Source organism: Lolium rigidum, chromosome 6 (genome assembly GCF_022539505.1).
Source record: "Lolium rigidum isolate FL_2022 chromosome 6, APGP_CSIRO_Lrig_0.1, whole genome shotgun sequence".
Taxonomy (NCBI): Eukaryota; Viridiplantae; Streptophyta; class Magnoliopsida; order Poales; family Poaceae; genus Lolium; species Lolium rigidum.
In genome coordinates, this window is record NC_061513.1 from 24,399,402 (window position 1) to 24,471,490 (window position 72,089).

The 72,089-nt window shown below is 43.4% G+C and overlaps 2 protein-coding genes, 1 long non-coding RNA gene and 1 pseudogene across 5 annotated transcripts; 2 read left to right on the plus strand and 2 right to left on the minus strand.

Annotated features, from left to right (window-relative positions):
• Positions 1-25,145: 25,145 nt before the first annotated feature.
• LOC124661017 (uncharacterized protein At5g49945-like) lies at positions 25,146-33,263 on the minus strand. 2 transcript variants are annotated; one of them, XM_047198874.1, is made up of 4 exons: positions 32,335-33,263; positions 27,097-27,258; positions 25,811-26,014; positions 25,146-25,727 (listed from the first exon to the last, which is right to left on the minus strand). In XM_047198874.1, the coding sequence occupies exons 1-4, from the start codon at positions 33,193-33,195 to the stop codon at positions 25,500-25,502; spliced, it is 1,455 nt and encodes a 484-aa protein (XP_047054830.1). In that variant the 5' UTR covers positions 33,196-33,263; the 3' UTR covers positions 25,146-25,499. The 2 variants fall into 2 exon arrangements, with proteins under 2 accessions (XP_047054830.1, XP_047054829.1); XM_047198873.1 differs by lacking the exons at positions 25,146-25,727; positions 25,811-26,014; positions 27,097-27,258 and adding exons at positions 30,065-30,628; positions 30,712-30,915 and having other exon boundaries at positions 32,173-33,263.
• A 5,250-nt stretch (positions 33,264-38,513) lies between these two features.
• On the plus strand, positions 38,514-42,301 carry LOC124661379. Of its 2 annotated transcripts, XR_006990166.1 has the most exons (5): positions 38,514-39,115; positions 39,265-39,354; positions 39,546-41,351; positions 41,497-41,684; positions 42,072-42,301. It is a non-coding gene; the product is annotated as an uncharacterized LOC124661379 (long non-coding RNA). The 2 variants fall into 2 exon arrangements; XR_006990165.1 differs by having other exon boundaries at positions 41,497-42,301.
• A 696-nt stretch (positions 42,302-42,997) lies between these two features.
• On the plus strand, positions 42,998-47,080 carry LOC124661157 (annotated as a pseudogene).
• A 735-nt stretch (positions 47,081-47,815) lies between these two features.
• Positions 47,816-50,017, minus strand: LOC124665260. Its single transcript, XM_047202681.1, has 2 exons — positions 49,892-50,017; positions 47,816-48,434 (listed from the first exon to the last, which is right to left on the minus strand). The coding sequence occupies exon 2, from the start codon at positions 48,400-48,402 to the stop codon at positions 48,109-48,111; it is 294 nt and encodes a 97-aa protein (XP_047058637.1). The 5' UTR covers positions 48,403-48,434; positions 49,892-50,017; the 3' UTR covers positions 47,816-48,108.
• Positions 50,018-72,089: the final 22,072 nt, after the last annotated feature.

The following is a 72,089-nucleotide window of genomic DNA, read 5'->3' on the forward strand; positions in this document are numbered from 1 at the left end:
TGTACCTAGGGTTATCGAGAAAGGAGGACGACCACGTTCACAACAAACACAATCTAGGCGCATCGCCACCCCTTGTTTCGAGGGTTTCTTCCGGGTAAGCATCATGCTACCTAGATCGCATCTTGCGATCTAGGCAGTATCGGTTTATTCGTTATCTGGTGTTGCTCGTACTGAAGCCTTGTTGATGGCGAGTAACACCCTTATCGTGGATGTTTTGGGGCTTGCATTGATGCTTTTCTGAATATGCTTTCTTAGTTATGCCGCCCCTCGATATCTAGCTGCCTTTACATCTATCTTAGGTGTAAGGGCAGCATCTTGCTTGTTCTTTATTTAGTAGATCCAATCTGTTATAGTTGTTCCTTGTTCTTCAAGGATTAGTTTGATATCCGCATGGTTAGGCTTGCAAACGGGTTGAACGATCCGGTAGTGCGTGAGGCGTGGTTTGCTAGTCCTAGAAGGGATTGTTCCGGGAATTGACTTCATGTTGGTTTTTAGGCCTCTTTTAGGACTAGTTTTCTATCATCTTTCGTATCTGCTAGGCTCAACTACGTGTAGGATGTTCCGGTTATGCGGTGAAAACCCTAAACTGTCGTAGATCGATTTAACTTTGTTTTGATCAAGCAGGATCCCCATGTCATCGTAAATCCAACGTGAACCATGGGGCAATCGGCTCTTTGAGCCGATTCACAGGGCAACCTGAGAGCCGATCGGGCTCGTATTTAATGTTTACGTGTCTACCATGCGGGAAGTTAATCGAAGCAATCCAACACCTTCCCGACCGGGTATAGGTCGGGTGGCACGCCCTTGCGACCGTCAGGACGTGTGCCAGAGCATTGCGGGCCGTTGCCCGAGGGACCAGGGCCCACCAGCAGTCCTGGGAGCCTCCCGGCTCTCCGTGTTGCTCGTCGCTGCTCGCCGGTGGGTTTTTGCAGGAAACAATAGGATACGAAAAGAGTGATGGCTTAAAATCGTTTACCTGCTCAAAGGTAAGAATGTCCAACTCCTTAGTGAGTGCATGTACATGACCATTGGATCGTTCGTCATCTCCGAGACATTGTCCCAAATGTATGCCCAAGTTGGCTCCCGATCAGGGTTGTTCCGGTAATGAGTTCATGGCCTCTGGTTGAGTATCTTGGGCCGCCCAACTGATAGGCTGTCCCAGCTCCATACAGAAAGTAGGAACAAGCATCCACCAATACCGCCGCTCCCAATCCTGTGACATCCTTCATCCAACTGCGTACATAAGACATTTGGTTAGAATTTTGTCTACCAGACTACTATAGAAGAATAGTACAGATAGCAAATCATGACCTGTCGGTAGAGGTAGGCAAGTGCCGCGCTTCCCCAACTCTGCGGGTCCTCGAACACCGTAAGCGTCTTGAGCCAACACCAATGGGCCAACTTCCCACCGCTGTCAGCAAAGAGAGTCCTTGAAAGCATATACCACAAGTACACTCGGGTGTATGTCCTGAGAGTGTCACGGTCAGCCTCTGGCGGGAAAGTACCAAAGTTAGTCTTGATCCAAAGGAAAGATGCGCCGGCGGGAGCTCTATCCTTTTTATCTTCTGGCTCCGGAGGAGCCTGACCAATAAGGTCCTCCATCTATCTGCGCCACCCATCAGAAGCTGTGTTCATACATAGTGGCTCGTCCTGAATAGGAAGTCCAAGGATCATGGAGACATCCTGAAGAGTAGGGGTCATCTCGCCGGCCCTCAAGTGGAAGGTGTGTGTCTCCGGCCTCCACCGGTTGACAAGGGCAGTGAGTGCCGCGTCGTTCATGTTCGGTGCCCCCTGGTTTACAAGCGTGATGAAGGGGAGAAGACCGGTAGGTTGGATGAACTCTGTGTACCTCTCGTCATACGGCATGTCAGTTATTGTGCCGTGGTAACGAATCTTCAAGGGGTGAAGAACCTACAAGCACATCCAGACACATAATATTATGTCATATCCAATGGAATAAAACAAGAGGTGTTAACAAAAATAAATATTAGTACCTTCCCCCTTTCCTTCATATGAAAAGCCCGGTGATCCTTGTCATACTCATGATCTATGAGATACACCATCCTAAAAAAATCACAAATACACCATATTATGAGCCATTCCTAACAAATATGAGCCATTCCTAACAAATACTAGGCATATGTAAGATAATATAATGCATTTCCTAAGCAAATACTAGGCATATGTAACACATTTGAATGCATTTGCTAAGCAATATTAGACATTTCAACACATACATACATAGGGTTTCAACACATACATGTAAAATTTCATATCTAGGGTTCCAACAAATCTTTGGTTCAAACACATAGACTACAATGTAGATTTCACCAACATTAATTTCCATATCTATGGTTCATATCCAAATCCACCAACATAAATTTCCATGTCTAGAGTTCATATCCAAATCTACCAAATCCACCAACACTAGTGGATGAATCGGAGAGAATCGAAGGGGGATACCTTGAGGAATGGATGGGGAAGGAGTTGGCCGGTCAAATCTGACGAATCCTTGGTAGATTTGGTGGGGGGGGACGGAGGAGAGGCGGCCGGCGGCGGCGGTTCTTCACAAACAGAGAAAAGGGAAGAGGAGAAGAAGAAGAAGAGTGTTGGGCTGGGGCGGGCGCGGGCGCCACACATAAGTGGATGTGTGGCGCCCTTCCGAGCGGCGCCAAAGTTTCAATGTGTGGCGCCGATGTGAGCGGCGCCACACATCCTGCCACGCCGGCTGGTCAGCGTCGACCACGCCACGTAGGATGTATGTGTGGCGCCGCTCGCATGGGTGCCACACAGTGAGGTGTGGCGCCGATGGAAAGGACGCCACACAAAAGGGTTAGATGGGTGAAATAGTTTGGCTGGAGGGTCAGTCTGTGCTTTTCTTTCATAAAAGAGTTATTTTTGTGTAAATCGCCGCTATTGGTAGCCCGCATTCCCTTCAAAGTTCAAACAGACGCACGGAATGCAAAAAATCAGCTGCTTGGATATGTAAAAGCGGCATGCGTTGTGGCCAGCACCTAAAAGTAGCTTCGACCCAAGCCCGCTGGATACGGTCAAATTGGCCAGTTCCCCAGGCCCGTATGCAGGCTCCAGTTGTGTTAAAAGTGGAAACGGCGTACGTGCGGAAGGTTGACCGGCATTGTCTTTGTGCTGGCTATGGAGGTGTTGTGCGGGATAAGAATAAGTTTACGTGTGTTATAGTTTTGGTGTTAGAAGATTCAGATCAATTCAAGGATTCAATGGCAACGACTTCGGTTCTATGACGCTAGTCCTTAAGAGCACGTGCATGAAGACTTTTCGATTGTCATCAACACCGTTAGGTCAGCTCGGGTAAAAGAGCGGCAACAACGACGCATTGGCGGCTCGCTCTGGTAGCATTAGTGGTCTCTAAGTAGTCCAATAACTTCGATGGAATAGATCTGGATCTTTTCTTAGAAAAATATTTAAGTTATTCAAGAAAAATTAGAAGAAGAACAAGTCAACAAGCAGTTTGCGTCGACTATGATATGCACTGCCACGTCACACAATTAAGTTATTATTTCATGCTTGACTGTTTATCAGCTAGACCGGTGTGGTCAGGAGGGATGAAACTGGTAAAGATCCTTCCTTGAAGAACCGATCCGTTCCCATGAATGCGCATATACAGCAAAACTACTCCACTCAATTGCACCACTGTGGCACATGCACATAGTACGCGCTTGAGCGCATGTAGTTCAACTGAAAGGGGGCCAAGAATCCGATGCCATGGAAGGTTCAGTGGTGGATCTATGATATGATTCACCCAATTATTGCCTCTCCTCCGTCGCGTCCTGCTGCAGTACTGTTCTACTCCCCATTTAGTTTGAGTGGTTTTCGTGGTGCGCCGATGAATGCATGGGAATATCCGTGTTGCTGATGGGAGAAAAGTGAAAGAAACCCTACCACATCTGATAGGAAAAAGAAAACAAACATCACTTCATTTAAATCCACTTGGAAGCTGGGAAACGCTTTACTCTACCAGCTGATCAGAAAACTGCAAATTAAGAAACTTGGGAGAAAATTTCAATTCATGGTAAACAAAACAAAAGAAGGCTTCACTATGCTAGCTGCGAGCGGCATCTCGCATAAGCCCACGAAAACATTACTCAGTTTGAAGTAGACCAATTTATCAAAGAAATATAAGTAACCGAACCACTTTTGACTAGGAAACGAGACGTATATATGGGGCGTCGTTTCTTATCCCTAATGCAACAAAATGATGCTTAGGCTGTTGTCGAGTACGTAAACGAGACGATGGCGACGACGACGGATGCATGTAGACCAAAGAAGAGGTGTGACCTACAACTTGCCTTGAGACGCCCAGAAGTTGCTCCCTTCTCGAGCAAATTAAATTTCAGTGGCCATTGTGCCAGTTCGTGTCTGCCATTCCTTCGAGAAAGAATGCAAGACAGACAAACTCAACACAATCCAGCTGCTACTGACGATCGACCACCAATCGTGACGAGCACACAGTAAAGTAAAACCACGGAGTAGAGGATTAATAATGTTGACTTAGGTTGTTCTGGCCGGCCAGCTCGACGCTGCTCACATCACAGTGGCTTTTAAACAGTGGCTGGACGTGGTGTGAGTTTAATTTTATGAGAATAGAATGGGCCTAGGCCTGGGCCTGGGTCTGAGCCCGACACCGATCGGGTCAGCCTGTTAGGGACCAATGAGCAGCCGAATGATGGGATTAGCCGGGCAGAAAGGCTAGTCATCAGCGTTGCAGTTGCAGGCAACTGCTGTGGATGATGGTGGGGGCTATAGATCTCACGGAAGATACTCTACGATATACTCTAAGATGGGTCAAGCAGGACCAAGTCAATATCAAATTTCTAATTCTTTTTAATTTGGTTTATGGTTTAAAATCCGTCTTAAATTTTGAAGTTAAAAAATCTATCTATCTATCTATCTATTTATTTATCTATCTATCTATTTATTACTAAAAGCAAAGTACGGATGTTTAATAGAGTCACCACATTAATCCACATCATTAGTATTATTTTAGCTGTTAGATCTGTTGTTTTAATGGTTAAGATTTAAAAAAAACTACGTAACATATACACGGGCGCATATTTTGTGACATACACGATATATCATGTTTGACTCGTACAGGAAAGAAAAATAAAAACAAAACGGTACATATATATATCGACGCGGATTTTCTACCTAGGATGATAGCAGTGCACGCACTTACTACCGTTCGATAATGTTCTGTGATTCACGCCACCGTTATGGTCTGTTAGCCTTTTCCGTTACTGCACAAAGAGGCCCGTACTTTCATAAAAAATCTGCAAAATAAACACTCGTGTGGCAACGGGCAAATTCAGGCGACAAGTGGTGCCACCCATGAATCTAGGAAGTTTAGATCACGATATTTTTTTCGGGGAAGTTTAGATCACGATTTAACGACTTGGAAAGTTAAGATCATGATTTTTTTTTGGGAAGTTTAGATCACGATTTGGCTTAGGATGGAGAGAAAAAGTTTCGAAAATTCCAGTCGTAAGCACCAGATCAAGAAAAAATAATCCGCACAATTCAGATCAGAAGCAAAATATCCACCCAGATGAAATGGATCTGCAGCATTTATTTATTTTCATTTCAACTGCACATCAAAATCAGATCTAAAAAATTGGGCAATTGACCGGATCTCCAAAATGCTCTGGATCGCAATCACGAGCATATGCAGAAGCTATAAACTCAGAACTGGAGACCGCAAAAAAAACTTACGAATTGGAACAACTCATCCCAACAACACAAAAAATCAAGAATCAAAAGGACGTGAATTCCATCTGGCCCGGCGGCTCATGCATGGCGGCCCCGCCAAGAGACAACCTCGCCGCGCGCTCTCGTTCGCAGGGTTCCACTATAGCCCCAGAGCTTCCTGGTGGTCGTGCGCAGCCGCAGCCGCAGCAGCTCCGAGCCGGAGCAACTCACCGCCCCCACCGAGTCAACTGTTGCCGAGCCATCCCTCAGGCCGTGCGCAGCCGCAACAACTCGAATCGCGGGGAAAAACACAGGCCCAGATCCAGCTTGCCCTACACCCCACCTGGCCGCAGCTCCATAGACCAACGCCCAGGTCGGGGCTGCTCGTTTCTCCAGTTGGGCACCACACCCCCCATGCAACCTTCTCTACCTTCGCGCGGTCTGCAGGGATGTTGGGTGTAGGATTATGATCACAGAAAAAAGGAACGAAACCATCTTGCATCCTGAATAAATGGAACGACACTGGAGACATGGTAAATAGACAGAAAAAATCAAAAATGGGGACGAAGAAAGGCATACAGATCAGATTGGGGAAAAATACACAGCGCATGCCATTCACCACCACGGAGAAAATTTTCAAATGTTTGTCACCAAGAAAAATCAGGAGAAAACTAATTTGAGCGAGAAAGAAAGAGTCCAGGCTTCGGGGTCACCGAGGAACCGTGCCGCGCGGCCCCAACCACCGCCACGCCGATGGACCATGCCCGTCGTCCTTCCAAGCCAGCACGTACAGCCACCTCTGCCTCCGATTCAAACATCGACAGCCACCTCTGCCTACAGAAACTTCACGCCTGGAACACTAATTGAGGAATAACAAAAAAAAGTAATCACCATATGGATGAACTTGTTTTTCTTGAGCACAACCGAATTCTACAGGAATCGGAATTTTACGAAGAGAGAGAGAGAGAATGAGGCATCTCACTTGTACTACTAATCGGGAAGACATGAACACACTTCCGCTACAAATTCCAACAAATCAGCAAATTGCATCTGGATCGGGAGAACACCATGTACAGGAAAAAGAAACAAATGGGCATGATTTCCTCAAACGGCGAAGCAAATCCACGAAAAAAACACAAAGAGGAGAAACAAATCCAGATCGAGAACTTGAGTGCAGGGTGGAATCTCGCGGTGGTGATGGGGCTCGGGATTGGAGGCCGGGCGGGCGGTGCTCCATCACCGACGAGAGATGGGGGCGTCGAGAGCACGTCGCCGACCGAGGCTATGGGATTCCGAGTGGGGGCGCTCGCTCGATGCAGTACTAGGGGGCGACGGCTACTCTCATGGTCGAGGGGAAAAGGGGAGTGTGGGCAGGAGAGAGAGAGATGGGGCGTGGGGGTGGGTGAGAAAAAGGAGAGTAACGGCGTTAATTACATCTACGGCCTAAAATGCTCTATAGAGCTGATGAATGGATGGATGTATATGCGTAGCTATGCGCCATGATAGCCCACTATTTCCCATATATATACATACATATATATACATATATATATATATATATATATATATATATATATATATATATATATATATATATATATATATATATATAGGCATGTGCACGTAAGTTCGGCCGATCGATTGGTTTAGAAACAAAACGTACAACAGCTTCCTAGCAGAGTCCGTTTTGAAAAAAAGGTGCACAGATCAGCTAGCTAGCCATATGTGATTGCAAATAGAAAAAAGGGAAAGAAAGCTACTCATTTATTTCTTATAACTTACTATTACATAAATTTGACTCAAAGTATATGTGCTATTAACGGTATATAAAGGCATATAAGTGCACATAAGTTTTTTTTTTTTGCTCAGGTTAACACGATATATCATGTTTGACACGTACAAGAAAGGAAAATAAAAGCAAAACGGTACATATATATAGGCATGTGCACGTAAGTTCTGTTTAGCTCAGATCCATCTTCTTAGGCGGATCGATTGATTTAGAAAGAAAGGGTACAACAGCTTCCTAGCAGAGTCCGTTTTGAAAAAAAAAAGTGCAGAGATCAGCTAGCTAGCCATATGTGATTGAAAATAGAAATAGAAAAAAGGGAGTACTCATTTATTTCTTATAACTTACTATCACATAAATAATTGACTCAAAGTATGTGCTATTAACGGTACATATAGACATATATGTGCACGTAAATGTTTTTTTTTTAGCTCAGGTTCATGTTTTTAGGCCGATCAATCAGTTCAGAAAGAAAACATACAACCACTACCTAGCAGAGTCTGTTTTGAGGGGAAAAAAAGTATACAGACCAGCTAGCTAGCCATGCCTGCTTGCAAATAGAAAAAAAAAAGTAGACCAGCTAGCTAGCCTAAGTCCGTTCATGGAAAAAAAAATCGTAGTATTTCTTATAACTTACTATCACATAAATAATTGACTCAAAGTATGTGCTATTAGCTGAATGCATAAAGTCCAAGATACATACGCAAGCAACAAACATGAAATAAAAAGGCCAACCCGTATACCTATGAATTTAATTTATGTGCCACCAGGACATTTGTCTCATCACTACAGAAAAAATGGCATTGCCGTGTCTTTGGCTCTTTGTTGTGTTCCAAAAAATGCGGAACACGGCAAATAACCTCTTTGCCATGTTCCGGGGCCTCTCTGCCGTGTCTATTTGAAACATGACAAAGACAAAAAGTCCGGTAATGCATGATGACATCCATAATATTTTTCTGTAAGAAAACAAACTTATCTAAATGATTGCAGAAAATTAAACTCAGTGAGTCAGTGGCTATAAATAGAAATTTAAATTAACATTCATGAAAAAAATGAGTCATCGATTCAAATGTTTCTGAAAAAAGCCCGTTTGCATATATTTATCAGTGTGAGTTTTTTTACATCTATATATATACTGCACTATCAACATACCTCAGGAAAATATCTTCGGTCATCTCACAAAATAAATATAAATTAACAATAAGTTTGAAATTTTTCACGGTATATAATAAATTCTTGCCTTAATTTGTTTTCTTCGAAATGCAATCATGTACAAAATTTCAAAGTTAAGCATTTAGGAATATATGCATATCTAAAAATTGTATATTTTTCCATGACAAAGAAGATAAATGGGATGGAAAGTGTTTGCAAAATATAAAATTAATATTAAACAATTTTATACTATTCCCTCCATCCCATGAAGCGTGTATGAGATTTATTTAAATTTAAATGTACCGAGACACCAAATAGTATTTAGATACATATAAATTTTAACAAACCTCTGCCATGTTTCATAAGATGAAGAAACTACTAAAGGTGATGCCCTCGCATTTGGGATGGCCCCCGTGCTAGTTAAAATAAATTATGACTGAGATATACGTGGGATCCCGTTTGCATCCCTACTCTACTAGTAGAAGTAATACAAAACACGGAGGTGGCAATTTGGCTCATAGGAGCAAATGCTCTCATTATATAAAATAATTAAAAATCAACTTTAAAAATGTTAAAAAATTCTGATATAAATTTGTTGGTGTACATCGTGACATTTTATGTTAGTGCACAAATTTTCGTGGAGAAACAACATTTTATATGGCGTGTAAAAAAAAGACAAAAAAATATCCTGTACGTAGTCGTTTTATAGCATCAAAACTTGTCTTTTTTACAGGAGCCACAATTTTTTTTAGTTTTTTTTGAAAACTTGTGTACCAACATAAAATGTCTAGATGTACATGTAAAAATTTAGTTTAGAATTTTTTGACACTTTGAAATGTGGATTCACATAATGGGAGCATATGCTCCTATGAGCCAAAGTTCATTTCTCTACAAAACACTACCTAATTCAGACATGTTGCCGAGTGCCAAAAGTCGGTAAATAGTTGCTTGCCATCTGGATGCTTGTTGAGTGCCATTTGGCGGGCACTCGGCAAAATACACATATTGAAGTGTATGTCATGCGACCTCGATAAAAAGGCACGCTCTGACAAAAAAAAAACGACCAAGCGGCCATTATAAGACGGTGGCCAAGGGAGGTGTGGCCACCTCCATCTGTTTGCCATTGCGTGTGGTAATATTGCCCCCTCGTTCGTGCCTCTTTCTTACACCATCTCTAGCAGAGCATGTAGAAGGGGTTAAAACTGAAAAACTCCGGTGAGAATACGGGTTCGGACCGAAACTGGGCCAGAACGGAGCCCGACCTCGCGGCCTGGCCGTATAACGAGTTCGGGTCCCCGAAAAACTGCGAGGATGCCCCGTATTAAAAGGGGCCGCGGGGGGGGGGGGTCAGTTTCCAAACCCTACTCCCCTCCACCGCTGCCGCCGCTGCGCCGCCTCGCTCCGCCAGCTCCGACGAGAAATTATCGCGTCGCCAGCGCCGCATCGCCGCCCGTTGGGCTCTGCATGGCTAGCCGCGAAAACTCCGCTAGGGGAGAAGATAGTTTGGGCGGCGGGGACTCGCCGCCCCCCCCCCCCCCACCCTTGTATTCCGGACGGAGGAGGAGCGTCGCAAATGGGTCCGCTCGGAGGGCGCGCGCAAGCGCAGCGCCCACCGGTGGACCAAATGGGGTCTCACGCCCCCGGGGAAGCTTGTGCGGTACGCGAACGGAGGTGAGGTGTCGTCCTCCGACGGTTCGCGCCGCCCCCCTCGCCCTCCGGTATACGATAGTTCGTCCGAGGAGGAGGACGCGGCGCCGGCGAGGACGCTCCTGTCCACCAGTGACTACGTCCACGACAACGACGAGGAGGAGGCCATCGTCGCGCAGTTGGCGGCCGTGTCCGACGCGGAGGCGCGAGCATGCTAGCGCCAGGAGGAGGCCGACGCCGTTCGCCAGGTCCGCGAGTACGAGACGGGGCGCAGGGAGGAACGCGTCCGCCACGTGAAGCTGGAGATCGTCGAGCTCGACGCGGAGTAGGAGCTCCACGCGTCCATCGCCTCGCCTTCCTCCGCCACCACCTCCGCCGCCGCGCATAGAGGCCCCCTGGACCGAATTTTGGGCAAAATTAGCTCGCGCTGCTGATGGATTATAGTTAATTTAGGTTATTAGTTTGAATTATGTAAAGTTTGGTGCTCAATCGGAGCAACAACTATCGTCTATATGTGTTCATTGATGAATTCTCCAGCAAGAATTTTAATTTCGTGTTTTTATTTCCTGTTTTACGGTTTCTGTTCTGCGCGACTGCTAAAATCGAATGAACTAACGTTTTCAGGAGACTGAATTACAGTTTTTTGGTTTCCACTTTTTCGATTACAACTAGAGATGCTCTTAGCATTTGTTTTCTTTGGTCTAGCCAACGTATCCGCGGTGTCATCATCTGCATTCAACGTCAAGTTTTACCTCGATCTTACCTTTTTTCGATTTGTTTTGTTCACTCAATCTTACGAAACCCTAGATATTATGCCAAAGAGAGCGTCGCAAGCAGGGTTTCCGGGCCGATCCCGATCGAGAGACTGAATTTCGATCCCAGACTTGGTCATGTTTGCTATGATTCATGTGTTTTTTCCTATTGTTTTAAACCAAACAACCTAGTTTGAATATGGTTATGTTTTTCCATTCCTCTAAAAAAAATTCTGCGTCTGCACAGGTCCGCACGTTTTTGTGTATACCAAAAAGCATCTTCCCCGTCTCTTCTTTCCAAATTAATTCATGACATGTATACTCTAGAAGGATACAGGGATATGCAGAATATGATGGATGTTGTATTGAGCCTCTCGGGCGAGTATATATATGGGTATAAGTCTTGGGAGCCAAGAAGGCTATCCTAGAGATAAGGCATGTGATGATTACAAATCATATAGTACTAAATACACATATACAAAATATATCTCTAACACTCCCCCGCAGTCGTAGCGGTAGTGACGTGAACAATGGAAGCGTCGCGGACGGTCAGACTGGAGAGAAACCGAAGGTATGAACCAACGGGCTGACACTCCCCCGCAATCGTAGCGGGAGCGTCGTGGACGATGTCGCGTCGCGGATGCTTGGATTATAGAGAAAGCCGAGGTGCTCGTGCGAGGTGGTAGCCCTTGTGCCGATGTCGAGGTAGCCGAGAGCGTGGGTGCTACAACCTTGGTCGAGGGAGCCGCGCGAGGAATTGCCGTGGTCGATGTCGTGGCCGGGTGTCGGTGTCGATGTAGCCGCAGGCGAGGTGGTGTGCAAGGAGGGTGACGGAGATGCGCCGAGGCAGTCGTGGAGATGTTCGATGCCGAAGTCGATGCAGTCTGAGCCGTCGAGGACGAGGTGCTGCACTAGTTTTGCCAGAACTAGGCGCACATCGGGGACGAAGGCATACTCTGGTTTTGCCAGAACCGAGTGATGACCCACAAGTATAGGGGGTGTATCGTAGTATCTTCGATAAGTAAGAATGTCGATCCCAACGAGGAGCAGAAGGTGTTGACAAGCAGTTTCGATGAAGGATTCACTGTAAATGCTCACAGACAAGTATTCAGGGGGTTTGATGTAACAGTTGAATAAAGTACGAGTATGTAAAGTGCGAGAGTAATAATTGCAGCGAGTGGCCCAATCCTTTTTAGCACAAAGGACAAGCCGGTTTGTTTACTTATAATGACCAAACGTTCTCGAGGACACACGGGATTTTAGTCTAGTGCTTTCGCTACATACGGCTAAATAATCTTCATTGTTGTGATAAGTGTTGTGTGGGTGAACCTATGCTAATGTACCGCCCTTCCTAGGACTAATACATACTTGTGATTATACCCCTTGCAAGCATCCGCAACTACAAGAAAGTAATTAAGAATTAAATCTAACCACAGCCTTAAACTCTGAGATCCTCGCGATCCCTCCCGCATCGATATACCAACGGGGGTTTAGGTTTCGTCACTCCGGCAACCCCGCAATTGGCAAACGAGTACAAGATGCATTCCCCTAGGCCCATAAATGGTGAAGTGTCATGTAGTCGACGTTCACATGACACCACTAGAAGAATAACACCACAACTTAAATATCACACCATTGAATATTACTCAACCATAGTTCACTACTAACATTTAGACTTCACCCATGTCCTCAAGAACTAAATGAACTACTCACGAGACATCATACGGAACATGATCAGAGGTGATATGATGATGAATAACAATCTGAACATAAACTTGGTTCAATGGTTTCACTCAATAGCATCAACAACAAGTAGGAATCGATACCGGGAGAGTTTCCCCTATCAAACAATCAAGATCAAACCCAAATTGCTACGGCGGTGGCGGTGTCCAGCGGTGATGACGGCGGTGATGATGGTGGAGATGATGATGATGGTGATGGCGATGATGTCCAGCTCGATGACGGTGTCGATTTCCCCTCCCGAGGGGAATTTCCCGGCGGATTCCCGCCCGCCGGAGAGCTCTTTTCTCTCCGGTGTTCTCCGCCCCGCGAGGCGGCTGTAACTCTTCGCGAGGTACCCTCCGTGGCTTAGGTCTTCGGGACGAAGGGTTTGGCGAAGAAAAGGAGGCGAAAAGGGTCGTGGGCCCCTGCACCATAGGCCGGCGCGGCCGGGGCTCGGGCCGCGCCGCCCTAGGGTGTGGGCCCACCCCGGCTCCTCCCGGCTCCTCCTTCCGGCTTCCTTTGTCATCTTGAAAAATAGGATTTTTGGTATAATTTCCTTCCCCAGTTGATCTTCCGAAATATTGCATTCTGACGGTGCTTTTTCCAGCAGAATCTCGGCTCCGGTGTTCGATCCTCCAATAATGATGAAACATGCAAAATAGATGAAATAACATAAGTATTGTGTCCCAATATGAAATATATCAATGAATAACAACAAATTATGATATAAAATAGTGATGCAAATTGGACGTATCAACTCCCCCAAGCTTAGACTTCGCTTGTCCCCAAGCGAAACTGAGCTCGATAGACATGACCACATGTTTATGGAGTGAAGAGTCGATAAATAAAATACGGACAAGAAGCATCATATTCATTCACACAGGACATTATAGTAAACAACCTCTTATAACTCATATTGAAACAAGTATAAGGTAATCACAAGTAAAGGTGCATGAGAAATCATGATTGGTGATGGCAAACTTCGTTCTTGGTCGCAGAACAATTAACGTATTATATCTCATTGAGCAGCGCTCCCATGTTAAAGTTTATAAGGCACAACTTGCATACTCAATCATAATGGTTTTCTCATGATCATTGATAACTTGCAAAGCTATATTCATTCAGATAAAACTTGTACTAAACAAAGAAGAATAAAAGACATGATGTAGCAAATCACAATATAATGGTTTGATCACAACTACTCAAATGCTTGCTTGAGATGGAGGGAAATAGGTTTACTGACTCAACATAAAGTAAAAGACAGGCCCTTCGCAGAGGGAAGCAGGGATTAAATCATGTGCTAGAGCTTTTTCAATTTTTGCAATCATATAAAGAGAATAAAAGTAACATTTTGAGAGGTGTTTGTTGTTGTCAACGACTGGTAGCGGGTACTCTAACCCCCTTGCCGTACAACCTCCTAAGAGCGGCTCCCATATTATTTTCATTTTGTGTGGCACTCCTTCCAACCTTTCTTTCACAAACCATGGCTAACCGAATCCTCGGGTGCCTCGCCAACAATCTCATACCATGAAGGAGTGCCTTTTTATTTTAGCTTTATTATGATGATGACACTCCCCCCAACCTTTGCTTACACAAGCCATGGCTAACCGAATCCTTCGGGTGCCTTCCATCAATCACATACCATGGAGGAGTGTCTATTTAGTTTAATTAATTTGGGACTGGGAATCCCATTGCCAGCTCTTTTTGCAAAGTTATTGGATAAGCGGATGAAGCCACTAGTCCATTGGTGGAAGTTGCCCAACAAGATTGAAAGATAAAACACCACATACTTCCTCATGAGCTATGAAACATTAACACAAATAAGAGATACTAAGTTTTGAATTGTTTAAAGGTAGCACATGAAGTATTTACTTGGAATGGCAGAAAATACCATGTAGTGGGTAGGTATGGTGGACACAAATGGCATAGGTTTGGGTTAAGGTTTGGATGCACGAGAAGTATTCCCTCTCAGCATGTGTCTTTGGCTAGCAAGGTTAATTAGCAAGCATAAGAGTCGAGGGAAACAAACAAATATACATGTGATAGAAACAATCATGCATCTTCCTTGTAAGTACAAACAATTTTAACTTCAGAATAATAAGCTATGAGCTAACAAGAAAGACAATGAAACATCTACATGTATTTCTCTTTTCTATTTAAACCCCAAAGTGTTGTTGCTATTGACCAATGCTAAGTTTGCCAAAACCAAATAGATTTATTCAATGCTCCCAAAGTGATACCAATACTAACAACAAGGTGAATCATATAGTAGAGATTGCAAACTAAAATAAGATGTGCAATATGTAAATGATAAAACTTCTCATTAATATTCCATAACGATAACTCACACCAAGGGATACATAGATAACCAACTAAAGGAGAGATACTTCCAAACGCAACCCATCTTATATGATAACTTCCCTACTCATGATATGATACTACTTGACAATAAAAGTAAAAGGTAGTGATAATGTGATACCGCGGCACTCCCCAAGCTTGGAACAAACCAAGGGGATGCCAATACCGATGATGAATTACTCCTTCGGTGATGGTGGTGATGAATTCCCGACAAGCTTCTCAATAAGCTCCTCGAAGCTCGTCAATCTCGTATATGAGATTGCGAATCATCTCCGAATTGTGCTCGACGCGGTTAAAGAGTCTGTCTGATGGCGAGTCCCAGCTCTTGGAGTTATTTCCCCACTCTTCAGCCTCGGGCTCCTTCTCTCCTGCAGTGTTAGAGCGATCTATATCCCATTGGCTAGGCAATGCTGCCTTGGGAGTCCCTTCAATTTGATTATTGAAAATTAGATTGTGGAATGGGTGATGAGTGCCTGATGGAGATGTTTTCGGAGCTAGGTAATGACGTGGGACCGCTCCTCCAAAGGCGAATTCTTGCGCTCTTGTTTGCACAAAAAGGGTTGTCCACCACCTTGATGCTTGCGATGGTAGCACGCGGGCGTGCGCGCGAGTCTTCCTCCACCTCTTCTTCATCTTCTTCCTTGACGTCCTTGTCTTCCTCTTTCCACCCGAGATCTCGATCATCTTCATCCGGAAACTCCTTGCCCTTGTTCTTGGAGACCATGGTGCTTCTAAACCAAAAACAGTATCCCGCGTAAACAGCTCGAAACAAAACACGTCGAGAAAACGATATACGGACCTCCAGGGGTCCGGGGGATTATATAGCAAAAATTTTCACGACAAACGGAAAGCACCAGATCGAACCAGAGTCGGAAAGGGGCGACGAGGCGGCCAAACCATAGGCCGGCGCGGGCCCGAGTCGGCCGCGCCGCCCTATGGTGGCACCCCTCGTGCGTCCTTTCCACTCCGTTTCGAACTCGTAATTTCTCATATTTTCCAAAAACAGCAAAAATATAGTTCGGAAAGTAAATTGCGTACTTTTCATTACCAGTACTGTTACCTATTCGAAGTCGAGTTCTAGCGGACTGTCAATTTGCCCTTTGATGTAGGCCTCCGGTGTTTCCACTTGAATAATATCAACATCAACATTATAAGAATCACCCGAGATATAATGCTTGAGTCTTTGTCCATTCACCACTTGCGTAGCATTGCCTTGGAGAGAGCTAATTTTGATTGCTCCCGAACGATATACCTCCTCGACAACATATGGTCCTTCCCATTTCGAGAGTAATTTCCCGCAAAGAATCTGAGACGAGACCGATACAATAGGACTTTATCCCCAATATTAAATTCTCTTTTGATAATCCTCCTATCATGCCATTTTTTAACTTTCTCTTTAAAGAGTTTAGCATTTTCATATGCTTCACTTCTCCATTCATCTAGAGAACTCAATTGCAACAACCTCTTATCACCAAGCAAGTTTAGGATCTTTATTTAATTCTCTAATGACCTCAATAAGCTTTGTGCTCTAGTTCTAGAGGTAAATGACAAGCTTTCCCATAAACCATTTTATAAGGTGACATTCCCATGGGATTTTTATAAGCAGGTCTATAAGCCCAAAGTGCATCCTTCAATTTACTAGCCCAATTCTTTCTAGTTTTATTAACGGTCTTTCCCAAAATAGATTTAATCTCTCTATTTGATAATTCTACTTGACCACTAGTTTGAGGATGATAAGCGTAAGCAATTCTATGATTAATACCATACTTAGCAAGAGTTTTTCTAAAACCTCCATGAATAAAATGAGAACCTCCATCAGTCATAATATATCTAGGTACTCCAAATCTAGGAAAAATAATATCTAAGAGCATTCTTAAAGAGGTCTCACCATCAAGCACTTTTCGTAGGTATAGCTTCCACCCATTTAGTAACATAATCAACAAGCAACAAGTATATGAGTGTTACCTTCCGAAGACGGAAAAGGTCCCATGAAGTCAAATCCCCAACAATCAAACGGTTCAATAACAAGAGTATAATTCATAGGCATTTCATTGCGTCCGGAGATATTACCAACCCTTTGGCATTCATCACAAGATAAAATAAACTTTCTCGCATCCTTGAAGAGAGTTGGCCAATAAAAACCTGATTGTAAAACCTTTTGCGCGGTTCTTTCTCCAACGTGATGTCCTCCATAAGCACTACCATGACATTTACTCAATATTTCTTGTTGTTCATACTCGGGAACACATCTTCGCATAATACCATCCACTCCTTCTTTATATAAGTGTGGGTCATCCCGTAAATAATGCCTCAAGTCATAAAAGAATTTCCTCCTTTGCCGAGCCGAAAAGGTTGGAGGCAAGTACTTGGAAACAATAAAGTTAGCATAATCAAGCATACCAAGGACCTGTCTCGCGAGCTCACCTTTATTACAGCCCAATTGTTCATTTGGAAAACTATCATTAACAGGAACAGGATCATAAGCAATATTTTCCAATCTAGACAAATTATCAACAACAGGATTATCAAGCACCTTTCCTATCTACAATATGTAAATCAAATTCTTGCAAAAGAAGTACCCATCTAATAAGCCTCGGCTTAGCATCTTTCTTTGTCATTAGGTATCTAATTGCAAGCATGATCAAGTATGAATAGTAACTTTTGAATCAACAATATAAGATCTAAATTTATCACAAGCAAAGACTACAACTAATAATTCCTTTTCGCTTGTAGCATAATTTCTTTGAGCAAGCATCAAGAGTTTTACTAGCATAATGAATAACATTCAGCTTTTTATCTACTCGCCGTCCAAGAACAACTCCTACAAAGAAAATCACTAGCATCACACATAATTTCAAATGGTAAGTTCCAATCAGGGGGTTCAACTATAGGAGCAGTTGTTAAGGCTTTCTTAAGAGTTTCAAAAGCTTCCTTACAATCATCATCAAAAACAAATGGTACATCTTTTTGAAGAAGATTAGTAAGAGGCTTTGAAATCTTGGAGAAATCTTTAATAAATCTCCTATAAAACCCAAGCATGACCAAGAACACTACGAATACCTTTAACATCCCTCGGATAGGGCATCTTCTCAATTGCTTCAACTTTAGCTCTATCAACTTCAATACCTCTCTCGTAAATTTTATGTCCCAATACAATTCCTTCATTAACCATAAAGTGGCATTTCTCCCAATTAAGAACAAGGTTAGTTTCTTCACATCTCTCGCAAAACTTTATCAAGGTTTCGCAAGCAACTATCAAAAGAATTCCCATAGACGGAAAAATCATCCATGAATACCTCTACAATACTTTCACAAAAACCATGAAAAATAGCAGACATGCATCTTTGAAAAGTAGCAGGAGCATTACATAAACCAAAAGGCATGCGTCTATAAGCATAAGTTCCATAAGGACAAGTAAAGGTGGTTTTCTCTTGATCTTTAGCTTTAACAAGCAATTTGTGAAAACCTGTAATAACCATCAAGAAAGCAAAAATGAGTATTTTTAGACAATCTTTCTAGCATTTGATCAATAAATGGTAAAGGGTAATGATCTTTCTTAGTAACTTTATTAACTTTTCGAAAATCAATGCACATTCTATACCCTACAACTACTCTTTGAGGAATGAGCTCATCATTATCATTAGGCACAACAAGTCATACCTCCTTTCTTGGGAACGCAATGCACAGGACTAACCCATCTACTATCAAGCAATAGGATATATAATACCAGCTTCAAGAAGTCGTAATACCTCATTCCTTACCACTTCCTTCATCTTCGGAATTAGACGACGCCGAGGTTCAACAACAGGCTTTGCATCATCTTCCATATTAATAGCATGTTGGCATATAGACGGAGAAATCCCCTTCAAATCATCAAGAGTGTAGCCAATAGCGCCTCGATGCTTCTTCAATATTTCCAATAACCTTTCTTCCTCAATCTCTGAAAGCTTAGAACTAATAATAACAGGATATATTTTCTTATCATCAATATGAGCATATTTAAGATTATCGTGTAAAGGCTTTAAATCAAAAACAGGATCTTCCTTTGGTGGCGGTGTTGTACCCAAATCTTCCACCGTAAATCATGCTTGAGAATAGGTTGGCGAAGAAAAATTTCCTCAAGCTCATCTCTTTCTTTCCTAAAAATTTCGCTCTCGCTATCCTCCAAATGTTGCCGCAAAGGATTATTAGGAACAAGAACAATAGATGCACATTGCTCCATTTTAAAATCATTACTAGGCAAATCAGCTTTATAAGGAGTTTTAGTAAATTTAGAGAAGTTAAACTCATAAGATTCACCAACGAATTTAGTCAAAATTTTCTCTTTCTTGCAATCTATAATAGCTCCACAAGTATTTAGAAAAGGTCTACCAAAAATAATAGGACAATAATCACTAGCAGCTAGAATCCAAGTACCAAAAAGTCAGCTAGGATATTTAATCTTACCGCATAAAACTTCCACATCTCGAACAATACCAATTGGAGAAATAGTTTCTCTATTAGCCAGCCTGAATAACCACATCAATATCTTCAAGTTCACAAGAATCAATTTCGTGCATAATCTCCGTGTAAAGCTCATACGGAATAGCACTAACACTTGCACCAATATCACATAATCCATAATAACAATGATCACCAATTTTAACAGTATATCATAGGAACACTAGCTTGTTTGGGTTTATTAGGATGTGAAACAATATTAGAAGCATCTTCACGTAAAATAATATGACCATCCTCCACATTTTCAGTCACAAGATCTTTAACTATTGCAACAAAGAAGTTCAACTTTTATTTGTTCTTCCGTGTTCTACAGTGTTTCTTTTCACTTTTATGAACCGCACTATTTATAACAGAGTACTCTTTCATTTTAGCAGGGAAAGGAGTTTTTTCAATATAAGCTTCAGGAATAACATGATCAGCCAGCTTCAACTACAACGCATTTATTAATAGATGAATCAATTTTATCTTTATACGGTTCATGATACTTATCAAAATTCTTCTTTGGCAATTCATAATGAGAGGCAAAAGCTTTATAAAGATTTACAAGCAACTTGAGAATCAAGACCATATATAGCACTCATATTACGAAATTTATCAAGCATCCATAAAAGCTTCAATGCATTTATAATCATAAATTATACCCGATTCTCTATCCTTGTCGTTCTCCCATCCTTCAGTATTTTCTTGGATCCGATCAAGAAGGTCCCTTTTAAACTCTTCTTTGTTGCGTGTAAATGATCCGGAACAAGAAGTATCCAAGCAAGGTCTTGTCTTGAAAAGAAAGTCTTGCATAGAAATTATCAATAATAACATTACCAGGAAGCTCATGAATGGGGCATTTGAGCATTAAAGACTTCAATCTCCCCCAAGCTTGGGCAATACTCTCTCCATCATGAGGCCAAAAATTATATATGCGATTCCGATCCTTATGAATTTCACTTGGAGGATAGAACTTAGAATAAAACCGGGGCACAATATCATTCCATTCAAGAGAATCCCCATTATCCAAGAATTTATACCAATGCGCCGCCTTACCGGACAGCGACAAAGAGAATAGTTTCTTCCTCACTTCATCCATAGCAATACCCGCACATTTGAATAACCCGCATAATTCATGCAAAAACAAGTAAATGATCACCAGGATGGACAGCTCCATCCCCTTCATAGCGGTTATCCATAACACGTTCAATAATTTTCATAGGTATTTTATATGGTATCACTTCCTCACTCGGCGCCTCATCCACTACCGTTGCAGTAGTAGTAGATTTCCCAAATAGAAATTGAAGAGAAGATCTCTCCATAATGACTTATAGCAAGCAGACAGTAAATAAAATCAGCACAACAAGAAAGGTTTTCCTTACCAATTCCACTTACCAATAGCGCTTCACTCCCCGGCAACGGCGCCATAAAATAGTCTTGATGACCCACAAGTATAGGGGGTGTATCGTAGTATCTTCGATAAGTAAGAATGTCGATCCCAACGAGGAGCAGAAGGTGTTGACAAGCAGTTTCGATGAAGGATTCACCGTAAATGCTCACGTACAAGTATTCGTGGGGTTTGATGTAACAGCTGAATAAAGTACGAGTATGTAAAGTGCGAGAGTAATAATTGCAGCGAGTGGCCCAATCCTTTTTAGCACAAAGGACAAGCCGGTTTGTTTACTTATAATGACCAAACGTTCTCGAGGACACACGGGATTTTAGTCTAGTGCTTTCGCTACATACGGCTAAATAATCTTCATTGTTGTGATAAGTGTTGTGTGGGTGAACCTATGCTAATGTACCGCCCTTCCTAGGACTAATACATACTTGTGATTATACCCCTTGCAAGCATCCGCAACTACAAGAAAGTAATTAAGAATTAAATCTAACCACAGACTCTTAAACTCGAGATCCCGCGATCCCTCCCGCATCGATATACCAACGGGGGTTTAGGTTTCCGTCACTCCGGCAACCCCGCAATTGGCAAACGAGTACAAGATGCATTCCCCTAGGCCCATAAATGGTGAAGTGTCATGTAGTCGACGTTCACATGACACCACTAGAAGAATAACACCACAACTTAAATATCACACCATTGAATATTACTCAACCATAGTTCACTACTAACATTTAGACTTCACCCATGTCCTCAAGAACTAAACGAACTACTCACGAGACATCATACGGAACATGATCAGAGGTGATATGATGATGAATAACAATCTGAACATAAACTTGGTTCAATGGTTTCACTCAATAGCATCAACAACAAGTAGGAATCGATACCGGGAGAGTTTCCCCTATCAAACAATCAAGATCAAACCCAAATTGCTACGGCGGTGACGGTGTCCAGCGGTGATGACGGCGGTGATGATGGTGGAGATGATGATGATGGTGATGGCGATGATGTCCAGCTCGATGACCGTGTCGATGGCGTCGATTTCCCCTCCCGGAGGGAATTTCCCGGCGGATTCCTCGCCCGCCGGAGAGCTCTTTTCTCTCTCGGTGTTCTCCGCCCCGCAGAGGCGGCCGTAACTCTTCGCGAGGTACCCTCTCGTGGCTTAGGTCTTCGGGACGAAGGGTTTGGCGAAGAAAAGGAGGCGAAAAGGGTCGTGGGCCCCCTGCACCATAGGCCGGCGCGGCCGTGGCCCGGGCCGCGCCGCCCTAGGGTGTGGGCCCACCCCGGCTGCTCCCGGCTCCTCCTTCTGGCTTCCTTCGTCATCTTGAAAAATAGGATTTTTGGTATAATTTCCTTCCAGAGTTGATCTTCCGAAATATTGCGTTCGACGGTGCTTTTTCCAGCAGTAATCCCGGCTCCGGTGTTCGATCCTCCAATAATGATGAAACATGCAAAATAGATGAAATAACATAAGTATTGTGTCCCAATATGAAATATATCAATGAATAACAGCAAATTATGATATAAAATAGTGATGCAAATTGGACGTATCACCGAGTACGCAGGACGAATTCAAGGAAGGCAAGGCGCCGATCCAAGCTTGCCAGGCCCGGGGACGCATCGGGGACGAAGGCACGCGGCGGTGTTACCAGCACCGTGCATGCGTAGGACGGGACCAGTACAAATGGCGCGCCATGTCGGAGTAGACTTAGCAGAGGAAGACTCAACGACGGTTGTCGGAGTAGAGTAGAAGATGTCGTAGTCGGGAAAGATGCGAGGACGCTGGCGGCGGAGATGTAGTGGACGAAGACGTAGAAGACGGGAGTTGCGGTGGTCGGCGAGCCCAGCGCGACCTGGAGTGACTGGCGAGCCCAGCGGCGACCTAGGGTAGAGGCGCGGCGGCAGTACACGAGGTTGGCAAGGAAGACCCGGCGGCGTGACGAAGACCATGCGCAGACGGAGGCGACCCGCGCCGAAGGGGCGGCGCTGTGGTGGCCTCGGACGTCGATGCGTGGGGGACGGCGAAGGTGACCGCGTGCAGCGACGCCACGGCCCGAGGGGCTGGCGTAGCTGCAGGGCGCGAGTTGGTGCAGCGGCGGGAGACCACCAGCGACGTACACGCCTCGGAAGACGCGTCGGAGGCCGGTAGCGTGGACCAAAGGCTGCGGCGATGCGGCCCGAAGGGCCGACGCAGCGGCAACCCGATGCTCGATCGGTGGTAGGCGCGTGCTCGGGGACGTGCTTGGCGTAGACGTGTGCGGGATCGGTTGATCGGACCGACGGTGGCGCTACACGTGCCATGGCGTGGACGACGCGCCGCAGATCGGAATCGTTGGCGACGTTGTCGGTGATGTCCTGGGCGACGGCGAAGACGAACCGGCGATGGAGATCGTGCAGGCGAAACAGCCTGTTGCATCGCACGTAGGGGCGCCCCGTGTGCGGCACGTCCCGCTGTGCCGTGCGGTTGATGGCCGGTGCAGGTCGATGCCGTTGTCGGAGTAGAGGCGCAAGTGAACGACGGCGAATGGGCGACTCAAACCGATCTATGATCGGTAAACCAAAAAAGAAAACGCCGGTCGAGCGACCGGCGGGCAAAAAAGAAAACCGATCTAAAGATGGGAAAAAAAAGACACGAGGGCAGCCGATCAACCAATCGGCGAACGAACCCTCATACGGGTTGTGCCCCCCCCCCCCCCGTAGATCATGGAGATCGACCTCCCCGAGGACGGCGCGGAAACTTTGCGGCGGCTAGGTCAAGGAGCGTGCCGCTCTGATACCATGTAGAACGATAGAGAGATATGCGGAATATGTTGGATGTTGTATTGCGCCTCTCGGGCGAGTATATATAGGGGTATAAGTCTTGAGAGCCAAGAAGGCTATCCTAGAGATAAGGCAGGAGATGATTACAAATCATATACTACCAAATACACATATACCAAATATATCTCTAACATAAATGATGTTGCTTCGATACAAATTCTCCCTCCGTTATTATAAGAATATTATAGATTTGTCCAAATTTAAACGTATCTATATAGATATATATGTAAATTTATATAAATCTATAACATCCTTTTCGAGACAGAAGGACTATATTCAATGATTGGACTTGCAACTTTGGGCGAAAACCCACCGTCTTCAAGGTCTCGATCACATCTAAGCAATCAGACATTCAAACTCGATCACCACTTTTTGAGCTCCCACTTGGTTTGATAAATAGAGTCCACCTCTGTAGTAGGAGCATCATAATCAACATTATTATTTATATGGCAGAAAGAAAATTTTCTCTGTCATCACGGATCAATGCACCTGTTTATCCCCTACTTGTTTCAATGTCAAAAGTTGCATCCACGTTGATAGAAACAAAACCCTCACGATCTTAGTCCAACATCTTTCTTTCTCTTTATACTTGGGCGTAAGTTTCACGAAATTTGCAACTAAAACCTTAATTGACATCACCGCTCTAAGTACTGATTGTACCGTTTCTCCGTGAGTTTTCTGCCTTCTAATACACCAAATGTATCATGCTGTTGTGTTTAAACAAGAACTTCTCCATGATCCATATCGTGGAGTTTTGGGAATTTCCCCATGATCAAATATTCAAGAACAGCACTACCTAATCTATCAGTAGCAGACGCCTCCTCAATTAAACTCCAGTCATATATTTCTCCATATACCTCTTGCTCCACACATAAACAAAGAGTGTTTGATATCCTCACACAAAAGGCATGAACTGTGAGTAATAATATGCAGATTTGCTGACCAAGGCAGCCAGGCAGGGAAGAATTCGAAGCAGGCTCAACCTGCATTTCAAATAGCTCATCCCAAACTGGTTTTAGTATAGGACTGCATGTTCCTGAATGTTAGTTAAGCTCTCTCCCGAATAGCAGAAGATTGGCACTCGCCTACAGTCGAATGAAACTTGGTACTTGTTTCTATACAATTCAATATCCGACAATAACATGAAATTCAGTTATCTCGATGCCTAGTAGCATCAACACGTATAACAATAATAGGGAGCAAACAATAGTACCAGACGGAGGTAGTATTATTATCATTCACTTGTAGGCACAGCACAAAATCCTGTTGAAACACATGCTACCAAGATTATTCTGCCCGTAGAAGATGTGTAAACTGAACATTAACAGCATGTCGGCTAAATTGAAACCATGTAATCCAACTATCCAAGTGTCTGAGTTTCTGACCACATATCTATCAACATATTACACAGCAAATCACGGAAGTGCGTCCAAGTTTTCTTACAAGTGAGCTGCTGTCTAGCCAATTCAGATAGACTGGACCAACACCAGCTTGCAAAACAAAGCACGTGTCAGCAGTTTTGTTCTTTTTGCTTGCTTCTCAGAACAGGAAACCGGATGGCCCAAAATTGAAACACAAAAGAGTCTGACCGATGCTGAACTATAGGCTAATCAGCGAGTGGATAGCAAAGGCCAATAGCTACGACAGTATCTCAGTGTTATTAAGAGCGCAGCATCTTAACCTTGGGTGCCCCCTTCTTCATCTGCCTATTCCTTTCTTTCTCCTCTTTCTTGCGGAGCACCTCGGCGCTCAGTTTGGCCTCTGCCTCTTCCATAAGTTTTTTCTTCTCAGCCTTCTTCCTCAGCAGGGTTTCCTGCCTGACACCCTGAAGCTCCCTGAAAGCCTCCTGAGCAGCCTTTGTCCTAGCGGCATCAGTTTTCGAGCGTGCCTGCAATCAGCATGGACAGTAAGGTTCAGAACACATAACTGAAAGTCACTGTGAACCAAGAGGGCATAACAGATTGTACTTACATGTGAGCTCAGCTTGTAACGTCCAATCAGATCAATGTAGAACGGCACAAGAGCAACTAACTTTGTCATCTCAGCCATGTTGTTTGCATCTGGCAGCACAAACTTGAACGAGAGGACTTTCTTGTAGGACCCAGCCAGTTGATCCGAAAAATGAAGCGAGATGAACCACTTCCCAAGTTTCTCGAATGCTTTCTCACCAAGCACCTGCAGAGAGAGAATTGTGAGAACATAGCATATAGCTTTAGCCTGGTAAAGTCACAATAAATGCAATAACCGTGAAGTAGGTTTTATTGATGTTTTTTAAGGTTTTATGGAAGATCATTTAGTCAGGCTTGAGCACAGGGTTGGGTGCTTAAAATCTAGATCAGGGGCCAAAACCCAACTAGATTTCAACGTTGCCTACTGTTTAAGAATTAAGATCAAATATATTTTACGGTAAAAGTTGAGCATACCAACCCAACTTATACAAAAAAAAAACCAAGCTAAGCTAAGTAGGGCCTTAACGACAAAATCATCTGCTTCTCAAGCAGAATAGCTACACAATGCACATAGCTTTGCTCTCGTATTGAAATTGTGGAGTTGCCTCATTCACACAAAAAAATGGTGGATTTAGGTACAAGTCTAGAATGATTGAACTATTGCCAATGATAGTAAAAGTTCAAGATATTCCTTCCATATCCAAATGAGGCTTCATCATGCCCAAACATCCATATGTGCAAAAGGCTGCTCTAAGAACCATTCACAAGACAAATACGGCATGTTCAAAATCAACAGAACCCTATTCAGAGATCATCACAATACTTCTTCAATCTTCAGTCATAAAATTATTGCTAGCATACAAGCAGGTGCGTTTCCTCATCATGATAATATATCTTACAAGATTGCTATCCACGAGGAATATTAGTTATAAAAACCCAAGGATCCAGTTGATGCTAATTCTCTCTTGAAGCTAAAGCTCAATTTAGTAATATACAATTTATCTCGTTTACACTCTACCAAATAACATATCTGTGAGTAATGACGTAATTCAGGAAAGTGTGATGGGTACACAAGTCACAAACATTCCATCTTTCTCATCTTGGGCTACTCCTCTTAAACAATTAAAGAGTTATAATAGTAGCTCAATTCAATGGATATTTTTACCTATGACACCTTCATTAATAAAATCTAAATTAGCAGGGCATCTGATTCTATTTGAACTTTGTAACCCAGAATAACCACCTACTCAGTTCAGCTGTATTTATAGAACCAAGATTATGAATGACAGCAAGCAATTAAAGCCTCACCTGATCTAGCACCGCCTCAGAGATCATATCCCCAGCAACCTCCTTTGACTCAGCCACCACTGAAAGCTCATCAGCCACCCACTTCTTCCCGGCGGGTGCCGACGCGAGAACAGAGGCAAACTTCTGCAGATCCCTCTCCTCCTTGTGCATGGTCTTGGCCGCCTCCTTGTGTATGCTCATTCCAGATTTGTGCACACCAAGTGTTTGATGAAATGGCCGAAAGAGATTCAAATTTGAATTTTGTCAAAATCTTTTATGGGAGTGATTCAAATAAAGTTTGGCACCTATTGATGTCCTTGGTTTGAAAATTGGAGTTGATTTGGTGAGATTCAAATTTGGGATGATCTAGAATCTGTTTCAATGTTACCACTTTGGATGCCATTCAAAATCATTTGAATTTGAATCAGCAAGGTTGGCCAACACAAATTTGTTTACTTTTATGAGTACTATAGATCTGTGCAAAAAGATGATAAGGTTTGGTTTAGAAAATAATAACCATAGGGGCTCAAAGTGGGCATCATGTTAAAATTGTCACAAGTGACCATTATCACATGTGCTAGGGTTTTCATTTTATTTTTATTTGCTTTGGTTTTCTTTGACCAAAAGGTATTCTTTTGGGTTCATTTAGTATTAGGTTAAGTTTGTTCATGGTTTCAAACTATTTAAGTGAAGTAAACATGGCATAGGCTCATATTTGCAAATATGGCCATTTGCTCACATATGCCTCTACTTCTATTTGATTTTCTTTTCTTTGTGCCTCTTTGATTTTGAAAAGGGTAGGGTTTAGGGTTTAGAAACATTGCCAAACACTTCAAGCAACAATCAAAGCAATATCACAACAATCATGCATGAACACTATGCACACCAAGCAATTCAATTCAAGTTTTTGTTGGCTCAAAATTTTGGAGTAAGGGACATGATCTTCTTCATTGCTTTGGAAAATTTGGGATGTTACAGGAACTCATGGATCCTCTGAAAATCCATGTCTGAACGTACTGTCCGACAATACTGGCAAATACCACAGACAGCACTGCGAAGAGAGTCAAGCTAGCGCCATATCGCCGCACTCTGGGTGTAGAACTCATCAACAGTAGAGTGACCCTGCTGAAGATCATGCTCCTAACGCAACACAGATAAATATAGAGAATCCCCAGAAGGCTGATAGCGTTGACGAAGGTGAGACCACATCTCAGCAACAGTAGCAAGACCCATAAACTCAGAAGCAAATTGTGGCTGAACACTCTGAGAAAGAACAGCAGTAGCCCTGGCATCCTCATCACACCACTGAGTAAAAGCAGCCGACTATCACGGTAGGAACCAAGAGCCTCTGAATAAGAAAGTACTTGCTGCTCATATGCCTCATCAACAGCAAGCTCGGCGGACCTGGCTGCATCCTGAGCAGCCTGATCAGCATCATTAGCAAGGGCCTACGGCACTGGCGGCGGGGTAGGAGGTATAGGAGCAGTGGGATGCGACGAACAGGAGACCTCGATGATAAGAACACGCCATAGGTGAAGACCCCGCATGTGAATGCACATAAAGGCAGCAAACTCCCCATAGTTGGTACCATCAAAGATCACTGGACACCGAGGAATACTGATATAGCCAGACGTGGAGGACGCCATCATCTAGGCAATTTTTTTCGAATCAGATCTGGATCTGGATCAAGAACTCGGCCGGAGCAGGACCGGCCAGATCGGGCCGCGCAGGAGGCAGCCGGAGACAGCAGGGGCGTGTCCGGCCATGGCTGGAGAGGGTCATCCCAGGGCCGGAGGGAGCCAGGATGGGGCGAGGCCAACCGGAAACGGCCGGATCAGGACCGGAAACGGCCAGATCGGGGCCGACCAGAGGCGCGCCGGTGCAGGTCCGGCCGAGGACAGCGCAGCCGGGAGCGGAACCGGCCGGGGACGGCGCAGCCGGGGGCGGCGACAGCCGGGACGGGGGCAGGCCAGCGACAACCGGAGCTGAGAAGGGCCGGGGCGACCACCGTCAAGACCCGGCGATTCGAGCTCGATTTGGAGCTCTAAACTTGACAGAAATGACCAAATTTCTTGGACAACTCGATCCCGAAAAGAACGGGAGAAGAAGAGAGAGGAAGTGGAGTAGCAGCGGCCGAAAAGATCATCGACGGCGCGGATCAAGCACGGAGTTGTAGCGTGCAAAGAGCTAAACCATGAGCTTTGATACCATGTTGTGAATGAGCAACTAATATTCACTGTGAACCAAAAACCAGTACATGTACATGTAATACAATATGCAGGGAAGCTCCTCATACACTGAAAATATACAGTAAAGTAAAGGAGTCTATACATCACTAACAATATCTTTCTCTATATACATTTTGCTCCACACATAAACAAAGTGTTTGATATCTTCAGACAAATGGCATGAACTGTGAGTAATAATATGCAGATTTGCTAACCAAGGCAGGCAGGCAGGGAAGAATACCAAGCAGGCTCAACCTGCATTTCCATAGCGCATCCCAACTGGATTTAGTCTAGCACTACATGTTCCTGGATGTTAGTTAAGCTCTCTCCCGAATAACACAAGATTGGCACTCGACTACAGTCGAGTGAAACTTGGTACATGTTTCTATACAGTTCAATGTCCGACAATAACATGAAATTCAGTTATCTCGATGCTAGTAGCATCAACACGATATCGGTATAACATCAATAATAGAGAGCAAACAATAGTGCTAGACACGATATCGGAGGTAGTATTATTTTCCTTCACTTGTAGGCACAGCACAAAAACCTGTGGAAACACATGCTGCCATTATTCTGCCTGTAGAAGTTATGTAAACTGAACATTAAGAGCAGCGTCGGCTAAATTGAAACCATGTAATTAAGAGGTAGTATTATTTTTTCCTTCACTTGTAGGCACAGCACAAGAACCTGTGGAAACACATGCTGCCATTATTCTGCCGTAGAAGTTATGTAAACTGAACATTAAGAGCGGCGTCGGCTAAATTGAAACCATGTAATCCAACTATCCGTGTCTGAGTTTCTGACCACAGATCTATCGACATATTACACAGCAAATTACGAAAGTGCGTTCAAGTTTTCTTACAAGTGAGCTGCTGTCTAGCCAGTGTCTAGCCAATTCAGATAGACTGGACCAACACCAGCTTGCAAAACAAAGCACGTGTCAGCAGTTCTGTTCTTCTTTTTGCTTGCTTCTCAGAACAGGGAAACCGGATGGCCCAAAATTGAAACACAAAAGAGTCTAGCCGATGCTGAACTATAGGCTAATCAGCGAGTGAATAGCAAAGGCCAATAGCTACGACAGTATCTCAGTGTTATTAAGAACGCAGCATCTTAACCTTGGGCGCCCCTTTCTTCATCTGCCGATTCCTTTCTTTCTCCTCTTTCTTGCGGAGCACCTCGGCGCTCAATTTGGCCTCTGCCTCTTCCATAAGTTTTTTCTTCTCAGCCTTCTTCCTCAGCAGGGTTTCCTGCCTGACACCCTGAAGCTCCCTGAAAGCCTCCTGAGCAGCCTTTGTCCTAGCGGCATCAGTTTTGGAGCGTGCCTGCAATTAGCATGGACAGGAAAGTTCAGAACGCATAACTGAAAATCACTGTGAACCAAGAGGGAAGAACAGATGGTACTTACATGTGAGCTCAGCTTGTAACGTCCAATCAGATCAATGTAGAACGGCACAAGAGCAACTAACTTTGTCATCTCAGCCATGTTGTTTGCATCTGGCAGCACAAACTTGAACGAGAGGACTTTCTTGTAGGAGCCTGCCAGTTGATCCGAAAAATGAAGCGAAATGAACCACTTCCCAAGTTTCTCGAATGCTTTCTCACCAAGCACCTGCAGAGAGAGAATTGTGAGAACAGTATATAGCTTGAGCCTGGTAAAGTCAAACTAAATGCAATAACCTCGAAGTAGGTTTTATTGATGTTTTTGCAGGTTTTATGGAAGATCATTTAGTCAGGCTTGAGCACAGGGATGGGTGTTTACAACCTAGATCAGGGGCCAAAACTTGATTTCAACTTTGCCTACGGTTTAAGAATTAAGATCAAATCTACTTCACAATAAAATTTGAGCATATATACAAAAAAAAACTAAGCTAAGCTAAGTAGGACCTGAACGACAAAATCTTGCCTAAGTTTTAAGAATTAAGATCAAATCTACTTCACAATAAAATTTGAGCATATATACAAAAAAAAAACTAAGCTAAGCTAAGTAGGACCTTAACGACAAAATCTTGCCTACGTTTTAAGAATTAAGATCAAATCTACTTCACAATAAATTTGAGCATATATACAAAAAAAAAGAAAAAAAAACTAAGCTAAGCTAAGTAGGACCTTAACGACAAAATCATCTGCTTCTCAAGCAGAATAGCTACACAACGCACATAGCTTTGCTCTCGTATTAAAATTGTGGAGTTGTCTCAATTACAAAAAGAAATGGTGGCTAGGCACAAGCCTAGCATGATTGAACTATTGCCAATGATAGTAAAAGTTCAAGATATTCCTTCCATGCAAAAGGCTGCTCTAAGAAACATTCACAAGACAAATATGGCATGTTCAAAAATCAAAGTCAACAGAACCCTATTCAGAGGTCATCACGATACATTACTTCTGCAGTCATAAAATTAATGCTACCATACAAGCAGGTGCTTTTTTCTCATCATGATAACATAGCATCAATATAGTATCTTACAAGATTGCTATCCACGAATATTAGTTATAAAACACAAGGATCCAGTTGATGCTAATTCTCTCTTGAGCTAAAGCTTAATTTAGTAACATACAATTTATCTCGGTTACACTCTATCCAAATAACATATGTGGGTAGTGACGTAATTTAGGAAAGTGTGCTGGGTTACTCAAGTCACAAACATTCCATCTTTCTCATCTAGGGCTACTCTTAAACAATTCAAGAGTTATAATAGCTCAATTAAAATGGATATTTTTACCTATGATACCTTCATTAATAAAATCTAAATCAGCAGAGCATCTGATTCGATTTAAACTATGTAACCCGGAGGAAATACTTACCCAGTTCAGCTGTATCTATAGAACCAGAATTCTGACTGCAAGTAATAAGCAATTAAAGCCTCACCTGATCTAGCACCGCCTCAGAGATCATATCCCCAGCAACCTCCTTTGACTCGGCCACAACCGCAAGCTCATCCGCAACCCACTTCTTCCCGGCGGGTGCCGACGCTAGAACAGATGCAAACTTCTGCAGATCCCTCTCCTCCTTCTGCATGGTCTTGGCGGCCTTCTTCCTCGCCACGGCCACCATGACGTGGTCCATGGACTCGTCGTTCATGACGACCTCGAAGGTGATGGTGTCCTTCCTGGGGAATACGAGCTCGAGGAGCTTGGAGAGCAGGTCGTGGCGCGCGCGCATCTCCATGGTGGCGAGCATGCCCTGGCAGAAGCGCCTGCCGCTGGCGTAGAACTTGAAGACGTCCTGGCCCTCCTTGAGCAGGAGCGGCGTGTCCCTGCCGTCGCCGGTGCCGAGGAGGCTGAAGTTCTTGTCGAAGATGGAGTCCCTGGTGGCGAACTTGGTGGCCCAGGCGAGCGCGATCGCCTCGTTCTGCTTCTTGCCCGTGAAGTAGTTGAGCAGGAAGCAGATCAGGAAGCTGACGCAGGCGATCTCGATGGAGAAGGCGCGGAGGAGCTCCGCGGGGGTCCTGGGCGGGGCCGGCGGGGCCTCCGCCGCGGCCGCGGCGGAGGGATCTGACGGGGCGGACTCGGCCGGCGTGGAGGAGGGGTTGGAGGTTGGGGATTCTGGGACCGGGATGCCCTCGAACTCGTCCTCGTCCCAGAAGTCCAGCGAGGGGGTGGGGTTCGGGGGCGTTGTGGGGTTAGGGTTTGCGGGAGTGGTGGTGGTGGTCACGGGTGGGGAGGGCGCGGAGACGGAGACGGAGATGGGCGGCGGGGGTGGGAGGTCGACGTCGAGGTCGAGCCCCTCGTCGTCGTCGTCGGGGGACGCGGGATCGGCGGCGGCGGCGTGGGGGAGCTCGTCGGAGTCGAAGCCCTCGAACTGGGCGGCGAGGGAGAGGGAGAGGTGGAGGGCGAGCAGGATGAGGATGAGGGCGGCGCGCGGCAGCCGGATCCGGGTCGGCGGCGCCATGGATGAGGAGGTGGGAGGAGAGATCCCTCCCCTGTGCTGTGCTGGTAGGTGTGACGGAGAAGACGATGGGGATCTTTGCTTGCCCAGCCGGCTTGCGAAAGGCTGGAGATAAAGGAAGGTCGGAGATCCGTGGAGCCGTGGGAGTTGCTGATCGTTGGATCTGATCTGAGAAAATGTGAATAGGACTAGACTGTTTGGTCCACGAGGCTGCCTCAGATGGGCTCCCCTAGCTAGCGAACGATTGCTAGGGAGAGAATGAGCGATCGGTTTCTAACCAATTTTTTTCTTTCCATTTTTGGTAAATTTTGGACTGTAGTGGAGGCTATTGAGGGAAAGTTCTGCATGCATGTAGAAACAGACGAATCTGCTGATGTCAGCGGAATCTTTTCCAAATTTCAAAATTTAAAACGTTTTAACTTTCAAACGACAACACCAAATTAAGATCCGCTTTCACCAATAAATCCATGTTGATATGTTTCGAGAAACTTTTTTTCTGGCTAAAAGTTATCAACCCTCTCCTATTCGAATAATCAACCCCTCCGTACTTGAGTGATCAACGGTAAATGTATAAAATTATCAACCTGGTGCAGGGTATTGAGGGAAAGTTCTGCATGCATGCACAAATAGACGAATCTGCTGATGTCAGCGGAATCTTTTCCAAATTCCAAAATTCAAAACGTTTTAACTTTCAAACGACAACTCCAAATTAAGATCCGCTTTCACCAATAAATCCGTCTCGACGAGATCTTCAAAACTAGCACCCATGTTGATATGTTTCGAGAAACTTTTTTTCTGGTTAAAAGTTATCAACCCTCTCTATTCGAATAATCAACCCCTATGTACTTGAATGATCAACGGTAAATGTATAAAATTATCAACCTGGTGCAGAGTATTGAGGGAAAGTTCTGCATGCATGCACAAATAGACGAATCTGCTGATGTCAGCGGAATCTTTTCCAAATTTCAAAATTCAAAACGTTTTAACTTTCAAACGACAACTCCAAATTAAGATCCGCTTTCACCAATAAATCCGTCTCGACGAGATCTTCAAAACTAGCACCCATGTTGATATGTTTCGAGAAACTTTTTTCTGGCTAAAAGTTATCAACCCTCTCCTATTCGAATAATCAACCCCTCCGTACTTGAATGATCAACGGTAAATGTATAAAATTATCAACCTCAAAGTTAATTTTATTTTAAACATTTTACCGAATATTTTTTTGTTTAGAAGCTATCAACCCGATGTCTCGTTATTTATCAACGGTAAATATAAATAACTACCAACCCTAAAAATCTAACTTCATTTCGAATATTTTGGCGACTCTTTTTAGTTTACATGTTATCAACCCGGTGCTCTGTTATTTATCAATGGTAATTATAAAAAAACTACCAACCCTAAAAAGTATTTCATTTAAAATATTTTAGCGAACATTTTTTTATTTTACAAGCTATCAACCTGGTGCCTCGTTATTTATCAACTGTAAATATAAATAAATAATAACCCTAAAAAGTATTTCATTTATAATATTTTAGCGACTCTCTTTTAGTTTGCAAGCTATCAACCCGGTGACCCGCTATTTATCAATGGTAAATATAAATAAATATCAACCCTAAAAATTTAATTTAATTTAAAATATGTAGCGACTCTTTTTTTTACAAGTTATCAACCCGGTGCCCCGTTATTTATCAACGGTAAATATAAATACCTAGCAACCCTAAAAAGTAAATTTCATTTAAAATATTTTAGCAACTTTTGTTAGCTTACAACTTAAAAACAGTACTTAATTTGAGTAGCAAGTGGTAGTTCATTTGAGTTGCAAGTGGATCTTCCCACCCGTTATTTTCCCCCTTAAAAACCACTGGCCCGAAAAAGGGAATTGCAAAAGGACCCCCTTAAACATGAATTACCGTACGAAAAATAAAATCCAAAAAGGAAATTGCAAAAAGGGAATTGCAAAAAGAGAATTGAGAGTCTGCCTCGTGCTGAAGAAAAAGAGTGAGATGCTATGTGTATGCATGCAACAACTTATGAAAGCATGCTGAAAAGTTGGCTCATTAAATGCAAATCCATGAGATGCTATGTGCATGTGCATGCATGCAGTGTGAACGCTCTTGCCTACATGCAACTTGCAAAGTAGTAATACAAGCTGTTAGTGTGAACACGTGTGAACACAATTAAAACACTACGTGACAAAAAGGGAATTGACTCGCTCCGCGAGCGCTTCCGCGCCACAAAAAGTGATTGCTCGAGCAATCGATTGCCAGGGAGGGGATTCGGCCTCAGATTATGTTTCTCCTTCTTTAGAAAGTTAGGACTAGACGGTTAGGACTCTATAAATCACGGAATGTCGTTACTCATAACAACGAGTTAGCGCATGTGTCACTACATTCAAAGCATGATTACCCGTAAAGTTACAACTTTGAACCATGAAGATCTTAAGGAATCATCTACCTCGGACCTCCGACAGTCGTGGTGAACAGAAGACCGAGTACGTCGAATCATCGATGGACAATCATAAGCTGTAGAGATCCTCGAAAATCCTCTGTAAAGCTAGACCTCGCCTAATGGCCAGAGCTTCAATGAGTACATGTGTGAAGTGATACCAATTCCCAATAATCGGTTGGTTGAGGTTCTACTTTGGACTCGACTACAACAATCACAATTGTGTGATACAGTGTAACATCAATATTAACGCACATTGAGTATGTGAGTTGTGGAATCACAAGAACTTAAAGCAATGGATTCACGTCTAGTACACTAGTTGATGCCAAGTAATAACAATGTTGCGTGTTCATCCCTACACAACCATTTTATTTTCACAACCACTGTCATAGGTGCAGATTGTCATTGTTGTCTCGAGCATCGGCACTTAGACCATAGGTGCCAACTAGTGATAGCAAGAGCAATGACATTCAAATTGGGTTTCTTCGAGAGATTATTGGAATATAAGCTGGCATGTGTCCAAGACAGACAATCAACACTCAACACAAGCGGATAAAAAAACAAATTATTTGATTGTCCAGGCAAACCTGTCGAATAGACAAAGGAAATCCAGATGCTCTACTCGCTCGTTTTTCCATATAAAATACATCTATCATCTACGGTTATGGATAGATATTGAAGTTGTAAGTCAGTAGGAAAGAAGTAGTTACTCGTTACGTGACGTCAAGCACCTTTTCCCAAATGTAGGCCATACCCATCAATCGATGCATATGGAATGTTTTTATTTATGAGTACTTTTTAATTATAATCGACGCCTAAATTGCATAAAGAGACTTCTATGCGCGAGCGTTTGTGCGGGTGTGTCTAAGGGGGGAGGGGTGGGGCTAAGCATTGAGGAAATAGGGAAAACATATATTGATAGAAGATAAGTGGACAACCAAACACTCATTTTCTCAAAGCATTTAGTATCAATGGTTGGACTATGAAATGTGTTATATCTCAACTCATGTCATGGATCAACGGAGACAGGCCCCAATGCTCAATTGCGTGTGAAACAAAAATTTAACCAGTGGCGGAGCTACACAGAAGTTGCTACGGTGGAGGAGAGGTCCTGTTCTTTTTTTTTTTTTGGGGGGGGGGGCAAAGAACAAATCTGAATGTTTGTGGGGGCAAAAGGCTAATTTTTCTCCATCTAAGCCTCTCCCAAAAAAAATCCTGAGAGATTAGCGAAAAGTTGGTGTGTGTGTCTGTGGGGTGGGGGGAGGGGGGAGGGGGGAGGGGCTGACTTGCACATAGCTTCGCCCCTAAATCTAACCCTCGTTAGAAAATCCGGTCGAGAAAGTCTAGCGTTGAGGTTACACTTCTCATTTTGAACACTCCAAGTCAAGATGTTGAGGTGCTGAGACAACTTGGCGCACAATCAAATTCAACGTGGGCAGGCTCAACATCCCCACCTAGGACGCTTAGGTCAATTCCCTAGGTCAAGGTGTTGAGCATTGTCATCTCAACAGCTCGGGGCGGGGCCGGTGTCGGAGGTTGTACACATAGGATCTCATTTGGTCCCGTGACGGAGCCACAGTCACTTGACTACACAGTTTTCAGCTATACAAGAGAAAATTTACAAAAAAAAATTCAAAAATTCATATTAATATAGTATGAATCAGCACAGAGTCTCTCCTCCACTTCCCCCGTCCTTCTCTCCCGTCCTCCCCTTCTAGCCTCTCCACTTCTCTTCAGATCCCGGCCGACAGGCCCCTCCCCTCTCCTCTCCGGCGGCTGCCGGCGTTGAGATTGGGTGAGGGACCCTCCCGTGTATAACAGTAGTGTAGGATTAGTTCTAGTCTTGGCTTTGTCCCCCGTGGCGTTTGGCTCTATGCCGATGGGGATTTCATTGCTGGAGATTTCGAGCGGTCTCCGGTGGTGGGCGGGGCTGATGTTGCTGGCCATGGTGCTCCAGAGGATGGAGCCAAAGGCGGATGGCGACCCTACCTCGTCCTCCCCTCCAATAAAGCTTGTTGGTGGCTCAAATCCGATGGATTCAGCCGGCCAGTCTTCGATGCAAAGCCATCATGGTGATGGTTGCATTGGAGAGGATGCTCGCCGGCTCCGTCTTCGATGCGGAGCTGCGGGAGCTCAAGCCTGCAGGTGTTACTTGGAGTTCATCAGTGGGGGACTCGCGACGGCGGCGGCCGTCTTGCCCCTGCTATCTTTGGCCGAAGGGCGGCCCTCCACAGCCACAAGATGATGGCGCTTCTTCCTCCAGGCGCAAGGCCATTGCGGAGGATCTTCAGCTACTCCTTCCGGGCACTTCTCAGCATCGTTGTCCCAAGTGGCCTGTCCCCGGCGGCGGCGGTGCTGGCACGGATGACGAGTGGTTCTCGTCGGAGCGGTGGCAGAGGACCCGATTGCTTTTCGTAGATTTGTTGAAGGGTTCTTGGTGCAAATTTGCAGGTCCTGAATGTACTTTTCTTTTCTCTTTAGACCTATCTGTAAACTGTAAAACCACCACTGGAATATAATGCAGCTACTGGGACCTTCGGGTCCCTTCCCTATTCAAAAAAAATAAATATTAATATAGTATGTGTTTAGCTACATAACTACTATATTAAAGAGCAACAAACATCTTTTTTCTCAGAATTTTGAGACCTCCTCTGAATTACTGTGGTGGTTCTTCTGTGTGCAGTTCTGTGTTGCGTAGCAATTTCGGTTAAAGTGTTTTTTTGATGGTTGGCTGTCCTGGTATATCACTTGGGTGGCTGTAGCTGAAAGATAGGTTGAGCGGTGGTGGGACATCCTGGATTTGTGGGAATTAGTTAAAGCGGTCTCGCATATTTTGGCGGACAATCCAGACAGCTCATCACCATCTTCCTTCTCCTAAATCCCCCACCATATCTTCCATGCCGGTCTTGCAATTTCTAGGATTTGAGTGGAGGTCGCCGCCGATGAGTTGTCTGCGACCTGGCCGCGCCTCCTGCTCCATGCTCGAGTTTCCCCTCGATATATAGAGCAACTCAGCCTTCCGACGAACGGCCGCCACCATGAGAAAGTAGGGGAGATGTAGGAGCCGGGAGCATCCCAGCGACATCAAGATGTCAGCGGCGGAGCGGCCAATCGCCACCAGTGGCGGATATGCATCTCCACCAGCCACTCCCGCCCCCACATGATCTCCTCCCTACTCGATCCCCCTGCCCGAGCTCTCATCGGCCGAGCCCTCCTGGCCGCGAGCTCCTCTCTCCGAGCTGCCCACGGACGCGGCGGCGGCTGTGCTGGATGCGCGCGAGGGCGGCGGCGAGGAGCGCGCCGGGGAAACTAGCAGGACGTACTGCACGAACTCAGCGTCCAACGACGAAGCATACCGCGGAGGCAGAAGACCGAGCGCCGGTTGTTGTAGGGCTCCCGTGAGAGATCCCAGCCGGTGCAGAGCATCTCCACCCAGGCGTTGGGCAGTGAGGTTGTGCAATTGGGAGATCTGCATAAGGTAGCTAAGCTCATCCCATTTATTACTTGAAATCTTAGATCAAGTTTCTGATGAACTTTTACCTTGATTTTGCAAATTCACATCAACAGTTCTTGATAGTAAAAAGTTGTGGTCAGTTCCTTCATTCAAATCAGGTGTAATTTTTTCAGGTTGTGGTCTTCATCCTGATTGATGGCAAATCCGAGACATTATTATATAGCCAAAGATCACAGCGGCATGTACAATTATACCATGTTCAGGTTTGTACAGCCAAAAATCACAGCTACATGTCAAATTATACAATGTTCAGAGAGTCGGGAGCAGTGAGCAGTTCGACGTGTTGACATGAAGCTTACAAGCCAATAGTCTAATTGAAATATTTCAATTACCCCTAAGTTTGAATCAGATTCGCTGTCAGTTCCTTTATTCAAATCAGGTGCAATTTTTTCAGGTTGTGGTCTTCATCCTGATTGATGGCTCATACTTGACATACGCTGAGATGTATGAGCTGCAGTTGCTCTTAGTACGATACTCCACGCTTGCTGGGATGTGCTTGCAGTCCCTCTTAGCACAACAATACAACTTGCTCTTTTAGCATTTTTTTTTTCTCCAGAAGGATTGGTATAGTGCATGTCTGAAATTATTATTTGCAAATACCAGCGATTTTTGCAGCGTGAGGATAGAACTGTTTTTATATTTAGTGATGATTGGTATTTGGCAGGGATTCCCTTGCTCAATCAATTATTAACATAGGGGATTCAGATATATATCATGTTTTGCTTCCTTTTAATACCTATCTGTGGGGAATCCTGCAGTGTTAGTTGTTTGTCAAGAGAAGTACCTAATTTCAAGTCCAATGGTTGGTCATTTCGATACAAAATATGTGAGCAATGTGTGTCCGGGTTAAATTGTGCCAAGTCGTCATACTGGCACTTATAGGGTTGGTGTCTGGTATTTTTTTGGTCATCACACTGGCTCTTGGGGCCATTGGGGCATTACATATGGTGGTACTGCATGCAGATAAATTATGAAATCCCGTCTTGATTGTGCCAAACTTATTTTCTGAACGTATGATAATATACATGTCAGAACTGTCAAGACCGACCATTTTTTTCTCCAGTAAGGTTCATTTGTGTTTTGATGACATGACAAGGCAAGGTAAAATATTATAAATTTACCCTGGCTTTTAGACATTCACGGATTGACTAACATGACTTTTCACCAGGTTGTTTCCCACTGACGCTTTATACTTCTCTATCTCAAAAATTAATTACGTCATGAGGAGATAAGTTGTTGGTTGATAGAACCATAGTGTGATCAGCCATTTTCATGGCAAATAAGAGCTGAAGTGTTTCTTCTTCTGAAAGTTGGATATGTAATGCTCTTATATTCATGTTAACACACTCAGGTTTCTATGTACTTTGTTATTTACTCAATTTTTTTAATATAGCCAAGTTTTCATGTGTGATAGCTCCACTTATATCCATTTGTCTGCAAGCGTTGTATGTATTTCCAGTGGCTGTGCATTAGATTTTCTCTTGGTGTAACATTTAATCACTATAACGATTTTGAGTTATTTGATGTGAACATACATATTGTTTTTATGTCTAGCTGAACACCGCCTCCTTTAATTTTGTGTGTGTAGCTTCTGGGAATTAGTGTCAGAAAATCGTCAATATCTTCAAACTGAGCTCAGCCTCAGTTGGTACATCTTCAATAGTTAATTATTTACAGTCACATTGTGATGGACTGATACACTAGAAGTGTGACCAACCTTAGCAATTGTGCGCAATGGGTGCAATTTTTTATGTTTAAATTGGCTAATTGAGCAAGAGAATTTTTTTCTCTTGTGGCATATGCTAATCCAATGAGTTTGGTAATTTAAGAGAACCTGATGTGTACGATTTTTAAAACTGTTCTTCGCCATTGTTCTACGTTCAAAATCTGTTGGTATAGCCATGGGGAATATCCTGAACAGTCCTATCAGTTGTTGAATTTTTCATGATGTGTTTGCACTCTTTCCTAGGTGACAACCTAGATTTATCTTCTCAAACTTCAATACCGTTATGGTTGCTACTGAGGTAGACGCTTTCATGATTCCTGTTGTGATTGACGATGCTACTGGTGTGTATACTTATATGTGGTTTCGATATAAAATCCTGAGTTATTGTGGTGAATCCAGAAATGATTCCCACTGATTACGGTTGCCACTCCGCTCCTTCCTCCGTGCGGCGCATGGTTTTGAGAGAGCTGACAGGTAGTCAAAACAACAGATACAAAAATTAATAGTTCCATGTTTCTTCATTAATCATTTTGTGGAAAAGACACTTGCTCAGATGAACCATTTCCATGGGAGCTTGATTATTAGCTAGCTGAGCTGAAATGATCTGAGTGAACTGCAGGAATGAACAAGAAAGAAGAAATGTGGAGAGCACCAGTGCTAGGCCTGCAGCCATGGTGACCTTCAACGCCTGGGAGTGGCAAGCTGCATGTCCAATGCTCTACAGGACAAAACAACACATCGTTGTGCACACCACATGCATATGTTGGCCTTAGACGTCAGTTGCCCAAATTCAAGAGAGGAGCCAAGGTATTTTTGTATACATTGTGCTGTTATTCAGCAAGCAACCTACATCTTTTATCGCTTCACTAGAATGGTGCTAAATCACTTTTTCTTAATATGTAACCCGTGTCTTTCATCATTTTTACTCTATTCTTAATTGTACTCCACGCATGTACATACTACTTTGATTTGCTTCACGCCCTCATAAGAACAATTGTTCCTTTATACTTTTTAAATGTTTGTCATATGCCTAGATTATTATTTTTACTACTTTGATGCCCCTGCCCTGAAATTGTTTGTGCCAATTTTTTTTCTTTACTGCTTATTCAAATCTTCGAATTCGACTACCTTTTTTCCATTTCACACACAATCTAAATTTTCATATGGAGTATTATATTTGTTGTGTTTGTACAGGCCAAGTATGAGGCTATGAGTCAGGAACGCTATGTGGTCGACTCCCCCTCTCAATTTGTACATTATTTCAAATCTATTCCAGTGATATGACCATTCATTTGTCTACGGATGAAAAGATCATAAAGGCACTAGGAGCCGAGAAGGATTTTTTGTGTGCATCAACTGGTCTTTTATCGGTTCTCAATATGACACATACTGGTCTACCTAAGAAGTGCTTATCACATTACTAAGTGGGATTTCCCTCCTATGTGTCACCCCTCACCAATGTTGTGACAAACTCCTCATAACCACCAATGCTGCCTCAGGGGCGTGGCGTGCTTATGTACAGGACATGTTCTTATATACAGTACGATGATCAATATACAAGAGACTTATTATTACTAGATTTAATTTATGTGTCTTTCTGATGTTCGCTTATTTACTTGATTCTCGGAATCATTAACTTTTCATTCCTATTATTTCGATGTATGTTCTATCAAATTTTGTTTCAACTACCTTAAAACCCATTGTTTAGAAAACAAGTATTAATTACTTTTATCAATTCAAGTGTGGTCTAAAATTTATTAACACCATCACATTACACGGTCGGCGCGGCGTGCCGCCGTGCCCATTCCTGCTAGTAGTTATAAATTGATTGCACAAGGTTGACCTACCGGCTCCACCACTTCTCCGGTCATCTCAGTACCACAAAGCTTTGAGCTAGGGCGTTGAGCAAAAGTGTCAAATCCGAAATTATTTTCTGAAGAGGTCATTCTCAGCTGAACTATCTTTCTGACAGATTCAGATTTGTGATTTATCAATGGTTCCTGGTAACAATGGGTGGGAGTCGGAGCTGGTTTCGTCATCGCTCCCGTTCTCCCCCTCCAGCCAACAACCATATTTTGACTGACAGCAGCTTGCCCCAAGCAGCAGCTTGCAAAACTCCGGCCGCCGCCACCTACCACCCCCACCATCCCTGCCCTGCCTCCACAATATAACCCAGCCCCTGCAGCTTCACCCCACACCACCTAGAAAACAAACGACTCCGATGGCATTCTCCTCGCTCGCCACCCCCTCCTCCTCCTCCTCCTCGTCGTCTTTCACCCTCCCCACCAAACCTTCTCCCGGCGCAGGCTCCGTCTCCTTCTCCAGGTGAGTCAACAGCAGTCCCTCCGCGCGCAGCTCCGCCTATCCCGCTTAATCCGTCCACTACCGTTACCGTCGATCAAGATTCTGCCTGTTTCTTTGGTTGCAGCGCGTCGTGGGAGAGGGGGCAGGGGACGAGGAAGGTCAGGATGGCGGCGGTGCGGGCGGAGGCCGTGGACACGTCCATCAGCCCGCGGGTGAGCGCGCTGCGGCCCTCCAAGACCATGGCCATCACCGACCAGGCCAGCGCGCTGCGCCAGGCCGGGGTGCCCGTCATCGGCCTCGCCGCCGGGGAGCCCGACTTCGACACGCCGGCTGCGATCGCCGAGGTGACCCCCCGTTCCTTTCTTTCTTTTTCTTTATTGGCAATGGGGAAGGGGGGAATAAACGAAGGAACTGCCCTCTGTTCCTTGTGCTGTGCCTCCCTGGATCGCCGGATGATCTGGATCTTAGCGACGCGTTTCTGAATGTTGGGTGAACACCGTCAGATTGCCAGTCAGTTTAGCTGTATCGAGCCTAAAGAAAAATCAGTCTTTCGCTTGCTTCATGTCTCTGTCTGCATCATTCAAGCTTAATAATAGCAGAGTTCAGAGTAATGCACATGTTCTACAGGCACGCGTGTTGTTGTTGTAGCAGGTTCGATCCAGCAATTTGAATTTTGCGTTTTTTGTCCAGGCTGGGATGAATGCGATCAGGGATGGCTCTACAAGGTACACGCCCAATGCCGGGACTATGGAGCTCAGGAAGGCTATCTGCAACAAGCTCCAGGGTGTGTGTGTGTGTGTGTGTGTGTGTGTGTGTGTGTGTGTGTGTGTGTGTCTATGAATTTCTCGTTTGCAGAGTATTCAGATTGGATAAGTAGCCTAATTAACTAACTCGTTGTTCGGCTTTCGGTATGCAGAGGAGAATGGCCTATCCTACAGCCCAGATCAGGTGCTAGTGAGCAATGGAGCTAAGCAGTGCATTACACAAGCTGTTCTTGCTGTTTGCTCACCTGGTGATGAGGTAAACCTGTCATCTACTTACCCTGCAATTTTTCGTTGGAGATTATTAACCTAATAAGCTTTGAAATATCCATGAAATTAGCAGCACCAGGTTGTTTATCCTGTAGTCATTTTGTTGTCCTCGGTCCTTAGAAGTTAGTGGACTGCTTCATTCTTTTCTTGTTAATCTTCAAATATTGTTTGCATCAAACATGCCTTGTCATTATTGCACTTCCTTATTGTTCTTGTGGTCATATCTCACTACAAATCCATTTAGGTGAAATGCTCTTATTTTATCCGACGCAAAAAGAAAAGAAACATGATAGTATTTTATGGATGGATGAGAACAGCATCACCAAATGTGTACTCTTGTATTCACGCTGTATGTAGCTTGCCGCTTCCTGTGGACGCCTTGTGATTGTAATGACTTTATAATAATTTTAGGATGTGCGCATCTTCAGATGCAGGGGACTGTGGGGGCTTCTCTTTCATTATCTAAAAAATAATCTTTTGTAGTTTTGTTTAGAAAAATCTTTGCAAGTTACAAGCCTGATTGATTGCTTGCGTTTTCCTATTCGAACTGCAGATATTTATAGCTTAATGTGGGCTTAACAAAAAAAAAAAGCATCTTATTATTCTCAGGCTCTTAAATGCAATGGTTTGCATCCCCCTTTTTGAAAATGTTGGGTTTTGTCTTATTTTAGGTTTTGATACCAGCACCATTTTGGGTCAGCTATCCTGAAATGGCTAGGTTGGCTGGTGCAACACCAGTTATCCTTCCAACAAGCATATCAGACAATTTCCTGCTAAAGCCAGAGTCACTTGCCTCAGTGATCACTGAAAAATCAAGGCTGTTGATTCTATGCTCTCCATCTAATCCAACAGGCTCTGTGTATCCTAGGGAGCTGCTTGAGGAGATTGCTGATATAGTCAAGAAGTATCCTAGACTTCTGGTCTGCACTTTGTCCTCTTCTATGTTATTTGTATCATTTGAGATCTTTTGCATCAGCAATTCATCAAGATTGTTGATGTATCATACTATTAATGACTTTCCAGGTTCTATCTGATGAAATCTATGAGCATATTATCTATCATCCAGCTAAACACACAAGTTTTGCTGCCTTACCTGGAATGTGGGACAGAACATTAACTGTAAATGGGTTTTCTAAGGTAACATTGTTGTTTTTGTTTCGTTATATCTGCTTTTTGTTGATGAATCCAATAGTACTGAACACGTGAAGTATAACCCACATATTATTTGATTACATATTAGTCAATGCTTAGATTTGAGTAGTCAGAATATGCCTTAACTAAAGAAGAGGAGGGAGCATATTTTAAGGTGTTCTTTCAAATAAGACTTGATAGCAGAAGAAACAGATGTCCATGTTCATTTGATTATTTGGTTTCTAGATATGCATGGTGTAGCTCTTGAAATATTTTGAATATTTAATGAGCATAAATTTTATAGGCTTTTGCTATGACTGGTTGGCGACTTGGATACTTAGCTGCCCCTAAGCATTTTGTGTCAGCTTGTGGAAAGATCCAAAGCCAGGTGGGTAGTCATCTCTCTTTTCCTTCATCTAAATCATGTTTAACTTCCTGATTCCCTATTTACTTATTTAGTTATCGCCACCTTTTTCTCGTTGATGATGGTTGGAAAGGTAGGCTCAGCTTCCCAAAGAACCTGAGTTTGTGTTTACATCTTTAATTCCAGGAACACAATGTATTTGTAAGTTCCTTCCCATTTCACTGATAGTAGAATGAAACCCTGAGTCTCTAAATTGCTGTATCTAAACAGCAGGCACCTTTAGGTCCAGTACCAGTGTACCACCATCTTTACTAATTAAAGATATATAGCAACTTAGCCATGCAGAACTCATTTTGATCTCAAATGATGACAATGCCCTGATGATGTTGTGGAAATTGGCTCGCAGATCTTCAGTCTTCGATTTTTTACTATTATCCTGATGATAGTGCCTTGTTTACTACACAGTACACATCTGGTGCCAGTAGTATATCACAGAAGGCAGGGCTTGCGGCCTTGAACCTAGGTTATGCCGGTGGGGAAGCAGTTTCAACCATGGTCAAAGCATTCCAGGAGCGCCGGGATTACCTTGTAAGAAGTTTCAAGGAACTGCCAGGAGTCAAAATATCAGAACCTCAGGTAGTCTATGCTACTTGTTGAGACTGTGTGGCATATCTATAGTAGGATGGTAGCTAAGTTTTACAATTTACAGGGTGCCTTCTATTTGTTCATCGACTTCAGCTCCTACTATGGTTCTGAGGTAGAAGGTTTTGGCACAATCAAAGACTCTGAGACCCTCTGCATGTTCCTGTTAGAAAAAGCACAGGTAAATGTTTCACTGATTTTGAGTATGCCGGTCTACATAAGTTCCTGAAAAAAGGATCAGAGAATAGGTATCTTATTAGGTGTTTTCTCTTGTATTACAGGTCGCGCTTGTCCCCGGGGATGCATTTGGAGATGACAAGGGTGTTCGTATGTCCTATGCCGCTGCACTATCAACGCTACAAGATGCAATGGAGAAGATAAAAGAAGCAATGGCTCTGGTCAGGCCCCCGGTTGCGGTTTAATGAAGGTTGAATGTCGACTAAAGGCATTTTCACCAGCGATGCCTTGTTACATTAAACAGTGTTTATTTACTGAAAAATAGTAAAGCATGCCATTGTTGTAAACGAGAAAATTCTCCATCCTTCTTTTGTGCAAACTTATTACAGAGGATATGGTTTGTTTCAAATTTACATTTGTGGTTGTCAAGGAGTATCAGTATTGGTTTAGGAGAACATATTTCTTTCCTTGTACCTAATATATAGTCCCCTTGGGCTATTCAATCATCCATAACAGTGGTGACTGGGTTAAAATAGTACTATTTTGTTTGACAACGGACTAGAAATGTTTGATGTGTTCATTGGACGAAAAAAATTCTTGCTCACTAATCTTTCTATATCACCATATAAGATAGTTTTAACTTGTTAAAACGTTTTATATTGTGGGACAAAGGAAGTATCTGTGTAAGATTGCACATTGTGGAGGACAAAAACAATAAACGTCAATGACAGGAAATGTGATACTTCATATAATTATAACACCCTATACAGAAAGTACAAAATATAAATTCACTTTTAGAAATAGGAATACCCTAAAAGTTATTTGAAGTAGAGAGATCGACCTTCATATATTAACGAGCCTCAAGAAAAGTACCATCACCCTTAGAATTTTCCCAACTCATTTTCACCAGCAATGCCTTGTTCTGCTTACTTAAAAAGTTTGTTTCACAATCATGTTTGTGCTGATTGAACGAGCCTCAAGAAAAGTACCATCACCCTTAGAATTTTCCCAACTCATTTTCACCAGCAATGCCTTGTTCTGCTTACTTAAAAAGTTTGTTTCACAATCATGTTTGTGCTGATTGCGATCCCAACACCGTTTCTGTCTGCAATTTACAAATGAAAATTGTAGTAAGTTTGTTTTAACAACCTGGGACTGGAAATAGTTCATGCGTTCATTAGACAAAAAAATGTCTTACTCCGTATTAACAATCTGTGTAAAACTGAAAGTGCAGGCATCACATTGTGCAAGACAAAAATAGCTGGTAGACGTCAACGACAATACATCCAAATTCAAATGCCATTTTCCAGCATTTATAGGAAATAGATATTTCATAATATACAAGAAGCACAGCACGGCATATCCACTTTTAGAAATAGGAAAAAAAAACAATAAATTTATTCTAACTACACAGACAGACCTTCATATATTACCAACATACTGCTCACGAGAAGTCCCATCACTCTTGAGCATTTTCCCAGCAATTGAACAACGCTAGCAAAAAAATGTACACCAAATGATGGAATCTCCTTCTGAGTAAGTACGGGTGCAAAGTCCAACTGGTAACAGTTTGACGCCTAATCTAGTTCGTGACAATGGCTTCATCGAAATTCCAGTCTCTAACAAGGTCTCTTGACACAGCACGGCTTCGCTGAAGGCGAGGAGTTCCCTCGGCACTTTGACCAGTTGCCATGGATGGAAAGGGGGTCACCTTTGATGTCCCAACACTAGCAGATCCAGCAGGGGCTACTCTCCGAGTTAAGCAGGTGACAACAGCCCCACATCGGTTGTCATCCTCCGAACTGGACACTGAGTAGCTCCTGAGAGAGTGCGATGGGCTGCCCATGCCATGGCATACGAGACAAGCAAGACTCATGATTATTGTGTAGCTGAAAGTGTTAGTTACTCCTGCAAATAGAAGGAATGAACAATAGTTAGAGAAGATTGAATGAGAAACCTTACATTTCAACTAACATATCATGGGCATTACCGCCTGGTGACCGAAGTGTCAAAAAACAACACTCACAATTTGCATTAGATAGTAGAAATACGAGTGTTAACGTGGCACCAAGACAGTAACATACAATCAATCTCAACAAGACTTCCAGACATAATTTTAAACGGTCATAATCTTGCTACATACAGGAGGAACAACACTACTGCTTCAGTAAAACTAATAACTGATGAGGTAACCAGACATACATCATGAGCTTCAGCTTTATTTATGCTAAAAGAAATATGTTCACGTGGTAATCAGATAATAGGTACCATGCTACACAATGGGCATCTAATCATTCATGGGAAAAGGGTTGGTCCATGGCACACAAAAAAACACTTGTTATGCAGCTCAGAATTTTGACAGGAAACTAAAAACAATCATGGTTAGCGGTCATATTCATACAATCCAGAGAGCACATCGAGCACAAAAAACATGGAGGCAAACAACAACGAAACCAATACACCTATCTGCATGTACGCAATGGCAGGCCTGTAGTATCATCTAGACATTTTACTACTTGGCTTATAGTTTTCGGATGCAGGAAAATTCAAACCAGCTACCACGATGCCAATATAGGTATGGAAAGTAAGAGCCAAGACTTTCAAATTAGTACAAATGGCAAGATTGTCTGGAAGCCTGGCACATCATAAGCGACTATGAGTTCTGAACTCCAAGATGAAACACAGACAGACACGCCAGTTCCAGCATGTATCGGTCTGACACATCATAAGCAACTACTGAGTTTTACGCCCCTCGTTCCTAAATATAAGACGTTTTGGGTGTTCAATTTAATAACGACTAGCAAAAAACGCCATACATTTAGGAACAGAGGTAGTAGATTCGAAGATGAAACACAGGCGGAGTAAATGTAAAATGAGTTCCTTGATAATATGAGCAGACAAATAAGCTTCGACACATAAACATGCAGCTAGGATACTACATCAAACAGATGATCTATACATCGTAAACTGCACTACCATGGGAGGGAAACACCTCTATAGCCATCTCTCTTCATTAAGTTGACCGCAAGGAACACTAAAGTTACGAAGGGAAATATCTATTCACCCATACGAGGATGGTACAATGGAACCGTTGGTCCAAATCTAATAAGTACAATCCACAAACTAAAGAAACAAAAAGTACTTAGTTGATTCAGCTATTATATTTCTAAAGACAAGGCAAAAGGGCAACTGTGATTAGTCTAAACATCCAAAAAGGGACCCTATTGTGTTCTACAGGATAATCATATCACAGAAACTAGTCATACGACTTAGGGGCGGATCTAGATGGCGTGTACCGGCACACTCAGAAATTCTGTACACCAGTCCGGGGTCTAACTAATAACTGGATGAAAACAAGGTCATACCTAGGCTGAAGCCCAACGAACAAGATCGACGACGGGGTGGAGACAGCAGGAACACGATATCGCGACGAGTAAGATCGGGAACGGCGATGGTGGCGGCGAGCGCGATAGTCCGCGGGGGTGTTGGGTTGAGGGGAGAGGGGAGAGGGGATTGATGCGTCGGCGGTGACGATAAGCTGCTACGGCACGGCGGCAGAGCCGAGGGGATGGATCGGTAGATCGGGACTCAACGAGGAAGATCAAGGAAAGGTACGGGAAAAAAGGAGATAGAGCTCCCCGCCCCGGTGGGGATTGTAAAGATATTTTCATTTTAAATAAACATTTTTTTTGGAATGTTAATATATTTTCACGAAGCTTATAATAATAAACTTATAGTTTGTTTTCCAAGCACGGAACACCTGACTGTGCTCACAAATACATACATATATACTCATCCCTATAAATGCACGCACACACTTGTTTAATGCGTATGAAAGTAAATCCAAGAAACTGACCTGATATGTCTTAATATTGACGAAGTCACTACAATCGTTTTGCTATCGACGATAATAAAGCCTCCCACTGAAAATTATTCTGTATTTATGAGACACTAATATACTAAGTACGAGATTCAAACTCTAGTAAACTTGGGGTGCCACTACCCTCCTAATCATTCAACCGCAGATTTGGTTATTTATAAATTTAGAGTTAGTACAAACACTTATAACATACATGGAACATGTACAAACACATGTTAGGTTAACAACTTCGACATTTTATTTTACTTCCAATCGTTAATTTGGATAAATTATATAGATAAGTTGACGTTTGGAGATGTGAATGGTGCGTGTCAATTATAGCTTCGTGATCAAACCCAGGCCTATGGGAGTGCGATCACTACAACCACACAGGGCCCAAAAGTTTTGGAACCAAAAAATTTGTAGTTTCTCTTTATCTAAGTTTAAATACTTAGGATTCACAAAATAGCTGTTGGTTCCCACAAAAAAAGCTTTAATGGATGGCTATAAGATTTCAAGTTGATTTCCCCTCCTAGCTGCTGCTCGTTTAGATTATTTTCCCTATTTTTCTTTTGCTAATTCTGATTAATGACTATGTCCCAAAACTACACTGCACTGGATTATCAAAATTTCTCAGATTCATATTAAATAAATAACAATTGTCATTTTAATTTATAGAGAGTGAGGTAACTTTAATATATAGTGTTCTTGAATTAATCTTACGGGGATAGTTCTTATAATAAAATTATCTATGTGCGTATACTTACTGGAATGGCTTTACATGTTATAAACTTTTGGGAAGCTTTTTCCCTCTATTTTTAAAACCCAAACGATTTAAATGTATTAAAACCATTAGATGTAGGTTATTTTTGGTTGGATCATCTATCTGACCTGCTTTGGAAACCATATGTTCCTCCTTAAATAGACCATAGTACACTATTATTTTATGGCTAACTTATTAGTTATGTGCCTGCAAGTGATATAGAATATGTGTTCCCGAGCGAGTTTTAGGTATATCTCTTCGTCATGAGGATGGACAAATACCAGTCATGACACATGCTACCAACAAGATATTTCTAAGATACCTGAAAGATACTTTTTTGATCACCTAATTATGAAGTGAAGGTTGATGCCTCCAAAGTATTCTTTCGTACCCGAGAGCAACATAATCTCATTCTAAGGATTATGATACTTGACATTTAAAAGCTACACCAATTTAAACATAGTGGCATGATCTTATCACTTTGCTTACGTAGGTCTTGTCCATCACGCCATTCTCTTAATGAAATGACCTTGTTGTTAGTGGATAACAAATGTATATGGTTAGAAAACCTTAACCATCATTAACCAACAGACTAGTATAGTAAAAACTTCCTAGGGACACGGTGTTGTTTATGAAACCACACAAGTATTATGTATATTGTTAATACACTCCTAGATTGAAGTATAAAAGTTTATCATAAGCAATGAAAAATATTATTATTATTATCTCTAGGGCATATTTTCGACAATGGCTCTAAGTCCCACATCGAGCCCTGGAATCATCAAGCGAGCGGTAGCTAAGTTTCTCTATTAGCTTATTTTATAGTACCTTCTATGTATCATAATAGAGGGACAAGTAGAAAAGATCAAATGTCTCGGATTCTCCGACGGAGATTAGGCCCAGCAGGCCCACTAAAAATGTATCTCTAAGAAAAACTAGTAGAAAAAAAAAGACAGAAGTTCTCGATGAATATACCGCCGCCTCCTCAAACTGTCTCTCGACGAACATGGCACACAGTGGCAGCCCTGCCCTAGGTGGCTAGGCCCTAGCTATTGCAGCGAGTCGGCGAGCCCTACCGATTGTGGGATGCGGCGATCGCGGGCAGCAGAATAGAGGCTCTGTGTGGCGACAGGCGCACGGCGGCAGGTCGGTAGTATTCCTAGCTATTGCGGCGAGGCGGCGAGCCCTTGCCGATTGTGGGCTGCAGCGACTGGCGAGCAGCAGCAGCTCTGCGCGGCGACCGGCCTAGCACGGCAACAAGCTGGCAGCAGTCAGATCGACGGTGGCTGGGTACTTCTTTTTGTTTGAACAACATCATGTGCAACAGATGATTAGCACTTTAGCAGAAGTATATGTGCAACTTATTCACCTGATTTTAGATATTACGGAAGTAGTATATGGATCAATCAACCTGCTCGTGCATCCTTTATGGTTGTCTCTGCCTCACATGCACATCTTCATGCGTGTCCTAGTATCATAGTGGTAGTAAAACATGGATGTCATGTTCAGTTCTTGCAAGTTGAGATTACACATAACACTAGTGACGTTACATTACTAGTTACTTCTTCGCTACATGATTTTACATAGTGCAGGCTAAAAGCAGGTAGAATTTTTACAACTGGACTAACAACATGCAGATTAACATATTAATAGTAGCATAGGTTAACACCTTAACAATAGGCAGGATTCTGCTCTTTTCTTCGTAATTTTGTTCAGGATTTGAGTGTTAGTAGTGGCTCACTGATTCATGAGGCTGTAGTTATCATAGATTTTGTTTACTTATATGTGTTCCGTATATTAGAGAGAAAAGATTACCCATTGCTAAATTAGTGTACATGACTATTTTCTGAACTTGAAGTTAATATGGATTTTGATTTGATATTCTCATGTTTCACCTTATTTTCTGCCATGATTCTCTTGCAGAGGAAGGATAAGTAAAGAAAAAAAAGCATGGTTTACCATGGTTCTTGCTAAACATGAGTGTACAAAACCAGGAACCACATCACATGGCCGTGTTGTTCGTTGTTGTTATTGTCCGAGTTGTTGTCCTTCCATCATAGAAGAACTGAAGTTTTAGTCCTTGGATCATGCTATTCAAAGTTAGGGAAGGTTAATTGTGTACATTTGTCCAAGAAATCATCTCCAAACAGTTTTCATCTCTCAGATCTAGCTTTTAATTAACATTGTTGATTTTCTGTAGTGTTAGTGTTGAGATGTCCGGCAGACGACACAAATTTTGCTGGATTAGAACCGATGAGGCCATCATGTGTGAGCACAACTCAACCAGGGTAACCCAAGCACTAGAAAAATGTCTTTCTTGGTACAACTAAGACTCACGATTAAAATAAAACTATATTGCTTCTAATTATACAGAAAGCTTTCAATGTATCAAAGCACTCATATCCTCAGGCATTTGTTGTTTAAATGAAGCTGTGAATTCTTTCCATAGATAATGTGTGATTGATTCCTAATTTTATTGGTGACCAGATCATGTTTTCAACTTCGAACCTCTTAACCTTTTAATTTTATCCGTTCATTACCTGGAGCAGCACATGATGGCCTCTACTAGAGAGAGAATAATGGATCACACTAATAGTAGTATTGTAGTACCATGGACACAAAATAGAGTTGTAGTTCATCAACCAATGGCTCCAAACACTTGGCGCTTTGTCCAGACGCTTTGGTTAGAGAGGACGCGTACAAAATTTAGAGTTAGAAAAGAATTGCTGGATCTAAAAAAAATTATAACCTCTCTGACGTAGAAAGGGCTTTATTCGGCCCGACATCTGTTTGGCCTGCTTCGGATTTTCCCCATGTGGATGTGAGTGAAAGAACATTTCATGATCTCTAACTTTTGTGTGTTTGTTAACAACACCGGTGACAATTTAACCGTGTGCTAAGTGGTTTACAGTTATGGAAAAGATACCACGGAAAATCTCGACCCACTCAAAAAGGAAGAAAAGAAAAAAAGGAAGAAGCTGAAACCTGGCCCTGGCCGGCACTGTCGGCAACACTGGGCCAGCACTGCCGGTGTGTACACCCCGGCACTGCCGGCGTTTTCGGCCCGGCACTGCCGGCCTGTCTGTCGACCTGGAGTTTCAGAAATGTGGCCGGCACTGCCGGCGTCTCAAGGCCGGCACTGCCGGCGTTTCACCTCCAACGGGCAGAAAAGTAGGTGGGGTATAAATACCCCCCTTCACCTACCTTGGAATGTTGCTCAAACCCTAAGATCTTCATCCTCCATTGCTGAGCCACCAAGAACACCAAAATAGCCAGCATCTCCTCCCTCAACCACCCAAATCACTTGTGCTTTGGAGAATCGAAGGAGAAGATCCCGATCTACATCCTCACCGAAGCGTTTTTCATTTCCCCCTCATATGCTTGAGGGCCCCCTTGCTAGTGTTCCTCTTTGGATCCCTAGTTGATTTGTGTTGATGTATTGTTGTTGATTGTTGTGTTGTTACAGATTTGGGAGCCTCCAATTCAGTTGTGGATGTGTGCGCCAAGAACCTTGTAAAGGCCCGGTTTCCGCCTCGAGGAAATCCCTTAGTGGAAGTGGGCTAGGCCTTTGTGGCGTTGCTCACAGGAGATCTGAGTGAAGCCTTCGTGGCTGTTGGTTTGGCTTTCGTAGCAACCACACTCCTCCAAACGTAGACGTACCTTCTTGCAAAGGAAGGGAACTACGGGAATCATCTCCGTGTCATCGCGTGCTCCACTCTCGGTTACCTCTATCCTATTCTATCTCTTATATTGTGTAGCTATATCTTGCTTAGTTGCTTATCTTGTCATATAGGTAAATTCACTTAGTTGCATATCTAGAGAATTTACCTTTGTGTCAAGCCTAAATTGAAAAAGAACTAAAAATTGGTTAGCACCTATTCACCCCCCCTCTAGGTGCGGCATACGATCCTTTCAATTGGTATCAGAGCCTCGGCTCTTATTTCGGGCTTAACCGCCTAAGAGTATGCCGAACGAGGAGTCCTCGGAAGGGGCCGCCAAGACGGTCTCCATGGAAGATTTCAATTCGTTGAAGTCCTCCATGGAAGCCCAAATGGAAAGCATGAAAAAGATGATTGCCGAGCTTTTGGCTCCGGTCCCTCCCAAGGCCCCCTTTGTAGAGGTAAAGGACACGGGTGCGTTAGAAGAGGGAGATGCTTCGGAATTACCCTCCTCTACCAAACCCGTGGAAGGTGATAACTTAAACACTATCAAATCTCCTAGGACAACTAGTGGAGGTGAGAGCTACAATCGAGTAGCTCCACCTTTTCTATCTCCCGATATACCGGTTCCCCATCCCCATATGAACATTCGGGGAGACCCACCTAAGTTTTCCATTGAGAATTTCGATACTTGGCAATTTGAGTTTCGCTCTCATGTTTGCAGTGCCTCCAATGAACTTTGGAGAATCAGCTTGGAAGGCTTCAAGCCATACAACCCCGACAAGTTGACTAGAAGAGAAGCGGTTGATAGTCAACTCAACAACACCGCCTTGCACATGATTCAAACTAGTGTGGGGACAAAGGAATTGCATCGTGTTCGGAACTACACCACCGCCAAGGAAGCTTGGGACGGTTTGTCCGCTAGTTGCATTGGAAGTGAGAGCACGAGGAGGAACAAGTACAATGCTCTTAAGAACAAAGTCGAAGGTTTCTTGAGGCTACCGGATGAAGATCATGAAGTCATGTACGGAAGACTTCTCACCGTTGCCGATGCCTTCCGGCTTATTGGTGCCACCCACATCAATGACTCTTGGATCAAGGAGAAGTACATTGAATGCATGATGCCATTTGTACCCATTGATGTCAAGACTCTTGTCGGGAGGGAATGCTATTCCTCTCTCACCTCTCAACAAGTCGTGCACGAGATGCAAGCTCTCAAGGTGCTTGAGGAAAATTCTCATGATTCTCGCAATCGTGCTCTTGGGATGACAAAAGGGTACAACCTTGCCTTGGCGGTCAACTCCGTTGAAGAAGTGTTCCCTCAAGAATCATATAGGTCATCTTGGAGTATGTCCTATCCGGAAGACTTGGAACACCACTACCATGACCACATGGCATTCCATGCCAACTCTTTTTGGGTTGACCTATCCAAGGCCAAGGAAGGCAACATCAAGAGAAACAACTCAAGGGGGTCCACAAATTCGGGCCCAAGGACAAGATCTTGCTATAATTGTAATGACAAGCGCCATTTCATTGCCGAGTGCCCCTATGAGAATAGGGAAACTCATGGTGGAAGGCTCATTCCCAAGGACAAGAGCAAAGATTCAAAGGACAAATATTCAAAAGCCCCCAAGAAGAAATTCTACAACAACAAGACCAAGAAGGGCAAGAGGCCCTCAAAAATTGTGCTAGTGACTAGGGAAGAATATTCTTCCGATGAAGTTGGAAGCTCTAGTGATGATGAAGATGAAGAAAGCTCAAAGGAATTGGCCGCCATCGTCACCACCAACATTCCCTCTTCATCTCTCTTTGAATCTCCCAATGAGAATCCTCATATCAAGAATGCACATTGCTTCATGGCAAGGTCCTCCTTGGACACATCTATTGTGCTATCAACTCATGAAGAATATACCTCCGGAGATGATGATGTTGATGATGAAGAAGATGCAACCTCTAATGGATTGGTTGCACTTGCCTCCCTCTCCACTAACTCTTCATCACCAAGTGAATCCCCCAATGAGGTCATTCATGTGGAGGAAGAAAGTTGCCTCATGGCTAAATCCTCCGAGGTATCATCCCCTAACCCCTCTATGCCTATCATTTCAAGTGATCTAGGGGTTGATCTTGCTAGTCTAAAAGTGAAACAAGAAATGCTAGAGTTTGATGATTTCATTCTTAACCTTCAAGGTAATACTAAATAGCATGTTTCAAATCTCATGGTTCGTATGGCTCAACTAAATGGTACTCTTGAGAAAAAATGCCAAATAGAAAGAGAAGATGCTCTTGAGCTACATGCTCTTAGAAATGCCCTTGAGGAAAGCCAAGAAACCATAGCCTCTCTTGAAGAGAGGTTAGAAAATCTTGGAGATCCCCAAGATAAAATTAACAAGCTCACTAAAGCTAGAGATCTTGCTAGAGCTAAGACTAAAGTGCTTACAAAGGAAAAGGCCAAATTTGGTGTTGATCATGAGAAACTTGTGAGAGATCTAGATGATCTAGACAAGGCACACAAAGCCTTGAAGAGTGAATACTCTCTTCTCTCCAAGTCTTATGAGCAACTTCAAATTAGGCTCGCTTCATATGACATACCTAGCACCTCTACTCCTCTATGTGATCATGCAAATATTGTTGATGAAAATGCTAGGTTGAAGGATGAACTTGCTAAGGCCTCCTCTCCCCAAAGTAAACTTTCTTTGGATGATCTTTTGAGTAAGCAAAGATCAAGCAATGGGAAGGAGGGCCTTGGTTATAATGCCAAGGCAAAGAAGGCAAACAAGCAAAAGGCCAAGCCCGCACAAGAGAAGAAGAAAGCCGTCACTAATGGTGAAGCCTCCAAGGGCAAAACCATTAATGATGATGATGCGGGAATTGCTAACCCTCACTATGTTTTATTTAAAGATTATTATGGTGATGTTTATGCTAAGTATGTTGGCCCATATGATGGTTATGTTGCTTGGTCTATTTGGGTCCCAAAGACCCTTGTTGCTAACAAAAGAGGACCCATTGAGAAATGGGTACCTAAATCCAAGAATTGATCTCATGTAGGACTATGCCGCCGGAGGTTCAAAATGGGTACTTGATAGTGGATGTACAAGTCATATGACCGGCGGCAAGAACCTCGTCAAGGAGTTGAGGCCTAGCATAAATGATATCACCGTCTCCTTTGGCGATAATTCTACATCCGAGGTATTGGGTTTTGGCAAGGTTGTGGTTGCACACAACATTACTCTTGTGGATGTCATGCTTGTCAAAACCCTTGGTTACAATTTGCTTTCCGTTTCCGCCCTTGGCAAGATGGGTTTCGCCGTCTTTATTGATAATGATATTGTGGTCCTCTTGTGGAGCAAGACTCTAAAAGTTGCTTTCGTTGGGTATCGCGAACACAACTTGTATGTGGTGGACTTTTCGGGGACCACCACGACAAGTGCGATGTGCCTATTCGGAAAGGCGGACGTGGGTTGGTTGTGGCATCGCCGCCTAGCCCATGTCAACATGAGAACTTTGCAAAGTCTTCACAAGGGGAACCATATTGTGGGACTAATGGAAAATGTGTCTTTTGCCAAAGATCGTGTTTGTAGGGCTTGTGTTGAAGGCAAAATGCATGACTCTCCGCATCCAAGCAAGACTATCATCTCTTCCAAGAGGATCTTGGAGCTCCTTCATGTGGATCTCTTTGGTCCCGTTACTCATGCAAGTCTTGGTGCGAAGAAACATTGCTTGGTGATTGTTGATGACTATTCAAGATACACTTGGGTCTACTTTCTCAAGACGAAGGATGAGACTCAACAAATATTCATTGACTTTGCTACCGAGGTGCAACGCCAACACAACCTCCTCATTATGGCAATAAGAAGTGACAACGGCTCCGAGTTCAAGAACTATACACTCAATGATTTTCTTAGTGATGAGGGGATTCGACATCAATATTCCGCTGCTTACACCCCTCAACAAAATGGTGTTGCGGAGAGGAAGAACCGGACTCTTATGGATATGGCAAGATCTATGATGGCGGAGTATAAATCCCGCTATAACTTTTGGGCGGAAGCCATCTCCACCGCTTGCCACTCCTCTAACCGGCTCTATCTCCGCAAGGGCTTGAACAAGACTCCATATGAAATACTCACCGGGAACAAGCCTAATATCTCATACTTCAAGGTGTTCAGGTGTAAGTGTTTCTACAAAATCAAAGGAGTTCGTTTGTCTAAATTTGCTCCTAAAGCTTTGGAGGGTATATTTGTTGGTTACGGTGCCCGAATCTCACACTTATAGAATCTTTGATGTATCCTCCGGGATTATCATTGAATCTTGTAGTGTGAAGTTCGAAGAAAATGATGGCTCCCAAGTGGGGCAAGTTGATGTTTGTGCAGGTGATGAAATACCTCAAGATGCCATAGTAAGAATGGGTGTGGGATTTTTCCGCCCCATTGAGGGACACGGTGTGGCGTCTCGGGAAGAACTATGCTCTACCACGGTGGAGCCCTCATCTTCTCAACATCAACAAACTCTACCTAGTGAAGCAAATGATGCACCAACCCAAGAACAAGAACAAGACCCTCCCTCTTGTGTGCAAGATCAAGGACAAGATCAACCAAGCATTCATGATGGCTCCAATGAGGATCCAATCAACTCTTGCCCTTCTCCGAATATTGTTCAAGATCAAGCACATGAGGATGAGCAACCCCAAGCAATTGAGAAAGCTCAAGTTGAAGGTCAAGACGGGGACCCAAATGATCAAGTTGATCAAGTGACACCTCCAAGGCCAAGAAAGACCAAGGAGGAGATCGAGGCCCGTCGTCTAGAAAGAAGAGATAGGAACCTCGAACTTCGTGGACACACTCATGACAAGGTTCTTGGTGATGTAAGGGCAAATGTTTCCACAAGAAGGCAATTGGCTAACTTTAGCCATCATCATGCTTATATCTCCTTAGTGGAACCCAAGAAAGTATTTGAAGCCCTTGAAGATTCGGATTTTTTGGAAGCTATGCATGGAGAACTCAACAACTTCAAGCGCAACAAAGTGTGGACCTTGGTAAAGAAGCCAAAGGAGTGCCGCAATGTTATAGGCACTAAATGGATTTTCAAGAACAAGCAAGATGAGTTTGGAAATGTTGTGAGGAACAAGGCTAGATTGGTGGCTCAAGGGTTCTCTCAAGTTGAGGGAATTGACTTTGGAGAAACCTATGCTCCCGTGGCTCGTCTTGAGTCCATCCGTATCCTTCTTGCTTATGCTTCGCATCATAACTTTAAGTTACAACAAATGGATGTGAAAAGTGCATTTCTTAATGGTCCTTTGCATGAAGAGGTTTATGTTAAGCAACCCCGGGGTTCGAGGATCTCAACTTTCCTAACCATGTCTACAAGCTTGATAAAGCACTTTATGGTCTCAAACAAGCTCCTAGAGCTTGGTACGAGCACCTTAAGAAATTGTTGGTAGACCGTGGGTTTGATGTTGGGCTAATCGACCCCACTCTTTTTACTAAGAGGGTCAATGGGGAGCTTTTCGTTTGCCAATTATATGTTGATGATATTATATTTGGCTCAACTAACAAAGCTTTCAATGATGAATTCTCAAAGCTTATGACCGATAGGTTTGAGATGTTTATGATGGGAGAGATGAAGTTCTTCCTTGGTTTTGAGATCAAGCAATTGAGGGAAGGAACCTTCATCAATCAAGCAAAATATCTCCAAGACATGCTCAAGAGGTTCAAGATGACCGAGATGAAGGGTGTGGCCACTCTTATGGTCACCAAATGTCATCTTGCACTAGATCCCAATGGTAAAGAGGTGGATCAAAAGGTATATCACTCCATGATTGGATCCTTGCTTTACCTTTGTGCATCTAGACCGGACATAGTGTTGAGTGTTGGTGTGTGTGCAAGGTATCAAGCATCTCCTAAGGAGAGCCACATGATGGCTCTCAAAAGAATCTTTCGGTATTTGGTTGATACCCCAAGATATGGTATTTGGTACCCCAAAGGCTCAAGTTTTATCCTCAATGGTTATACCGATGCGGATTGGGCGGGTGACGAGGGATCACCTCGGCAATGCCTACGTATTGTAGACTAGGGTTTCGGGAGAGAGCGACGATGGAGATTCCGGGGACGAGATTAGGCACACGACGTACCCAGCTTCGGGTCCCCTCGGTGGAGGATCCCTACGTGCTGCTAGCAATCTAGTATATGAGCATAATATGTTTACATGGTGCCGCCATAGGCGGAGCTATGTTGTCTATATTCTGTCTATCTGTTCCTCCTTATTTCGGGTGCCCTGGCTAGCTTTATATATGCAACCAGACCTAGGGTTTTACAAGAGTCCTAGTCGACTACTTCTTCGAGGTTGCCTTGTTGGGCCTTCTCCATATTTGGTCTTCTCCATATTGGGCCGAGCCGGGTATACTAATAATGGGTATCCGAAGGGTATGCCCATGTCAGTAGCCCCCGAGTTTATAGGGAAGTCGAAGACTTGCGTAGAAACTCCAAGCATAACCATCTCCGAAGTCGTAGAAATACAAGGCGAGGTCCATGTCGTAGATCATGTGTAGCGTAGATGATGTCGACGATTCTTGAAATTATCGGGTGCGCGGTAGCGCTCCCGATGGGAGTAGCCCCCGAGTCTATGGGCAAGTGCTTGCACTTGGGCATAGACTCAAGTTGTACTACTCGATGTAGAACTTAACTATATTTCTGGAGGACTCGATGAAATCCATGTGCTCCCGATGGGAGTAGGCTCCACTCGAGTCGTAGAATCGAGTTGAGTCCGCAAACCTTGATTGTCATAGATGTCGTCGAAGTTATTTTCTATCGGGTGCGCGACCGCCGCTCCCGATGGGAGTAGCCCCCGAGGCTACAGCCAAGTGTTTGCACTTGGGTGTAGGCTCAACTTGCTTTTAATCGACACCACAATTTTTCCTCTTTCTTGTATCTTATCGGGAGGATGAACAATACTCTCGATAAGAGTAGCCCCCGAGCCTATGAGCAGGTGCTTGCACCTAGGCATAGGCTCGAGTTGTACTACTCAATAATCAACTTGGCACAGCCCCTCTTTTTTATCGACTCCAGTGTCTTTGCTATTTTTATTTGACATCCATATCTATATTGTACAGTGGATAATGGTAATTGGGGCTAGTTCATCCGACGGATCAGTGTACTAGTTAATCGCTCTAGTGGCAATCCGCAAAAACCTACTTCAAGACCACGTCCCCGGACATGATCTCGGGATACTGGTGTAAACTTCGACAGGTGCCGCTTAAGGTCTTACCATTCTGTCGAGTCCCAGTCATATTTATCGGGTACCTAACGCGTCCGTTAGGATTTTTCTTTGTATCTGTTGATACGGATGAAAGTAGCAGAGCGCAGTCTTCGGCGATGCCACGCCCAGCAGAACGGATCTGGGGTCTTACCTTCGCAAATTTGCGGCATTCGGAAATTGATCGCAACTTTGGCGTTCGAGAATATATTGTCGAGTGCCTTGTTCGGCTGATGCAATGACCCATTTTGCGGGTTCTTCTATATTTTTCTCTCGGGCTTGATGAGACAGCCGAATATATTGGTGCTTCTATATTGTCGTCAAGCACATCGCCGATGCTCTTGCTCAGAACAAATGACGAGTCAATGGACCCGAAGATTTGTCCATCCTTTTTTTTTTCTTTTTCTCCCCTTTTTTTTCCTACTCCTCTTTTTTTTTTTTTTTTTTTTTTTTGGTTTCTCCTTGATGATAATTTCGTCGAGTTCCTCCCTCAGGAAAATTTCTTCGGGTCCTCCTTGAGGACAATTCTTCGGGTCCTCCTTGAGGACAATTTCTTCGGCACCTCCTTGAGTATAATTCTTCGGCACCTCCTTGAGTATAATTCTTCGGCACCTCCTTGAAGATAATTTTTCGGGACCTCCTTGAAGATAATTCTTCGGGACCTCCTTGAAGATAATTCTTCGGGACCTCCTTGAAGATAATTCTTCGGGACCTTCTTGAAGATAATTTTTCGGGACCTTCTTGAAGATAATTTTTCGGGTCCTGTTCTTTCTTGCAGACAATTTCGTCGAGCTCTCACTTTGGACAATTTCGTCGGGTTCTCTCTTGTAGACAATTTCGTCGACTTTCTCCTGCATAAACAAACTTTTTCTATCTTTCCCTTGACTCTCTTTTTCGCATGTGGTGTCAGATGCTCAGATTCGATGATATGTAAAGTGAATATATGCCGCGCATCCCCCGAGTGTCGGGTGCGGCGAAAGTAAACGATAATCAACTTTATGTGAAATAAAAGAACACTTAGCTTTTTGGACACGACGAAGTCGATGCGCGATGAGGTCTTCGAGTGCAGCGAAAAAGTCGAGCCGAAGTAGAAACCACCGAATTAACGAAAGTGGATACCACCAAATTGTTGATGAAGAGATAGCCGAGCCCCCGAGCGTTGCTGGGGTGATATCATGATTGTTGTTTAGACGCCGTGTCACAGTTGTTACTCGGGGCGAAGTTGTTGTCGAGCCCCCGAGTATTATCCGTGTCGCCGAAAGAAGGCCATTAAGGATGAAATACTGAAGATGAAGTCCGAGATGAAGTACTTGAGATGAATCCATATTAAATATTACACCATCATATATTGAAGATGAATCTGCCGATATCATAGAGGATGAATCCATTGACCCGAAGAATCCAGTAACAACCATAAAAGATGAATCCGCCGATATCATAGAGGATGAATCCATTGACCCGAAGAATCCAGTAATAACCATAAAAGATGAATCCGTTGATATCAGAAAGGATGAATCCATTGAGCCGGAGAAAATAGTTCCAGTAATAACCATAGAAGATGAATCCATTGATCCGGAAACGCGTAGGGTAATATTGTATAAGTGAACCAATAATAACCAAAAGAAAACCAATCCAGTAATCCAGAGAGAATAAATCCACTGAGCCGAAGAAGATAAATCCACTAAGTCGAGGAAAATAATTCCACTGAGTCGAAGAAAATAATTTCACTGAGCCGGAGAAAATATATCCAGAGCCGAAGAAAAGAAATTCACCAAGTAACCAAGTATATTTGTGGTAACGAATTAATGGCGCAGCCCCCAGTGTTGGGTGAATTTTAATATAATGGCGCAGCCCCCGGGTATTCGGTGTGGCGAAAATAAATAATAATTGACTCTCGGAAAAAGAACACTTAGCTTTTTGTTGGGTGCGACAGAGTCATCGCTGAAGTAGGTCGTATAGCGACAGTCGATGTTGACGCGCCACGTCTGGCTGTGAGTAGTCGATATCGTGCAGCGCCTGACCGGCATGGTTGTTGTAGTCGTGCGGCGCCTAACCGGCGTGGTCGATGAAGATAACGCAGTCAAAGTAATTGCGCGGCCAGAAGACGAGACGCATGATGACGGACATGATCGATATAGCAAAGTAGTCGATCTGCAGTTATATTACGGCACAACAACTGTGCACAAATAATAGTACAAGTCGAAGAAAATATTTGGCAAAATAAAATTCGCATAATTGAAAATATAACACCTGATAATCTGTATGTTGGGTGGCGAAGTACTCACTAGCAGATTCATGCTATATTTCCTTTACAGTCAGTTTTCTTGCTAGAGATGAGATCGTGTGTTGTTTGCCTTTGTTAGATGAATAGTGTTCAACCAAAGACCAATACTACAAACTGGAAGTACGTATAATTAAAAACAACAATAAAAAATACTTAGCTTTTATTTTTCGGAGAGAGCACGATAGTTGGATCTTAGAACTCGTGAAGCATCATGTCTGCCCGTTGTTGTTGCATATTTCCTGACGAAGCTCTCTCGGGACTTGCTCCTCCTCTTTTTTTTTTCCTTTCTAGATTCACGAGACCTCTACGTGAAGCACCTTGCGTGCACTGGATTCATCAATTCGGGAGTGATTCGTTTTTTCCTTTGCAGCGACATGATGACAGCCATCCGGCTCCTCGCGCGAGAGACAACGCGACACGACAGCTGCTTTTCCTGCGGGTTTGCCTCCAGGGGATAGCAGTCGAGATAGGCGCTGCGCAAGGTCCCGACCGCGTAGGCTTCTTCTTCTTCGCGCTCGACGACGGATCTATGGATCTCGACTTCTTTTTCTCGACTTCAATTTTGCTGATGAAGTTGCCGATGAATTTGACGGATCCCGCCCGGATGACAAAATCCAGTCGTCGCGATTCCCACAGACGGCGCCAATTGACGAGGGATCACCTCGGCAATGCCTACGTATTGTAGACTAGGGTTTCGGGAGAGAGCGACGATGGAGATTCCGGGGACGAGATTAGGCACACGACGTACCCAGCTTCGGGTCCCCTCGGTGGAGGATCCCTACGTGCTGCTAGCAATCTAGTATATGAGCATAATATGTTTACATGGTGCCGCCATAGGCGGAGCTATGTTGTCTATATTCTGTCTATCTGTTCCTCCTTATTTCGGGTGCCCTGGCTAGCTTTATATATGCAACCAGCCTAGGGTTTTACAAGAGTCCTAGTCGACTACTTCTTCAGGTTGCCTTGTTGGGCCTTCTCCATATTTGGTCTTCTCCATATTGGGCCGAGCCAGGTATACTAATAATGGGTATCCGAAGGGTATGCCCATGTCAGCGGGTGACAAGGATGATAGGAAATCAACTTCCGGGGCTTGTCAATTCCTTGGTAGGTCCTTGGTGTGTTGGTCTTCTAAGAAGCAAAATTGTATATCTCTCTCCACCGCCGAAGCCGAATATGTTGCCGCCGCAAGTGGATGCACTCAATTGTTATGGATGAGGCAAACTTTAAAGGAATACGGTGTCATTTGTGACAAAGTGCCTCTATTGTGTGACAATGAAAGTGCTATCAAGATTGCCTATAATCCGGTGCAACATTCAAGAACGAAGCATATTGAGATCCGGAATCATTTCATTAGGGATCATGTTGCCCGTGGTGATATTGAGTGATACGTCTCCAACGTATCGATAATTTCTTGTGTTCCATGCCGCATTATTGATGTTATCTACATGTTATATGCACACTTTATGTCATATTCGTGCATTTTCTGGAACTAACCTATTAACAAGATGCCGAAGTGCCGTTGTCGTTTTCTGCTGTTTTTGGTTTCGAAATCCTAGTAACGAAATATTCTCGAATCGAACGAAATCAACGCCCGTGTTCCTATTTTACCCGGAAGCATCCGGAACACACGAGAACCGCCGGAGAAGGGGGCAGGGCCACCACACCACACCCCGGCGCGGCCAAGGGGGGGCGCCGCCCTAGGGTGTGGGCCCCCGTAAGCCCTCCCGCGCCGCCTCTCCGCCTATATAAAGCCCCCGACCTAAAAACCTCGGGGCGTTCGACGAAAACCACGAAAACCTTCCGGAGCCGCCGCCATCGCGAAGCCAAGATCCGGGGGACAGGAGTCTCCGTTCCGGCACCCTGCCGGAGCGGGGAAGTGCCCCCGAAGGCTTCTCCATCGACACCGCTGCCATCTCCACCGCCATCTTCATCACCGCTGCTGCTCCCATGAGGAGGGAGTAGTTCTCCATCGAGGCTCGGGGCTGTACCGTAGCTATGTGGTTCATCTCTCTCCTATGTGCTTCAATACAATAATCTCATGAGCTGCCTTACATGATTGAGATTCATATGATGATGCTTGTAATCTAGATGTCATTATGCTAGTCAAGTGAGTTTTACTTATGTGATCTCCGGAGACTCCTTGTCCCACGTGTGTAAAGGTGACAAGTGTGTGCACCGTGTGGGTCTCTTAGGCCATATTTCACGGAATACTTATTCACCGTTGAATGGCGTAGTGAAGTGCTTATTTATATCTCTTTATGATTGCAACATGTTTTGTATCACAATTTATCTATGTGCTACTCTAGTGATTTGTTATTAAAGTAGTTTATTCCTCCCGCACGTGTGCAAAGGTGACAGATGCGTGCACCGTGTTAGTACTTGGTTTATGCTATGATCATGATCTCTTGTAGATTATGAAGTTAACTATTGCTATGATAATATTGATGTGATCTATTCCTCCTACATATGCATGAAGGTGACGAGTGTGCATGCTATGCTAGTACTTGGTTTAGTCGTGTTGATCTATCTTACACTAAAGGTTACTAAAACATGAGCATTATTGTGGAGCTTGTTAACTCCGGCATTGAGGGTTCGTGTAATCCTACGCAATGTGTTCATCATCCAACAAAAGTGTAGAGTATGCATTTATCTATTCTGTTATGTGATCAATGTTGAGAGTGTCCACTAGTGAAAGTGTAATCCCTAGGCCTTGTTCCTAAATACCGCTGAGTTACTACCGCTTGTTTCATCGTACTCATCGCGTTACTATCGCTACATTACTACCGCTTGTTTATCGTCCCGGGCAAAGCACTTTTCTCGGTGTTGTTGCCGTTGCTACTACTTATTCATACCACCTGTATTTCACTATCTCTTCGCCGAACTAGTGCACCTATTAGGTGTGTTGGGGACACAAGAGACTTCTTGCTTTGTGGTTGCAGTGGTTGCATGAGAGGGATATCTTTGACCTCTTCCTCCCCGAGTTCGATAAACCTTGGGTATCCACTTAAGGGAAACTTGCTCGCCGTTGTACAAACCTCTCGCTCTTGGAGGCCCAACACTCGTCTACAGGAAAGGAGGGGGAACGTAGACATCAAGCATTTTTCCGGCGCCGTTGCCGGGAGGAAAGGTAAAAGGCTCTCATACTACGATCTCGTGTAAAGTATTTTTCCGGCGCCGTTGTGTGTGTGCTCGAAGCTATTTCCTTTAGATCCTGCAATTGCATCTTGTTGTTTCTTGTTTACACTAGTTTGGCATAATGTACAAGAGTGAGCTTCTTATTCTATTTCCTGATTTAAAACATGGATTGTTTGATGCGAAAATTAAAAAACCTATGAAATCTTCTTTGCATGCCGGTAGTAATATTAGTATGAACGCTTTGAACACCATTGTTGACAATAATATAGAAAGTTCTAAGCTTGGGGAAGCTGGTTTTCATGATATTTTTAGTCCCCCAAGCATTGAGGAGAAAATTCTCTTTGATGATACTTTGCCTCCTATTTGTGATGATTATAATAGTGCTCTTTTTGTGCCACCTACTGCTGAGAGTAAATTTTGTTGTGATTATACTATGCCTCCTACACTTGATGAGAATAATAATGATAGCTACTTCGTTGAATTTGCTCCCACTTCAACTAATAAAATTGATTATGCTTATGTCGAGAGTAATAATTTTATGCATGAGACTCATGATAAGAATGCTTTATGTGATAGTTATATTGTTGAGTTTGCTCACGTTGCTACTGAAAGTTATTATGAGAGAGGAAAATATGGTTGTAGAAATTTTCATGTTACTAAAATGCCTCTCTATGTGCTGAAATTTTTGAAGCTACACTTGTTTTATCTTCCTATGCTTGTTACTTTGCTCTTCATGAACTTGTTTATTTACAAGATTCCTATGCATAGGAAGCATGTTAGACTTAAATGTGTTTTGAATTTGCCTCTTGATGCTCTCTTTTGCTTCAAATACTATTTCTTGCGAGTGCATCATTAAAACTGCTGAGCCCATCTTAATGGCTAAAAAGAAAGAACTTCTTGGGAGATAACCCATGTGTTATTTTGCTACAGTACTTTTTTTATATTTGTGTCTTGGAAGTTGTTTACTACTGTAGCAACCTCTCCTTATCTTAGTTTTGTGTTTTGTTGTGCCAAGTAAAGTCTTTGATAGTAAAGTAAGTACTAGATTTGGATTACTGCGCAGAAACAGATTTCTTTGCTGTCACGAATCTGGGTCGAATTCTCTGTAGGTAACTCAGAAAATTATGCCAATTTACGTGAATTATCCTCAGATATGTACGCAACTTTCATTCAATTTGAGCATTTTCATTTGAGCAAGTCTGGTGGCCTAATAAAATCCATCTTTACGGACTGTTCTGTTTTGACAGATTCTGCCTTTTATTTCGCATTGCCTCTTTTGCTATGTTGGATGAATTTCTTCGATCCATTAATGTCCAGTAGCTTTATGCAATGTCCAGAAGTGTTAAGAATGATTGTGTCACCTCTGAACATGTTAATTTTTATTGTCCACTAACCCTCTAATGAGTTGTTTCGAGTTTGGTGTGGAGGAAGTTTTCAAGGGTCAAGAGAGGAGGATGATATACTATGATCAAGGAGAGTGAAAGCTCTAAGCTTGGGGATGCCCCGGTGGTTCATCCCTGCATATATCAAGAAGACTCAAGCGTCTAAGCTTGGGGATTCCCAAGGCATCCCCTTCTTCATCAATAAATTATCAGGTTCCTTCTCTTGAAACTATATTTTTATTCGGTCACATCTTATGTGCTTTACTTGGAGCGTCTGTGTGCTTTTGTTTTTGTTTTTGTTTGAATAAATTGGATTACATCATGCTTGTGTGGGAGAGAGACACGCTCCGCTGGTTCATATGAACACATGTGTTCTTAGCTCATAATATTCATGGCGAAGTTTCCTCTTCGTTAAATTGTTATATGGTTGGAATTGGAAAATGATACATGTAGTAATTGCTATAATGTCTTGGGTAATGTGATACTTGGCAATTGTTGTGCTCATGTTTAAGCTCTTGCATCATATACTTTGCACCTATTAGTGAAGAATACATAGAGCATGCTAAAATTTGGTTTGCATAATTGGTCTCTCTAAAGTCTAGATAATTTCTAGTATTGAGTTTTGAACAACAAGGAAGACGGTGTAGAGTCTTATAATGTTTTCAATATGTCTTTTATGTGAGTTTTGCTGCAATCGGTTCATCCTTGTGTTTGTTTCAAATAACCTTGCTAGCCTAAACCTTGTATCGAGAGGGAATACTTCTCATGCATCCAAATACTTGAGCCAACCACTATGCCATTTGTGTCCACCATACCTACCTACTACATGGTATTTCCTGCCATTCCAAAGTAAATTGCTTGAGTGCTACCTTTAAACAATTCAAAATTTATCACCTCTGATTTGTGTCAATGTTTTATAGCTCATGAGGAAGTATGTGGTGTTTATCTTTCAATCTTGTTGGGCAACTTTCACCAATGGACTAGTGGCTTCATCCGCTTATCCAATAATTTTGCAAAAAGAGTTGGCAATGGGATTCCCAGTCCCAAATTAATTAATAAAAATAGACACTCCTCCATGGTATGTGATTGTTGGCAGGCACCCGAGGATTCGGTTAGCCATGGTTTGTGAAAGAAAGGTTGGAAGGAGTGCCACCCAAAAATAAAATAAAATGGGAGCCGCTCTTTGAAGGTTTGTCTGGCAAGGGGGTTAGAGTACCCGCTACCATTCGTTGACAACAACATACACCTCTCAAAACTTTATTTTTATGCTCTCTATATGTTTTCAAAATCAAAGCTCTAGCACAAATATAGCAATCGATGCTTTTCCTCTATGGAGGACCATTCTTTTACTTTTATTGTTGAGTCAGTTCACCTATCTTTCTCCACGTCAAGAAGCAAACACTTGTGTGAACTGTGCATTGATTCTTACATATTTGCATATTGCATTTGTTATATTGCTTTGCATTGACAATTATCCATGAGATATACATGTTATAAGTTGAAAGCAACCGCTGAAACTTCATCTTCCTTTATGTTGCTTCAATGCCTTTACTTTGAATTATTACTTTATGAGTTAACTCTTATGCAAGACTTATTGATGCTTGTCTTGAAGTGCTATTCATGAAAAGTCTTTGCTTTATGATTCAGTTGTTTACCCATGTCATATACATTGTTTTGATCGCTGCATTCACTACATATGCTTTACAAATAGTATGATCAAGTTTATGATGGCATGTCACTCCAGAAATTATCTTTGTTATCGTTTTACCTGCTCGGGACGAGCAGAACTAAGCTTGGGGATGCTGATACGTCTCCAACGTATCGATAATTTCTTGTGTTCCATGCCGCATTATTGATGTTATCTACATGTTATATGCACACTTTATGTCATATTCGTGCATTTTCTGGAACTAACCTATTAACAAGATGCCGAAGTGCCAGTTGCTGTTTTCTGCTGTTTTTGGTTTCAGAAATCCTAGTAACGAAATATTCTCGGAATCGGACGAAATCAACGCCCAGGTTCCTATTTTACCCGGAAGCATCCGGAACACACGAGAACCGCCGGAGAAGGGGGCGGGGCCACCACACCACACCCCGGCGCGGCCAAGGGGGGGGCGCCGCCCTAGGGTGTGGGCCCCCCGAAGCCCTCCTCGCGCCGCCTCTCCGCCTATATAAAGCCCCCGACCTAAAAACCTCGGGGCGTTCGACGAAAACCACGAAAACCTTCCGGAGCCGCCGCCATCGCGAAGCCAAGATCCGGGGGACAGGAGTCTCTGTTCCGGCACCCTGCCGGAGCGGGGAAGTGCCCCGGAAGGCTTCTCCATCGACACCGCTGCCATCTCCACCGCCATCTTCATCACCGCTGCTGCTCCCATGAGGAGGGAGTAGTTCTCCATCGAGGCTCGGGGCTGTACCGGTAGCTATGTGGTTCATCTCTCTCCTATGTGCTTCAATACAATAATCTCATGAGCTGCCTTACATGATTGAGATTCATATGATGATGCTTGTAATCTAGATGTCATTATGCTAGTCAAGTGAGTTTTACTTATGTGATCTCCGGAGACTCCTTGTCCCACGTGTGTAAAGGTGACGAGTGTGTGCACCGTGTGGGTCTCTTAGGCCATATTTCACAGAATACTTATTCACTGTTGAATGGCGTAGTGAAGTGCTTATTTATATCTCTTTATGATTGCAACATGTTTTGTATCACAATTTATCTATGTGCTACTCTAGTGATTTGTTATTAAAGTAGTTTATTCCTCCCTGCACGTGTGCAAAGGTGACGAGTGCGTGCACCGTGTTAGTACTTGGTTTATGCTATGATCATGATCTCTTGTAGATTATGAAGTTAACTATTGCTATGATAATATTGATGTGATCTATTCCTCCTACATATGCATGAAGGTGACGAGTGTGCATGCTATGCTAGTACTTGGTTTAGTCGTGTTGATCTATCTTACACTAAAGGTTACTAAAACATGAGCATTATTGTGGAGCTTGTTAACTCCGGCATTGAGGGTTCGTGTAATCCTACGCAATGTGTTCATCATCCAACAAAAGTGTAGAGTATGCATTTATCTATTCTGTTATGTGATCAATGTTGAGAGTGTCCACTAGTGAAAGTGTAATCCCTAGGCCTTGTTCCTAAATACTGCTGAGTTACTACTGCTTGTTTCCTACTGCTGCGTTACTACTGCTGCATTACTATCGCTTGTTTACTCGTCCCGGGCAAAGCA

What these genes read in the sequence shown, in the direction of transcription:
- LOC124661017 (XM_047198874.1), bottom strand. Translation starts at nt 33,195, where the DNA reads ATGGCGCCGCCGACCCGGATCCGGCTGCCGCGCGCCGCCCTCATCCTC. An exon ending in TGGCCGTGGCGAGGAAGAAG is followed by an intron (nt 27,259 to 32,334) that starts GCCGCCAAGACC and finishes ATACACAAGGAG; the next exon opens with GCGGCCAAGACCATGCACAA. An exon ending in CTGAGGCGGTGCTAGATCAG is followed by an intron (nt 26,015 to 27,096) that starts GTGAGGCTTTAA and finishes CTCTCTCTGCAG; the next exon opens with GTGCTTGGTGAGAAAGCATT.
- LOC124665260 (XM_047202681.1), bottom strand. Translation starts at nt 48,402, where the DNA reads ATGAGTCTTGCTTGTCTCGTATGCCATGGCATGGGCAGCCCATCGCAC.